The sequence below is a fragment of the Ascidiella aspersa genome, chromosome 1 (genome assembly GCF_963924565.1).
Source record: "Ascidiella aspersa chromosome 1, kaAscAspe10.2, whole genome shotgun sequence".
Taxonomy (NCBI): Eukaryota; Metazoa; Chordata; class Ascidiacea; order Phlebobranchia; family Ascidiidae; genus Ascidiella; species Ascidiella aspersa.
In genome coordinates, this window is record NC_139447.1 from 9943471 (window position 1) to 9994853 (window position 51383).

At 35.7% G+C, this 51383-nt stretch overlaps 1 protein-coding gene across 1 annotated transcript; it reads left to right on the forward strand.

Annotated features, from left to right (window-relative positions):
• Positions 1 to 9007: 9007 nt before the first annotated feature.
• Positions 9008 to 20110, forward strand: LOC146167399 (dolichyl-diphosphooligosaccharide--protein glycosyltransferase subunit STT3A-like). The gene is made up of 17 exons (XM_083390627.1): positions 9008 to 9073; positions 9807 to 9940; positions 10385 to 10567; positions 10998 to 11216; positions 11583 to 11707; positions 12078 to 12242; positions 12769 to 12949; positions 13458 to 13613; positions 14010 to 14101; positions 14673 to 14828; positions 15769 to 15957; positions 16204 to 16320; positions 16443 to 16545; positions 16939 to 17060; positions 17850 to 17916; positions 18886 to 19001; positions 19607 to 20110. The coding sequence occupies exons 2-17, from the start codon at positions 9853 to 9855 to the stop codon at positions 19643 to 19645; spliced, it is 2118 nt and encodes a 705-aa protein (XP_083246753.1). The 5' UTR covers positions 9008 to 9073; positions 9807 to 9852; the 3' UTR covers positions 19646 to 20110.
• The last annotated feature ends 31273 nt before the right edge of the window (positions 20111 to 51383 follow it).

Here is a 51383-nt window from a genome sequence, read left to right on the forward strand (position 1 = left end):
GTATAAAAAGCGGCCACTTTTTAAATGGTATTTTGCAACATTTCTTAAATGTATGATTTTAGAAACTATACATGGACAGTGGGCATATAAAATGCGATGACAATGTTGCTTTCTTTATCCCAGCAATTATTTTCAGATAAGATATAGATACAAGACTTTCGCAATGCAAAATGCACAATTAAGCCATTTTTTACTTAACAATATTTGCATTTCCAATATTTGTGTTTTCAAAACTGATGGCCCTTTAATGTTGTTTCAGGGGGCATTGGGTGATCAGTCGGTATTTGTTACATATGTGCAACTTTTTTTTCGTTTGTCGACTTCAGAAGGGCTAAGATCACAAAAACATACAGTGGTATGGCAAATGGCGTAATAACATAATGCAGTTTATGTTTGTAAAGAATCTTCAGCACTTAACTAACCTGTTTCAATAAATTCATTTATTTGCCATACTGAACATAGCATTATAAAGTCCTGCATTTTTATTTGTGATAATCGAAATTGGCAAGAAAACCAGATGTTAGAAAGGAAACCAGACGTAACAAAGCAAAGTAGCCACAAAAAAAGGTTTGTGTAGCTTTGACAATAGAACAGACACATAAATGGTATTATTGAGGTAGGTAAATACGTAAAAAAGCATACATCTAGAAGTGGTCGCATTGCGAAAGCATAAGCAAATATGGTACAGCTAAAGAATCTTGGAGATTAGCTAATAGACCCAGCCGATGTAATTAAGTGACATATAGAACTAAAATAAACAAAATAGACGAAAAAGACAAAAAAAATTTTAATATGCGCTAATTGAGGTATTAGCAAAGTACGTATGTGTTAGCAAACGTGAATATAGGCAAACAGAAGTATAAAAACGTAATTCTTCGTCACAGGGTTTTTCGTAGTAAGTCATCATATAGTAAAACAATTTGTCAAATATTGACATACGAATAGTTGCATTCCAGATACCCTGGAATATTGCGGTTCGCAATTAAATATTTGTGATTGGTTAGAGCGTAGGAGGTGTATCACTGGAAGGTGGAACTGTCGTCAACATACCTGGCAATATAAGAAGTTGTTTGTAAATGTTAAGTACACCAGTAGCCTTCATGGAAAAACTCTGTGTTTCGATAGGTCTGCAAACATCCGATAAATCGAAAAAGCTGTACAGCTTTGGATGTTAAATGCGCTTTTTTGTTTATCTTGTTCTTGAAGTGTTTACAGACAGTTTCAAAGATGATCGCTTTTTGCGCTGGACAAATAAACATTTCTAAGTTTTGCTATATTGAAATCACTTTAAAAGATTGGGACTCTGGGAGATTGAGCCTGGGTTACTCGTCCCTGAAGAATGAACATGGCTATATAGTTCGGATTAAATTTCCCTCAAGTGGTTTTGCCTCTCTCAACATATTTGCTTAATTCGACGAATTTGTATACCTCCTGGAATGTTTCCGTTGTTGTGGGTTCCACAGGACAAGGGACAACTTCTTACGTGCGAAGGGCGGGAAAAGGGCTCTATACGACATGGTGTGCCGCAGCTGCAAACAAAAAATAAAATATCTTGAATATACAGGGTGCGCCAGAAAAACTTACCACATTTCAAATTGTGACTGTACTAAAGCTGTACCAGGCTGACAGAAGGTTGAATTGAATATTTACAGCAAAGGACTTACCATTTGTGTTTCAGGTTTTAGTTTTATAAGGAAGTAATGCATTGTGTAAAGTTTTTAAATTTTGTATTTGTATGTAAAATGGCCTGAACTGGCGAAGGGTGTGGCAGAAAAACCTACCTCATTTCAAACTAAAACAGGGACAAAAGTTATGAGCAATCAAAACATTTATTGTCTTATCTGAAAGGTAAAAGGTTAAGATTTTTTCCATTTATGTTTTAAACATTACATCCTGTAGTGGGCGCCCTCGAGTCACAGATTTCCCATTTTCTAAAGTCGAGGCTATTTTACATACAGACATACAAGAAATTTTAAAAATTTGCACAAAACATCATTTACTTATAAAAACTAAAACTTGAAACACAAATGGTAAGTCCTTTGCTGCAAAATTTCAATTCAACCTTATGTCTGACTGCTACAGCTTTAGTACAGTGACAATTTGAAATTTGGTAGGTTTTTCTGGCGCACCCTGTATATTCAGCGGGAATGAGAAGAATATGCCCTGACAAGGTTAAGACGTGGAATATTCTTTGAAGGACCATGTAAATCCAACTTCACCTGGGGACCACAACCTAATTTTTAGGGAAAAGGGAAAACATGACTTAATTGCTCTGCAATCCATACAGCTGGCAAAATTCAAGTTTTCAACCAAGTAGTTTCAGATAGCCAATTGGGGCACCCCCGCAACATCCATTTTTAATAGCACAATTGTAAAGTGCGATTTTCAATAAAATATTAAATATATATTTCAATGCATCGGGCAGCAAAAATTAAGGGCCTATAGGTTTTATTGCAGGTGTTTTGATTGCGTACATAATATATAATGATTAATTAGTTATAGAAATAAATTATTCAAGTCGGGTTAGTGGGTAACAAGTCAAGAAGAGCCGTTCCCACATACCAAAATGTCACGGTTTGAATTTTCCATACCAATGTTGTAAATAAATCATTTTAAATGATTTAAGTCCAAGTCAAGTCTCGCAGTCAAGTCATTTGTTCAAGTCAAGTCTTTCCTAAAAATATCAAGTCAAGTCACAGTCCACGTCATCAGTTGCCCTAGTCGAGTCCCAGTCAAGTTGTTATTAAAGTCGACTTCAAGTCAAGTTTAGTGATATAAAAACTAAATAAAATCAATTAAAATTTGTAAACTCGCTCGATTATGAGCTATAATTTAATTGAAAATAGCATAAAAAACAACATAGCAATCTGATTGCTTTACGTGCCAAACTTGAGATAAATAGCTCAATTTTACAAAAAAAAAATGTTAAACGAAAAACACTTTGCAAGTCATTTGACTCAATGTCTTCACTCCAAGTAAATTCATTAATTCCAGTCAGTTTACCGAAACCACTTAAGTCAAGTCACTTAAAAACAGTAACTTGTTCCACACGTTCGAACATTAGACAACAGCCTTGGGCCCATACCTGAAGCATTGAACGATGTTATCATGACCAGTGTAGAAAAATCCACGCAGTGCGAGGTGACATAATTGCGGCGCCGGTATGCAGTACAGAGTTGGAAAATGCAGAAAAGATGCCAATCGACAAGTTTCTGATTTCGGGTCTCTGCATGTGTTTCTGCACAAAAATACAAAATGCCAAACCGCTCAAAAGTAGACACTATTTCATAGATATGATATACTACGTTGGTACTTACTGGACTTCTTCGATCGCCATTCTTATTTGGTTGAGGCTACACTGGTGCCTAGTTGAACAACACACCAAGCTTATATAGGCTACGATTGGATTTTAGCTTTTTTTGTACGTCGGGTAGCAACTGGAAAAACCTGGTTAATCATCAATTACGATTCGTCTAACGACAACGCGTGACTAGAATATATTGTTTTCAACTAAAAGGGTTGCTGAACTATAAGCCTGAGGTCACTCAACTTTAAAACTGCAGACGCCTATACATTTACCTGCAGAACCATACAGGTAGACGATTTAGCTGTACGGTAACACCGTATTTGTAATTGTAAGGCCGGAAATGCGACCTTTCTTATACAATTTTCGACACTATCCAGTTAGAGATAGTAGTCTTCGACAATTAATCACTTTAAATAAAAAGTATCGCCGTAACTTAGAACAAAAACAGTCACTTGTTACACAAAAAGTGTCGTAAATTGTTTTAATATTTTGGTGTTGTCCGGTTGCGAGATAAGTATCAAGGTGACCTAGGATACTTTTGAAGGGTTAGAGCAGTGGTTCTTAACATTTTATGAGGCGTGGCCCCTTTTCATTGGCACTATACGCTACATGACCCCTTACGAAGTGTTTAAAATAACGTAACAGGATTTATAAAGTCCCAATGAAAACGATAAATTTAACTTGTGGCCCCTTGAATAAATGAGTGTAATATAATTCGGTTAAGCACATCAGTTCATTTCCGTTTGCAATCGCAATGCTTCTGCTGCAAGCCTTTTTTATGTCTGCTGTGCAATAATTTTTGCCCTTTAAACGATATGTGTTTTCAATGGGTTAGGCTGAACGTCATTTACGAGTTCGTATTTGCCTTGGCGAAAGTGTGGTATCTGTTGTTGCTTTCAGTAAAGGTCTTTCGACATAGCAAACAAAACTTAGTCACGCATACACCGAAATGTCGCAATACAACTGAACAGATGGTGATTCGGAATTTACCAACAATACCATGTAGGTCTACATTTAAAGAAATAATGACTGGGCTAGCGTTGTTTGGGCAATGAAACTGTTTACAGTGAGTCTCATTAGAATTTTTGCAAACGTACTTTATTGCAGTTCTGCATACACCAACTTTCCGCAACACACCAAGATAAGCTTTGTTCCCAAGAGAAGCTTTTGCACACTCTTTACCGTATAGCACGTTTACGATCTTTTAATTGTTCAACTCAAGGGGTCGTCAAGGTAACTGGTAAATATTATGACAAGGGTCGTCAAGGTAACTGGTAAATATTATGCTCATTTTGTTTGGTAATAAAACAACCCTATTTGTTGTATGTCGACTTACTGTAATCGCCTATGTGAGATTGTGCTAAAAGCATGCTTTACAATTACATAAATACCTACTGCTGCACTTTGATGCATTATTTACCGATACGTGGGTTTGAAAGACACATCTTTTTCCAAATTGATGTATATCCGTACTTAATGTAATTTTCATTAAACTTTCGTTTTGACATTTTAACTAAGTCCTAAAAGTTTCTGAACTAAAAAAATAATTTTTTAATTATTTATACTTGCAATAGTAATAAATGCACTGCATAACAGCAACTTAACCAAACAGAACATGCACCTGCAGAAGTTCAAAATAACATAATGCAAAAAAAATGACAAAACAGTATCTTCCCGTTTTCTAATCGAGCACTTTCAGTCATAATGGCTATGCAATTGGATAATGGATATGCTGTTGTTATCTGCAACAGGGGATGTGGCGTTGTTTTGCACAATGTGCGCAAAATTGTGCACGCCAAATGTGCAAAGCATGCACGCACAATTTAAAATGCCTTTTCAAAGCACTTATTTTCAGAATGTGGGGTTGAACAGAGAAAAAAAATCTAGATTTCTATCAAGCAAGTGAAAAAATACCACTAATGCTGTCGTAAAGTGTATTGCAGTCAAATATGCAGGTTGTTACTGAAAGGGTCAATATTAATTTTTACCTGTGGTGCTTCCACTGTTGCAATGCCAATAGCAAACTCGTAGAAATATTTTTATAAAAACAAGCTTATTTGCGTAATAGCTATTTTAGAACGCTGTTCTAATTTGTTTTCAGCCGTTTGCAACCGAAAAGTAGCAAATCAATTTGCGGCAATCGAGCAACTATAAGTAAGGCTTAAAATTTTTTAAATATGCTTGTGGCTCCAACCGGAAAATTCGAAAAAATAAACGGTCTCTAGTTCACACCTGGCAAACTACGGCCCGTGGGCCCATGAGCCAAATACAAAATCTTGTGGCATCTTCACCTATATTCCTACTGCTACCAGCTTGTCAGAATAAGGATATTTAATGATTATTTTAAAAAAGTTATTACATGTTGTAATATATGTATTTGAGATCCCATTTTTAACATGAGTCGGAAATAATTTTTTGTTTCTCATGCGGCCCGATGTCCCCTGCTCTAGTTCCTTGAAACACAAAACATGTGTTTTTGTATCAATTTTCGTTTAACCAGAACATTCGATTTGATTGATTGTTTTGACTTGCCTTCCTTGTTTCAATCACTGATCGACAGATTCGGTAAGTCTACGATGGCTTTCGGTCTAATAATGATTCATAAGCCGTAATCTTTGGTTAAAGTTGTGCACACATATATGTGTGTGTATCTTTCTTTGAAATATATATTTGAAAACAAGAATTTTTTAATAGTGGCATCAAATTTACTTGTTAAACCGGTCATTTTCTAGATCTCCGTAGATAATAAAAATATATATATAATCTGAACAACAACAAAAATACTTTTGGCGAATAATCAACAAAAATGGGGTCTATGTTTCAGTGTCTCCATTAGTTATTCATTTATCTTTTTTACCACGATTACAGTATCAGTGAATAAATATTTTTTTGTTGGGTATTTCATTGTACAGCACAGTGTTCATTAATGACTAAAGTGAATGACTTGGCTTGAAGTGGCTGTTCTAAATTGACTTGATTCCACTTTAGTTTTTGGAACAAATTTGTTTGACTTGGTTTAAGTTATTTGGACAGATGACGTGATTCGGACTTAAGTTATTTGCGGCAAAAGACTTGTAGATGTAAGCTACATTATGTTGTTTTCTTTGTAGGCCTATATGTGGTCGAGCTAGTTTTAACCTTTAGACCAGTGGTCGGCAAACTGTGGGCCGCAGACCCATTTTTAGTGGGCCGCGAGTTACTTTTGAATAGTTTAGTGTTATTTATAATTGAGTTGCGGGCCGCGTGATAGCCGTACAATATATTGATTGCACTGTATTTTAAATTTTTTTATGGCTAACAATTTTTATATTGTCTTAGCGTGATTAAAAAATTTTTCGCGCGTCGCGCGTATATTTTTCGTTTTGTAGTATGTTTTACATTATGGCAAGGCAATGTTTTCGGCATCAAAAGGCGCCGTGTAATATTTCACCTTATCTTGGTGTCAGCAGCCTTTTTCTTTGGTGTCAACATACTTCCTGCAAAATGCAATTTCTACCAAAATATATATAGTTAAAACAAGTATTTCTAACTTTGTGACGTCATTCTAATGCCTCCACCTTAAAACAAATATACTGACACTGTTTTCGTAGAGGTTTTACGTAGTGGGCCTTCAATATCTCCGAAAAGAGTACTTTGGGCCGCGACGAAAAAAGTTTGCCGACCAATGCTTTAGACCAGGGTTGCCCAAACTGTGGTCCGCGACGACTGCACAGGTGGTCCGTGGCGATATGAGAAGAAATTAAAAAGTTACACATATACGTTGTACAGCAGGGTTCGATAACCTAGGCCCACGAATGTGATTTCTTCGACCCGCAGTTTCTTTGACAAATTAGACACGAGTCCGTTTCTCATACTTTTTGACAATTTTAACTATGTAAGTGCGAAAATTTTTCGCGCTTTGTGTTAACAATCTTTATACATCAGGTTTGTTTACGTTATGATGCTGTCATTTAAACTAGATTAGCGCTTTTACTACTATGACATACAGTTTTAATTTTTATTTTTGAAGTGTAATAAAAGCTGGCAAGAAATTGGAAAGAAATGTCGGTATACCCCCCAAAAAAATCGCGCTCGCTTCGCTCGCCAGCTGCGCCAGGGCTTAAATAGTTTTACAAACACTGAACTAGATTAACCATCAAGGTTATTATAGCGTTTCTCAAAGTGGTTTTATTACACTTTTCAGTATAAATAACGACGTGTGGACTCCAATTTTAAACCAAATAAATGCTTTTTGTCCCGCTTTGCCTCAACACTTTACTGACTCCTTAAAGGTAACTAAACACGTTGTTAAGTGCAAAAACATATCCGAAGCTCGCCTGATTTACAGTTGTTTTAACATTTTAATAACATAATTCTTAACTAACATTTTGTACGACCTTTCTGAGTTCCGTTTTAGTCCGTTTCTGGGTTCGGTTTTTAGTCTTTTTGCTATCCAGTATGGTAAATCTTATTCGTAGCGCTTTGAATTTATGATGAACTGATGATTTAGACCAAAGGTTCTTTAACTTTTTTTTTGCCAAGGACCCCTAAATTCTCTTTTTGCCTCGCGTGGACCACGGTAGGCAAAAAATTCAAAATGAGGTCATAAATTGACGTCATAGTCCAAATAGACTTCTGTAATCTGCTCGGTCCAAAAATGTGAACGTGGAATAGAGTCTAAATACATTCAGTGCAAAACCGTTTTATTTTTAATCAAAATGTTTTCGTTAAAAAAATTGATTACTTCCTAAATATACTTACACTAATATTTCAATTTGGCCTTTATGGATCCCCTAAAACTAGTTCACGGACCCCCAAGGGGACCATTAACCCCTGTTTAAAACCCCCTGATTTAAGCAGAGGGAAGCAATCCCTTCCGTCCCATTGATTTTGCCAGTTTTGTAAATATATAAAATTTGGTTTTATTGATTTTTTGCTCTGTATTGCGGTCCGCAAAAAAACAGATTTACAAGTAGTGATCCGTGGTCCAAAAAAGTTTGGGAAACCCTGCTTTAGACAGTTGTCTCTGAAAAACATGTTGACACATACTAAACCGGATAAAATTGTTTGTTTAAGAAATTCCACAAACATAAAGTGAAGAATTCCACAAAACATAAAGTAGTTTTGTTTAACGTTGCACCGTCGGAATTGTTGAATTATTCCCAGTTAGAGATTTTTTTTTTAATTCCAACGTCAGTTTACAACGAATTTAATGAAATTTCAGCACTGATTGTTATTGGTATTAATACTAGTTGTTTTTTTGTCAAACTAATATACAATGTTGGTAAAACTAATATGTGCAGGTACATCAGTATTTAAATGCTTTTTGGCAATGTAGAATTTTGTTTACAATTGGGTACCCAAACAAACACAATGATGGTAAAAATATAGTATTGTTAGGCTAAATATTACTGTTTTGGGTATCCACACTGGGCCAGTTTAGTGCATGAAAAGTTAGTCTTTAATATTCCCTTTATTTTGTGCAATGTGACAGGTGAAATGTATTGTGTCTTAAAAACATTTTTCTTTATACCATTGACATAAGTGTTATAATAATAATCCATGGAAATAACAATATAAAACAAACCCCACCAAAATATTATTTAAACTCGCTCAAAGTTGCACTACACCCCGACAGAGACAAAATAAATACGAAACGAATCAACGTGGCAGCGTCGGCGCCCGGCGGCGGCAGTAGAGCGCCGATTGTTATTCAATTGTGACGATTCGGTGACACGTAGTGACGCATGTGACGCACACCGGTGGACGTGGAGTAAATTTGGACGGGTAAGTTTCGGTTTAGATGTGCGTTTTTGGACAATTTTGAGCAAACCTAAGAACTTGAATTGATTTGTTCTGTGTAGGTGGAGTAAAATCACTTCATATTTCGCTTTGGCTATGCATTCGAGCGAATTAGGCTCGTAAGGCATTGTAATTGAGAGACTTCAGGCGTAAGTTTAAATCAGTTAGGGTTTACAGAAGTATTTCTGTTTTGCAATCCCAAACGTGATGCTGCGCCTGTAAATTTTCTTTATGCAACGCATATTCGTTGGCGCTGGTCTACAATCCTACCACATTTTAGTCAGGGGGCTTATATTGCTAACAATATTTGGGTAGGGTGAAGGTTAGTTCACACTGGACGCGTCTGGCGTTAACGTAAAACGTTTGCTGTGGTAGAATTCTAGACCAGCACAGGATTTTGGGTTTTGCGCTCATACATTTTTCTATCACGAACATTTATCGGTTAAGATTGAAAAACACCTAATTAAATAATTATTAAATAAAAACCTCTTATAATACTAAGCAAATTCAAACTTTTTCCATGGTCTTTGACAAAACTGCACCTTTAGTAAAATTATGTAGTGTTTTGTGGGAAATTTAAACACAAAATAATATTTCTTTCTCTTTTGGTTGTGTTAATACTCATATAGCAAGATTTAATATGTTTAATACAGTCTATGTTGGACACAAATGCGAAAAGAGCAAAGATTTTTGACTTTGAATAAAACCTATTTTACAGACCTCTACTGGAACATTAGAAAAGTTGGGTTTTTGAAAACATCAAGATGGCTCGCGTTGGCATGTTTCGCATGTCTGTGGAAAAGCAAGACAATCTGCTGAAAATGCTGATTCTGGCGATATGCTGCATTCTAGGTAACAAAAATAAAACTTATGTTTATAATATAAAAGCAATAAAGAGACATGATGATTTGAGGTTGATAAGCTATAGGCATATAATAAATTGCTTGAGGGAGATTAAACTGTGTCTATTTTTAACTGAGATTAAATTTTTGTGAAGCTCAACTAGGTTAAACAATTAAATTTGATTTATTAACTTATTACTACAATGATTTTTGTAGTTTCCATAATTTTTTATTGAAATTTTGTCAACTAGTTTATGCTGCAATATTCACCATATTTAACTTTCTTTTTGGTATTCTTGAGGATTTCCATAATTTCATGAAATGTACCAGATGTCATTGCTTAAAATATTGATGTTTAACTTTCAAATTTAGTTGTAAATTCATTTTACTAATTTAGCTAAACATCCCAAAGCTCTCACAAAACTGTATTTAATTTGTTATTCACTTCTTTCAGCATTTTCTGTTCGGTTGTTTTCTGTTCTTCGTTTCGAGAGTGTTATTCACGAGTTCGATCCCTACTTTAACTACCGAACTACAAGATATCTGGCCGAAAAGGGATTTTACGATTTCCATAACTGGTTTGATGACACTGCCTGGTATCCTTTGGGAAGAATCATTGGTGGAACCATCTATCCTGGTAAGTTCAAAAATTTTGTCTCTAATTCTTAAAAATGTTCCAACTCTTTACTTTGAAAAATTCTTAGTGGACTACAGAACAGTGCTTTGTAAAAGACACAATTTCGCTTTAATTTTGATTAAAAAAATAAACAAATACTGATTCGAGAAGGTTGCTTCAGAGTTCTTTCATACCTACAATAAAAGCATCATTTAACGAATCACATGCTCTATGTTAGCACAATATGTTTCTGTGTTATTAACAACAGTGTAAACTATTTTCTGTGCAAAAATTATTCTTGTTTAGCAATTTATACAATTTTTTTCATTTTATTGGCACACAAAAAATTAAAACAAAAAAAGATTTCACAAATATTGTGCCATGGTGTTTAGATAGTTTTAATTAACATAAGTAAAATGTATTAATGCAACTTCCCAATATTGCTTTAAAGGCTTGATGGTCACTGCGGCTGCATTCTACAATGTCCTGCATTTCTTTAACGTGACAATCGACATCAGGAACATGTGCGTCTTCCTTGCACCTCTGTTCTCGTCGTTTACTTCCATCGTCACTTACCACTTGACCAAGGAGTTGTCCAATAGTGGCGCTGGCCTAATCGCTGCTGCTTTCATGTCTGTGGTTCCTGGCTACATCTCAAGATCTGTTGCAGGTTTGTTGAAAAAAATCATTATTTTTTATATATTTCTTTTAATTGTCGTAAGTTGGTCAAAAAATATTGTCTCATACTTAGTATTAATATTGATAGGTGCAATGCTTGTATTGTTGATCGTGCTAGATATTTTACTTGACGATCAATGGCAACTACTTAACAATTGAAAAAAAACTAACTAATTGAAAATTTAACAATTGAAAAAAAACTTACTAATTGAAAATTTGTAGCAAAATCAAGCGAAAACACTACCTTTAAAAACAAACAAACATTTTTTTGTAACTCTATAATTAGCAATTCTATGGATAGTTAAAAGTTTGATCTCTATTGTGTAAAACAGTTTTCAAACATGTATCCTCTTTAAAGGCTCCTATGATAACGAGGGCATTGCTATCTTCTGCATGCTTTTCACCTACTACCTTTGGATCAAATCTGTGAAGACCGGAAGTGTTTTCTGGGCTGTTCTATGCGCAGTGGCATACTTTTACATGGTAAGTTGTAATTGTTTTTTTGTTGTCATTAACTATATAAATTAAAAAAATACACATATTTCAATATTTCATTCCACAATGCAGGATCAAATAAAAAAAGTTGACTAGTTCTGTCAAAGTTCCTGTTCTGAAAACAAATCTTTTATTTATTTATAATTTTATTTCTCGTTAATTTTAATATACCTAGATAAAAGTGGAATAGCATCAAATATGTAAAAACAAAAAAAATGGTAGCATATTAAAATTTATTGTTGAGTTTCAGTGTAATAAAGTCCTATTAAAAAATTAAACGATATGCCATTTCATTTTGCCATAAATTCAGAAAGGTTTTAATTTGTAATTGCCTACAACGTGCAAAAATAATTTCCAGGTGTCATCCTGGGGAGGTTACGTCTTCCTCATCAACTTGATTCCCATCCACGTGCTGGCTTGCATCATCACCGGTCGTTTCTCCCATCGGATTTACACAGCCTACACGACCGTTTACTGCGTGGGAACCATTCTATCCATGCAGATTGCATTCGTAGGCTTTCAGGTTGGTTTAGAAACTTGTTGCAATTGCAACACTACAGTAGTTTTTTTTATCAGCAAGATGTGTGCTAAAATTCTTATTTAATTGTAATGAAATAAACATGTGCAATGCATCCTTACAATATTCATATATTTGTACCTTTTAGAGTCCTTGCTTTCTCATTGCAACCAATATTTAAGGTTTACATAATAAATAAAATCTGCATTGAAAATATCTGTTTTACAATCATTGCAAGATTTTCATATCACTTCCTTATCCAAAAGTTTTTACAATTCTATATATGTTGTCATTCCCAACTCGAGACGGGAGGTAGTCTTTCGACCGGTCTGGAAGAAATTTTAACGATGTACCGATTTATTTCTACAGTTGTATATTTTTTCTCCCCAAATCCAGCCCGGGAATATAGATCAACTCAAAATTCAATAAACAGCAGTTTTTTTAAATAGTCAAACAAAATCCACTGCCTTAAATTCCAATGTTTATTTTTCCCAAAATAACTTTTACAGCTGTATATTTTTCTTCACTCCAGCCGGTACAGACTTCTGAGCACATGGGTGCCCTGGGCGTGTTCGGCCTCTGCCAGATCGTCACCTTCGTCAACTACCTCCGCAGCAAGCTCTCGCCCGCTCACTTTGCCATCTTGTGGCAGACTATGCTCTACATTATCGGAGCCGTGTTTGCCGGCGCAGCTGGATTCCTTGCTTTCTCAGGTTTGTATGAAAAAAAATCTGTACTTTTGTCTTGTTTGGATAATGCTTCAGAATGGGGGTTTTAGCTTTTTCATCTGCATATCCTTTTGTCTGTATGAATAACGTTGAGGTACCCATTAAAAACCATTATTGTTTTTGGCCCATTAGCACATAACTCCGATTCCAATTGTTCCTAAATAATTTTGGCTTGCATAATCAGAACTGCAGTGCATAAACTGTGCGGTCACTAGCGTCACAAAGCAATACAGAAGCTAAATTGTTACAATCAGACAACAATGACCCTGAAAGGCGAGATTTTTATTTCTTCACATAAACGTTAGCAGCGATTTCTTTTGATCTTGGTTACGGATATCTTGTTCAAGTAAAATAAAAAAAGAAGAAAAAACAAAATTGTTCTTTAACATTTTTCAAATACGACTACAAAATTTCACTTTTTTTAAATTAAGTAATAATAGTATTCCAAAAAAAATAGTTCTTATCTTTACCATAATTTGCTGTATATCTTTAGGTAAAATTGCGCCCTGGACCGGGCGTTTCTATTCTCTTTTGGATCCGAGCTACGCCAAGAACAACATCCCAATCATCGCTTCGGTTTCTGAACATCAGCCCACTACCTGGTCTTCTTTCTACTTTGATCTACAAATGCTGGTTTTCATGTTCCCTGGTAAGTTTAAATTTATTTTATTTATTGTGAAGTACGTTTTTATAAAAATGAAAGGTTGTCGACTTGCCAACTCCATTAAATTTTTGTGCAAAGTGGAAAATCAAAATTAAAACGGTTTTCCGTAAAGGTTGCCATAAATAATATTCGCCCAGGTTTTTAGATTTACTAGTTGGTTAGGTAACATTTTGTTAACGTGGGCCTATATGTAGATCTGTATATTTCGAAAACAAGTAATATAAGAAAGCCATGCTCCCCAGATCTGATTAACTCAAATTGCTTAGCTTCAAAATTAGTTTCATTTCGCCGTTTGATAAGCTTCTGTGCCTTGAACTTCATGTAAATCTATTTGTTCAGCGCCTTTTATCAAATGTAATAAACATATTTTTTTGCTTGCAGTCGGTTTGTACGTGTGCTTCAAGAAGCTAAACGACCACAATCTCTTCATCGTGCTTTATGGATGCACCAGCATGTACTTCGCAGCAGTCATGGTGAGTTGTACAAGAACGAAGGCATTAATGTTGACGCTTCTGTAGTGCAACGATCGGCTTATCTCTGCCAAATAATAACTAGCAACTTAGCGTCAGCCGGAATCTCTTCTTTTAAAAAACCCTAATTCAAATACGCGCAAAAGGGAAATTAATTTTTATCAGGACTTTGAACGGACGGAATTTTAGCCTAAGTATAAGTAGTGCGACTCTTGTGGAATTTTACATATAGTAAAGGCGTTATTTTAGCCTAATCCTGGAAAACAACTACAAGCAAGCTGGTGACGTTTCTCATGACGAGTATAGCCTGAAACACCAGTGTTTCTCCCAAGAGTTAAAAGAACACTGTTTTTTAAGAACAATTGTATATAGTGGCTCATAAACAAAGTGTTGTTGTTATACTCGCGTAATGGCCCCACAGAAATTCGATAGATTGTTGAAAAATAGATCAAAATCGTTCTTCAGTAGTAAGATAAGAAAACTGTTTATTTGTCGCTACAGGCTGCAGATGCGAGCTGACCTCATCAGTGTAACTGTAAACTAATGTTTAATAATATCGTTTTTTCTCACTCAGGTCCGTCTTATGCTCGTCCTTGCTCCTGTGATGTGCATTCTGGCCAGCATCGGTGTCAATCACGTGCTCACAACATATATGAAGAACCTGGACAGTGTCACCGCTCGTGACAAGAAGAAGGGGAGGGGTGACCCCAGCTACCCAGCAAAGAACGAGGTTTATACTTTTTCGCTATGTGTTATTGTTTTCCTCACAATAGGGCAGGGTTTCTTAAACTTTTTTCACCGCGGACCCCTAAAATTATTTTTTGCTTCACGTGGACCCCTGTAGGCAAGAAATTATTAAAAAAGACGTCATAAATTGACGTCACAATCAAATAGCTTGTCAGAAATGTGCTGATGATTTAAGGAAAAAGGAGTCTAACATTCAGTGGAAAAACGTTTCATTTTTTATTAAACTCTTTTTTTAATTTGATTACTTTTCAAACGTACACTAATATTTCAATTTGGCCTTCATGGACCCCCTAAAATTAGTTCACGGAACCCCAAGGGGTCCATGGACCCGAGTTTAAGAACCCTTGCAATAGGGTCATGTGCAATTCGCCAGTGCGCTCCATCGCAGGCTCTTTAGCTAAGATGTTGGCCGACACGTTGATCACTGCTCGATCTCGTCTAAATTTGTGTCCGATTCCTAAAAGAGCGTTTCTAACATTCGTATTTAAGTAACAAAATGAGCGTTTTAATAATCGTATAAAAATATAAAAAAATGAACTGTTTTATAAAATTCCTGTTAAACGAACAAAGATAATAATTTCTAAAATATATATAAAAAGAAAAATGTGGAGCGTTTCTAATACTCATAAACTAACTGCGATTATAATTTAATTCACACTTAAACCACGTTAAGGTAAACAAATACCGTTAATGAAATTTGAAAAAGGGCAAGACCAGATCTACTTTGCAAGAACTAGTTTTCTGTATTTAATTTTTGCTGGTCGCCTGAAACTCTTGAATCTCAAAGGTATGCGTTTCGCTGGGTTACGAAGTTTTATATGTTTAGGAAGATTTTGTAAATCAAAACACCTCAAACATGTGATCCCTTCATATATTTGGTCGACCTCTATTTACAACACTTTACCTCTTGTCCGTTATTCCAGGTTGCAACCGCCGTTGTGGTAATGATGACCGTATTTCTTTCGCTCTTTGCCACTCACTCCGTGTGGGTGACCTCAGAGGCCTACTCCAGTCCTTCGATCGTCCTGAGCGCCAGGGGAGGCGACGGTGGTCGTATCATCTTCGACGACTTCAGAGAGGCCTATTACTGGCTTCGACACAACACCCCTGAGGTTAGGATTTAATATTTTTTGGCAGCAGATGCAAGGCACCACAAACGATAAATTTATGCGTGAGATACATTTTCGTGGTGTCGGCATTTGAAAAATTAGGCCTGTGATGTTAACAAAATTCAGCGGTCTGTACACAAGATGTAGACGATATTTGCTACTGCTGAGGCCTATTTTTTTTAATCTATTAAAAGTCAACTTTGTTGTTGATCAGTTTTTTTATTGTATTATATTTTATTATATCATTAGAACTCCAAGGTAATGTCGTGGTGGGATTACGGCTACCAGATAACAGCAATGGCAAACCGGACCATCCTTGTTGACAATAATACTTGGAACAACACCCACATTTCAAGAGTCGGACAGGTTGGTTTTTGCCGAGTGTGTGTGATACCTATTACTACTTAATTTGGGGGAATATTAAGTAGCCAACGTACAATTGGTTGTTAATTACGCAATTAAAAATCGTGTCAATATGATTTTTGCAGGCTATGGCATCGACTGAGGACCGAGCTTACGATATAATGCGTGAACTAGATGTCGACTACGTGTTAGTCATTTTTGGAGGTCTCACTGGATATTCTTCAGATGGTAAGCAAGTTTAAATTTTTACCATATGTTAAAACTTTAAAGAGTTAGTTATAAACTAGAAAATGCAATTACTTTCGTTTGTTCGACTGTCAACTGTCAAACATTTAAGGTTGTAAAATTCAATTGTTTTTAGTATTTGGGTAACTATTGTTAGGTGTTATATTTTAGTAATCCTGCCTGTGTTGTTCTTATTAAACAATAATCGATAGAAAAAATACATCTTCCTTAGTATCAACTTTGTATTGCTGATACGTTTCGGAAATTAAAAAGAAACCTAGAATAAGTATAACTGTAAAAAAATATTCTTTACCTTCCGGTGCAAATTTGAGGTTATTTTAACCATTTCCAAATTTTACTATATTATACATTGAAGTTGACTTTGTTGTTTTGCAGACATCAACAAGTTCTTGTGGATGGTACGTATCGGGGGTTCCACCGACCGTGGTGCTCACATCAAGGAGTCTGACTACTACACACCGACTGGCGAGTTCAGGGTTGACTCGGAGGGATCGCAGGTAAATACTGGCCAAGTAGCTTTAATTGTATGCTTAGCCTGCCCATTGACTCTTTTAATTAATTTTTTAATTTATGCTAAATGCTGTTTATATTTTTTTTTGCGATTCGAGATGTTTCATTTAGGGTTGCCACTAAATCTTTGATTGTTTGAATTTTTGTACATTTTTGAACTGATTTGCGCATTGTAAAACTATTTAAAAAACCTACTTTTCAAGTGTTTGATAATCTTTGAATTTATTCATTGTGCATTAATGTGCAACGTTCAGCTTTCAAAATAAGTGCGGTTAGAAGCGAACAATTTTTGGGTCTTTAAAAAGTTATACTTTTTTTAAAAGGGCTTTGAATGCCTATGTTTTATCATAAAAGTGTGTGGAAACCCTGTTTGTTGGATTTTGCCAAAATCGCCAAAGGAAACAAATAACTCATTTTACCTATAAGACTAAACCTGCTCGTACTGCATATAAACGAGAACCTTCGAAATTGCAAAATAATACTTTGTAAGATCAATTTTACGTTTTTAACATGCTATAACAAAACAATTATGTTCAATCACTTACACAGCTATCCTCTAAGTGCGCTGAATTAACCAATTTGCTCTTCTTTCTAACAAAGGAAATGTCCATTTTTCTGACAATTATTTAACACCAAACAGATTTTTGAAAAGGGCGCATTTTAAAAGGTGTTGAACTGACGTAAAAAGGCTACATAACGAAAAACGAAAAGCTAAACTTGTCGTAGCAAAACTGTCCAGAAACGCACTAAATATATTTCTATTAAATTTGTTGCAGGTGTTGCAGAACTGTTTGATGTATAAAATGTGCTACTACCGATTCGGGCAAGTCTACACAGAGCAAAGTAAGTATACTACTCACGTTCAGTTTTATTCTTTACCTATACGTAGATTACTGAGTTTTGGGAAAGAGCCCCCGAAAATATTATTTAAATATATATATATTATACAAGCATTTTTGTCTGCCCCGCACACGCATATTCATTGGATATCTTTTCATACAAAAATTGCTCACATTCGTCTACTTGATATAAAAACAAATACAAAAACAAAAAAAAAACGTTAACAAGACGTACAATAAATAGGCACGATTATACCCAAGCGGGATTTGAGGCCAGGAATACGCAACGCATCGATCTGTAACGAGATAGAATAAGTATATCGGGTATATTTATGTTATTCTAGATATTCCCAATGCTTAAATGCTTGTTAAAATTGCTAACCTTTGATAAAACGAAAACAAACTTGAGGTGTAAATTGTACAATCATTTTACGCCCTTAATGTAAGATTACCCCTAATCGCTTGACCCTAATACTGAAATATTGAAATTGGTGAATTTTTTTTATAAATCAATATAGATACAACCTCGGCACCTTTATATCTTTTTAATACCTAGCGCTACGCATTGACCATGCATCGCCTTTTTTCGCTGCTATTTTTGTTCTTTTTTCATTTCTTTTTTTACGTTTTATCGCTTTTATCTTTTGATTTTTACACTGATGATGGCACGAGTTATTGCTGAAACGTCTGTAAATTGCGAAATGTAGCTTTTATCAAATATTATGGCTTTTATATTTTTATTGAAGTTATATTAACTTGTTTATCGTTATACAAGAAGTATAAATCACTATGCAATAAAAAGTGTAGAGCCTTACTAAATTGTTGTACAATTTAACATATGATCGAAATTTTTTAACTGCACCTCTAGGAAAATGCGCCGCGGGCCAGCACGTACCGTAATTGGGCGACTCCTGTTTTAACCGAACGCTCAACGTGGCAACCTCAATTTTAACTTTTAAGTGTTAATTTGCAGACAAGCCTACCGGCTATGATCGCGTGAGAAACGCTGAGATTGGCAACAAGGACTTTGAGCTGGACGTACTGGAGGAGGCTTACACCACAGAGCACTGGATTGTCCGTATCTATAAGGTGAGAAAAACGCCTACAATGGAATCTTATATCCACGAGCGTTACTTGAAATTTGGCATTAATATTTGGATTGTTAGCTCCTGCTATCTCATGTGTGATTTAAAGCGGGGTTACATTCATGCGTCGTTTTTTCACAAAAGATATTTTTTTGATTTATATTTTTGTAAGCTTGTTCGAAATTAAAGAAACCATCCACCCCAAACCCTATGAATGCTAGGTTTCTATACAAAGTTAAATAATGTTTGCCCACTGTTGCCTAAAAAGATATTTACTTAGTTGATCCTAATTCAGGGGTAATCAAACGTTGTTTTTTGTAAATGGTTTAATGACTAAGGCCTGGCGATCGCGGGCAATATAAAATTGTGTGTTTAACTTTAAAACTTGACTATCGTTAACCGAAGGAAATATAACAACAAAACTGTAGCGAGCCTTGAACAATTGCGGTTTAGTTTGAAATTTTAACAAACTTGATGTGAAATTGCATCCGACAACATTGTTATTTGTTATTACACTTTTTTTTACCTAACTTAAGGAAATATGCCGCGGGCCGTAGTTAGGTGACCCTAAACTGATTAAACAAATCTATATTTTCTTTAAATTTCCAGGTGAAGGACCTCGAGAATCGTGGAAACCCGAGGACGTAAAATACTGCGTCGACGCCTTTTTGTTTCTTTCCGTAAAAAAAACTAATCGTCGCGCGTTTTCACGCTTTCGCGGCATATTTCTGGTGTTTTGGGGCAATCTTGTCGACTAATTATTCTATTTTTCTGTCGTATCTAAAACTTAAAACCGTGGCCTTCGGTTGAAGACTCTTGGAAGAAGGCGTTTACAAGTTTCAACAAGTTCACTTTATATCTTGTATACTTCGAAAATTTATGAAGCGTTCTATCTATTGTGAGTGTGTGTGTTTTCTACGAAAAAATCTCTAGCAGCGTTTTGTTTTTCCCTTGTTCACCTTAGAAGCACCCTTTTCTCTCGACCTACCGATTACTTTGGTTGCGAAACATCATGCTCTTACAATACGAAGCCGCATATCAGTTTTGAAGTGTTTGACCAAATTTTTCTACGAAAGTCGCTCGAATAAATTTCTATGTGATGCCAACACAGAAGGCGATTTGACAGCTACGTAAGTGAAATGAATTGCCGACGCGTCTGTGTCATTGGAACGCCTCCCCGCTCAGTGCGCTAAGATTAGCCAGCAAGCATTTCAGCTCCGATTTGTTAACTAGGCTGTATTTTGTAAAAAAAGTCATCTAAAATGACTTAAGTACCGGTCAATTCGTTGGAAAATTAAGTCTAATCCCAGTCTAATGTGAAAAGAAATTTTCGTTGGAAAATAAAGTCTATTCCCAGTCTAATGTGAAAAGAAACGATTCAATGCCCAATCAAAGTCTAGTCGTGACCTGCAGCAAATTTTGTACGAGGTCAGCACGTATTCCAATAGAATGTTCCTTTTTGCAATTCCACGCATTTAAAAAAAGGTGCAAACCCTGTACCTGGATGCACTGCCAGGCATGTAAAGAAAACACAGCAATTGTTGAGCCACTGCTACGGGCTGTAATCCATATTTACCACTCGCGTATGTACGATTAGGCGCAACCATCTGCAGTAAAATGAAATATTATATCGGTTCCAATTACCCGATATAAACGGCAAAATTAAATAGGAATCGAGTTTGTATTTGAATGTAAGGATTCGATATTCTATTTTGAACATCCCTAGCTTTGGTAGCCTATAAATTTGGGCCACTCGTCTACAGAACACGTGGGTTTAGCTTTGAAACTTTTAATACCTACTCAACTGTAAATGTAAGTATCCTCTTAAGGAGATTTATGAATTACTTTGAAGAAGTTTAGTAAAGCGTGCTGATAAATGTTTGGATGACGTAACTTTGTCACAGCAAAAACAGAAGTTTGTTAAATTAATTATTGACCACCTAAAAAGGTATCGCGTGTTCGAAACGATCGTCCAGAAAATTAAGTTTATATTAAACCACCTATTTACCAGCGGCGGAATAAGGTTTTTTGTTTTGGGGGTCATGGAGGGATGACGTCACAAAGTTACGTCATATAACAATTATTCTTAAAAACACTTCTTGTTTATCGCAGTTGAATCCAAATTAATCGCAAAAAGATGCGTTTATTTGTTTTCAGTAACTTTTAGTTTAAATGAGTAGGTGATGCACGAGGCACGAAAAGAGATTCGCATATTGCTAGAAATTGCTTTTATAGTTTATTTTAACACAAAATGCGCCTTGTAGAGTTGTTTGAGTTCACAATGCTTAACACGTCGTAGTGTGCATGCCGTCTTTGGGCTCAATGAGTTTCCATTGAAAGACGTAATAGACCAGGAATGTCACTGTCCCGCCACTACAGATTTTAAGTGACACACTTGTCTCTTTAGATTAGAAATACCGTGTTTTAGGGGTTACGAGTAGGCCTACAATAACTGCACTTCAACAAAAGCGTGCAGAAAAGCAAACAAATAAAATCATTTTGTTTTTCTCTGAAAACGTAAAGGGTGGCAATCTATTAAGACAAATTAGGAGCTTGCAGACTAAAAATTATGAAAACCCTTGGTAAACCACGCTGAAAAGTTTTCTGTTGAACTTCTGTAATCCCATAAAAATAAAAAAATAACTAGACTAGTGCCCACAAAATTAACCTAAACAAAATTAAAACTTATGGTTATTCATTAGCATAGATTTTTACGTTACACTGTATTGCTTTGCACAAAGTAAAAATAATTAAAACTAAAAAAGTTAACCTGCACTTCAACATAATAATTGTTCTGTGTTTTATTTATTTTTGTACAAGTTGAACAAAATGAAAGTCAATTCTAAACTTACCATAAGAAAAAACAAGTAAAAAGTAAAAAAAAATATATATTAATAATGAATATGCCCTCAACCAAACACTAACCAACACCCTAATCCAAATATTGTGATTTGCTTTATTAATTGTTTTAATGCTGTGGTTGGATTGTAGACCGTCGCCAATTTTTTTTCTCAAGAAACTGTTTTCTTCCAATAAATGTAAATAGTTTATTGTGGAAATTCCTCACAGGCGTCGAGTTGACTACCTAATCAAAAAAATGTGTGGGTTTTAAGCACAATGAAATAATATTTATTGCAAATATACAAACGACAATCAGTAGTTACAGGTACTTACGATACATACATACAATAATTACCTCCGTATAACGTACGCGATCTGGACTCCACAATGAACAGTATGCAAGACTGCAATTTTTGGTATAAAATGAAATCCCTTATATACAGCATTCCAGCTGGCGGTAATTAAATATCGTGACAATGCGGTTCGGCGACGCAACAAAAAACAGGAAATTTCGGAAACACGATCAGCAATATGCTGTTAAATTAATGAATACACACAGCAGGCTAGCGAGGCGACGACACAGTCCACCAGGCTGTTTCAATTGAATGACCGAAGTTTCAACTCGGTAACAATATGGAGCGCAAACGCTACATGTCACTCCCCTTGTCTTTGAAAGAATAGGTCCGGAGAGACTCCATGTTGGACTTCCTCCAGGAAGTCAAACATTGTGCATTGGATAAGAATGTCCTCCTTGTCGATCGGCTCTTTATAGAACAAGTCAGGAACGGTGGCGACCTCCGAAACATAGATGACTGTTGTCCAACGATGAAAAAGCTCGCTTCGTACAAAGCACGTTGGTAGTCAAAGAGCTGAAACTGAACTGCTCTTTATAGTGTTCGAGAATCCCCCCGTAATCGAGCTGGTACTTTGTTGCTGAACGATCTGTGTAAAAATACTTACACCGGCGTTTAACAACATGCGAATACAAGAAATGTACAGCCTACAATGCAGAAATAGAGCCGTAAAAATCGTAATTTAATGTTCAAAGGAAAAACCGTCAGTCAAATGCCTAGAATCTATCGTTCTAAAATACCAAATAAAGAAAGTTAAACGGTGCTAATCTCTAAAACTCGAAAACAAACTTAACGCCTTGTCCATTTAAAAGTAATTCCTAAATGACAGACATTTTAACCTTGGCGTAAAGGTTAAACTAAAAAGTTACACTATTGCAAGCTTGTAACCCAAATGGACATGTGACGGTACCTCAGCCGTCAGTAAGGTAAAAAGGCTTCACGGCATCACGTGGCCTTGAAAACATCGGGAACTTTGCCCGGAATACAAACAAAACGGTCAGGTTATTTTAGATGTGATATCTTTGATCAAACACCGTAAACCATATAGGACCAGACTGCAGGTTAGCCGCAAACGGAAATGGCACTTTAGAAGGCGCAACTTCTGTAAGTGTGAGAGATAAATATATTTGTTCATAGGCTTAGAGAATAGTTTACGAGAGAAGAACATTCTCTTACGTAAAGTTTCACCTTTAACTTAACAAAAAGAGACGTAATTTTGCAAATGACTGAACAGCTATGCCGTAAATTTAGTTAGCTCAAAAGCGGTTTTAAATCTGCATTGTTCGACTGATATAGCAACATTAAAACGAGCTTATAATTACGCAACAACATACTTACAATGGCGGCGGCTTAAAGAGAAAAACAGGCTTGGTGCGTAAAAAGGTAAACAAGGCATGTATCAATAACTGACAATGCATAGCGCGCACAAAAATTACGAATAAACTATAGCTGCCATCCTACGTGAGCCTATTAGTGAAATTCAATTTGATTATGCAAGGCCCATCCCTGCGTTAGCGATAACCTTAAGCCATAGGCGCTAAAAATTACCCAAAAACGTTAACAAAATGTCTATCATAAAAACTAGCAAGAGACTGAGAATAAGGGGAAACGAAGTTAGAATAGTCAAGGTTAGGATAGTAAGAGGCCGTGGTAGATAAGGTAAAGTAAAGTTATGAAAGCTTACTATGTAATCATCAGGTGTAAACGTCGTAGGAAAGTGCTGCTTCTGTCGCAACAGATCCGCAAGATTTGCTTGCAAGCTGTTAGGTCTGGCGGCCGATAACAGTCATCGAGATACTTAAAATCATCAATCGATCGACAAGAATTCCTGTCTAATAAGACTATGTAAAGAGAAAGGTGAAAAAGATAGGTTAAAAGTACCTTTCGAATAGAGTTTGACGTAGAGTTGCATAATGTCATAGGTGTTTCGTACGTAGTAGATGCAATAAACTCGCGTGGTTGACGAGGCGTCGCATCTCCAGTTGAAAGTTTGCTGCTGGGCGTTGCTGCAACAGGCTGCAAAGATTTAAACGGAACAATAATAGGTTTTGCCGTGCTGCAAAACGACGAAGAAGCGGCTTCGAAAGTTGAATTTGGTTGGTCGTTGTCAAACTGCAGGTCAGCTGAAAGAAAAGCTGCAGGTTGAGAAACAGAATCGTTAGACGAGATTGGCACTGCAATCGGTAGAACAACTGGAACCGATGGCATTTGAACATCATTTTCTGTAAATTTCTTTTTAGAGAAAGGAGAAATAGGTTTAGAAAAAGAGCCTATTTTCGTATGACTTAGCTTAGAAATGGAAAAGTTCGATTTAATTCCCTTTGGTTTCGGAAAAACATTACCTTCCCTTATAATACATAGCATGGCAGCTATACGCGTTGAAGTTTTGACGTTGCAAGCTTTAAATTTGCTTGAAACCTTTGAAAACAAAACGGAAAAGTTATTCTTCGACATAACGATTTTAAGAATAGCACACGGTAAATAAGACTAAAAATAGGTACAAAAGCGTAGGTTACAAATAGATTTAAATCAACACAATATGTTAATATTAATTAATTTAGAATATTAGTTAGTCAGAAGGAATTAATGCGTGTTCATTACCACTAGGGCGTCGCCAAATTGTGGGTTTTAAGCACAATGAAATAATATTTATTGCAAATGTACAAACGACAATCAGTACTTACAGGTACTTACGATACATACATACAATAATTACCTCCGTATAACGTACGCGATCTGGACTCCACAATGAACAGTATGCAAGACTGCAATTTTTGGTATAAAATGAAATCCCTTATATACAGCATTCCAGCTGGCGGTAATTAAATATCGTGACAATGCGGTTCGGCGACGCAACAAAAAACAGGAAATTTCGGAAACACGATCAGCAATATGCTGTTAAATTAATGAATACACACAGCAGGCTAGCGAGGCGACGACACAGTCCACCAGGCTGTTTCAATTGAATGACTGAAGTTTCAACTCGGTAACAATATGGAGCGCAAACGCTACAAATGTGTCTTGGAACTTTAAAATAGTTCTTAAATAAACGCTGTCGTACCAATCAAGGCTGCGGAGTCGGAGTCGGACTCCGGACTCCATGAGTCGGTTTGTTTTGCCGGAGTCGGACTCGGAACTCGGGACTCGAGTAAGACCACGTAAAACTACCCGAGTCCCGAGTCCGACATGCGTATGCGCAGTACCAACTTTTAAAACTGATGTGGACGCCAATTTGAAATTGTAAAAGTGGAATAGCATTTGGCGTAATATTTTCCAACCATATATTGTGAGTAAATGAATTATATGACAACCCTATAAGTGGATTGCTGAATATCCACGTTATTTTAATTGCGTAAATTGGCGGAATACGGGCTGTAAAGTCACGGCCGGACTCGGGACTGGACGAAATCGCACATTTGATCGGAGTCGGACTCGGGAGTCGGACTCGGGTTATTTTTAACCGACTCCGCAGCCCTGGTACCAATAGTATGTATCAGTAGACGGTATTCTAATGTTACTCTTTATGATAGAAACATTCCAATCTTAGACAAATATGTTTAAAACCAACACTGAAAAATTATCTTACAAATGTACTACTGTCTGCCAAAATGTGATAATAGAGCACCTGTTATGTCTCTTTTTCATGTCCCTTGCAAGAAGAATGTAAAAATGATCAAGTTAAATGTGCTACTAATCGGAAAAGATCATATTAGGATTTCGGAACAACTGCCATATCTTTGGTTTATAAAAACGAGATGCTGTAAAGCAGTGGTTCCCAAACTGTGGTACGCGTACCACTGGTGGTACGCGAGAGTCTTTCAGGTGGTACGCGACTAACTTCAGCATACGTATAAATTTGCGAAAACTCCCAACTTTTAAAACTTTCAGATTGGGTAATTTGCCATGTTGCGTTTTAGTTACCTTTAATTTGAGGTTTCGCACGTTTATGACGTAACACTTATCTTGTTCAAAATAATAAAACGCCAATTGTTAGCTGGTTTAACATATGAGAAGTAAATCGTTTACAAATTAACCACCCAGGCCTCTCTGATTTGGACAAACGGCTTGAACAATATTTGTTGTCTTTTTCTGCTTCTAATTTGCAATTAATCCATTTCCTATTTCAAAAAAAAAGTCTTTGTTAATTTTCTGCAATTATTTTTACGTTGCATTTCAACCGTTTACATCACATTTTTTTATAAAATAACCATCGTCTTGTTTTCTTTGACATGTTTATAGTTGTTGTAAGTATTTTTTTGAGTTTTACTTCAACCCGAAAAATATACTGATTTGTGTTGGGAATCATGTGGTTGAAGACGCCAAGACACTAATGCAGTGCTTCAAACAACAATAAGCTATTTAAATCAATGTATTTCTAACCTGTTCTTAGGTGGTACACGAACACTGTGCAAAAGCTGAAAATGGTACGCGAGAAAAAAAGTTTGGGAATCACTGCTGTAAAGGCTGGTTCACACTAGACGCGTTAACGTCTAGCGTTAAGCAAGATTCACACCAGACGCGGTTGGCGGCAAGTGGCGCGTTTTTGCGTTCGACGGCAAGCGGCGGGGTATTCACACCAGACGGCGTCATGCCGTGACGGCGTGATTTTTTCGCTTGAAACGGCTGACGGCAAAGTTAAATCAGATTTAACTTTGCCGTCAGCCGCACTACTTGCAGACTGAAGAGCTGTGTGCAGAACCTTGTTGCAACGGGACAATTTCGTAGTTTTAAGTTAGTTTGCTTGAGGATAGAAGGTTTATGTAATATTTATTTATGGTAAGGGTACAGTTTGTCTTTCCCTAATATTTTTTTTGACAAAGTGTCGCAAAAAGAATAAAAGACACGATGAAAGGTGCAATAATGTTGGTTTGATTGTTGTGTTGTGGACTTTTATTTAGATAAACTTTTGCTTAAAAAACAATGGAATTCAATGAAATGCTGATACAATTGGTTCAGGATTCTCCCTGTATATATGATTCTGGTAGCAGCCAGTACAAGGATCAAAAGCGGAAAGAAAATGTTTGGAAACATATTGCCCAACAAACTGGCCAGACAGGAAAGACTTGATACCCGGTAAATTAATTTGATCATGACACGATTGTCTTAATAAATAAAAAACATGCATGACTATTTGACTCTTTACTGGGGTGGGGTTTAATATACTCCTTCTGTCAGGCACACTGTCTTTCTATCAAGCACACTGACCCACTTTATTTGGCTATAAGCGTCCAACAGCGCAAATAACCATGGACACATAAGTTATGAGCCGTTACTTTTCGTGCCCTTTTGACTTTGACAAAGCCTTTGTTCAGTACAAGATCCATTTCTTATCCCGCTGTGTTTGCAAGACAAAAACACTTCGTCGCCGCGTCGCCAAACGCACAGCTGGTGTGAACGCCGTTTTTGCGTCAAACGTTGCGCGAAAGAAACGCGATCAACCGTTGCCGCCGCTTATCGCCAGCCGTCACCGTCAACCGCGTTTGGTGTGCAGAGCCCTTTAGCGTCTGGCATCTAACGGCTAACGTCGTCCAGTTCACACATAACGCGTTGCCAGTGTTAGCGGTAAATTTCCTCGCTTCTAATGGAAAGCGTTTTTTCAAAACGTTTTACGTTAACGTTAGACGCGTCTAGTGTAAACCAGCCAGGATTTGTTCTAGTCACTTTCATTCATTTGATACAGTGCTTTTCAACCTTTTTGCTGGAGTGGAACGAGAGAGGAACCCCAGTGCAATAATTCCACTGGCTCGAGGAACCCCAGTGTAATAAACACACCTCAATTAGCTAAACAATTTAAAAATTGCGGAACCCCTGGCCTGTACCAGCGGAACCCTGAGGTTCCGCGGAACCCTGGTTGAAAACCACTGATCTGATATAATATCAAGTAAAATGTTTTTTTTGGTAATTAAAAATTTTATCAAAAAATTATTTGTAATGTAAATAGGATTTTGGATATTTGCTTTATGGTAATCTTTTTGAGTTATAAAATTAATTAATAATATTTTTTTACTATTATCCAGTCTAGAAGGAAATGGAAGGGAATTAAGAAATGGAGCATTGTCATTGTCTCCTAACAATGGGTATTAGCTGTTGTCACGTGCTGTGTCCTGTGTTGGAGATAGCATAGTTTTCAATCTCAAAGTGGGTGAGTACCAACAGTGTTGTAAACAAGTCATTTTGAAATGACTAAAGTCCAAGTCAAGTCATTTGTAAAATAACTTAAGTCTGTGGGGGTGGGTCGGATTAATGAGTCTTCATTTATATAATTGCCAAGATGAATCGACCACACTCCTACAAGATTTGAGATGGCCTGTCTTCGTGAGGCCATTCAGGTCCAATTCTTTCCTTTAGTTCAGATACATGAACAGTCAATTTTGCTGTCTTAGTAAAAGCTGTAAAAGCCTTCCCATTTTATATTGATTGAACACGCTATTTATAGACGAGAATCAGTTAAGAAAATTTCTGCGAACGAAGAAAGATTTACGTCATTAATTCTTATAATACTTAACAAAATATCACGTGATAACAAGGCGTGGTCTCAAGCCTTTTTCACACTTATTTCTGACGCGAAACATACCATTTTTACGTCAAAATGCAATTGCGAAACAGCTTCTGACTTCAGTTAAATGTCAACAGTTTGAAAATCACACGACCGGGGAAACCGACTAATGTTCAGACCGCGGTGTTTTGAAACATATACAAAAAAACGGATGTAAATACCTTGACGCATAAAAATTGGTGTCAGCAATTTGAATTTTTGCAAATTCGCTGCAAAGATATCGCAAACATTACAATGTGGTTGCAAGAAATCTACGTAACGGAATTTTACCGAAAACTTTCCGCTTATCGTTTGCACATTGGCTGCAAGGAGTAACGCAAACATTACAATGTGGTTGCAAAGAATTTAGGCCATAGATTTTTACTGAAAATTTTCCGTTACGACACATCGATTAAAAACAAAAATTCTCTGTGTAAACACAATATGACGAAGTGGCTACTACAAGTCCAAGTCAAGTCTTTTGCAAAAATAACAAGTCAAGTCCCAGTCAAGTCATTATGAGAGCAAGTCAATTTCAAGTCATGTCATTGACATAAAAGTAAATTATTAAACTGTTAAAATTGGTAAACTCGTCCGATTATAAGCAACAATTTAACTAAAAAAAGACATACGCAATACACAGCAATTAAAGAGTTTAATATGCAAAATTTGAGATAAGTTTTAATGAAAAACACTTAATTTACTCCTAAGTTATTTGCCAAAATGACTTAAGTCCAAGTTAAGTCATTTGACCAAAAGACTTAAGTCAAGTCAAGTCATTTTGGTCAAAGGATTAAGTCAAGTCAAGTCATTTGAAAACAGTGACTTAAGTGCACTTAAGTCAAGTCAATGACTTAAGTCATTACAACACTGAGTACCAATGTTGCCAAACTTGCGTGTTTAAAGCGAATCTTGAAGTTTAGCAAGATATTCGCTGTATTCTGACATCAACAGAGCCAATAATTCCGAATCTTGTAGCCGAAATTCAGGAGAATGTGAAACAAATTAAAAGAAACCATTTCGCCTGTTTTTGAGTTAAAATTTAGGGCACGTGGTGAGCCACGAATCGCTAGTAAATAGACGTTTGGGCCACAGACCAAAACAGTTTGGGAACCCCTGTCCTAAGGCAAGAAGCACTTTGCCAACTATTCATAATTCGTTTGCTAATCTTGTTGGTAAACCCCCAAATATCCTCTATGGTTGGAAAAAGTTTGTGGAATCTGATTTTGTTTTATTTAAATTGAATGGCCATGATCAGTTTAAGATATTTTTTATTTAAATAATTTCTGTAGTAATCTGTAGGCATATATTTATAGATTCGGCTTATAAGCCTTACAATTAAAAGCCAATCCGCTTATAAGGGGCTGAGGCAATCTGTCTTACTTCATTTGCCAAGTTCTCGTCTTTTAAATATTTACAGGTACCTTATCAAATTATATTTTTAGTTTAAATAAAATTTATAAATATAAGCAAAAGCGACGATTGTCTAGAATCCACTTTTTTTACAGTAACGAAACATCTTGTTAAAAATAAAATTGCAAGGAAGAAATAAATATGGGAAATAAATATAATAATAATAGCTGACGCATCCAAACGCTAACTCGTACCGTAACCCAAAGATTAAATAATATTAGCAATCTTTACCACCGGACGAAAATGTGGTAGGATTTTCATTCTATTTAAAAGTAGTTTTATTTTTAAGAAATGTCTTTCGGACAAAGCCCGGCATTCAAAAGCATGTTATGGATAAATTACGTCAGAAGTGAAAACTTTTACCGCACCACCGATATCTTGTTATTTCTGTAGGTAAAATGAAGAGTAAGCATTTTGTAACTGTTCTAATAAACCAAAACATTTGTTAAGAATTTTATATTTCTTCCGTTTTTTCTTTCCAGAAAACACCGTATATGATGCAACAACAGATTAAATGGTTGGTTTCGTTGACCTTGGAACACGTTTTCACTACAATTGGAAATACTACCCTCGTCGCACCGTGCCAGGTTACACTCGTAATCGGGCGACGAATCTGCGACCGCGCTCTCATGTTTTATTTAGTAAATATTAATTTTTTTTATGAAATTTCAAACATGGCTTAACTTAATTCTGTAAAATGGTTGTGACGTCATGTTGAAGTGGACCGGTTTTTTGATAGGTTCGGGTTCGATCAAGGTTGAGGTAGTTTCAAAATATTAGTTTCAGTTTCGGTTCGGCTCGTTAAAATCTTACAAAAAACGGTTCAGGTTCGGGTACGGTTCGGAAAAAAATCTCCCAAAACCAGTTCGTTAAGTTCATGCAGTGTTGTAAACAATTTTAAAATGACTTAAGTCCCAGTCAAGTCATTTATAAAACAACTTAAGTCCAAGTCAAGTATTTTTGAATAAATAACAAGTCAGGTCACAGTCCAAGTCATCAGTTGCGCAAGTCAACGTCCAGTGAAGTCATAATTAGAGCAAGTCAACTTCAAGTCATGTCCTTGTCAAAAAATAAAATGTTAAACTATTTGAATTTTTAAATTCGTACGATTATGAACCCTAACTGAACTAAAAAGTAGGAAAAACTCAACATATAGTAATCAATTTGTTTTATGTGCAAAAATGTGGATAAATAGCTCCAGACGTCGCACTGAATAAGGGCAGACGTCGCACTGAATATAACTGATGTAACTTATTACCTTCGTTTTTTTATTAAATGAGCACCAATTTATATATTGGGGATAAATATGACATCCTTCTTTGTTAAAAGGGCGAAATATACAAAAAAGGTTAAGAACCTCTGCTTTAGAGTTAGACCAGAATGGCACAACATGCGACTGGGCGGCCTTTATGATAACTTTTGCGGCCGTTAATGTGTTTATGAAAATAGGGGTGTTGGCTTAACCGTAAACAAAAAGCGAAGCTTTTGATGCCCAGTAAAAACAAATCTTAGCAAGTAAAATATAACGCTATTTATTTTATACATTGGGTTTAGGACGCACCTCTCTAACACTTCATTAAAAAAAACAGCTATTTCTTCATTGAAACTAAGGTGGATCTTTCGCGCAGCCGTAATACAACTTTACAAACTAAATAGAAACCTGACGTTTTTTTTATTTTTTGTTTAAATTGCTGCGATATTTTGTACTGTTTTATTATAAAATCATTCGCAACAAGGTAGTTGTTTTTACAGTTGTAACAAAGTTGCCATAAATCTTACACTAACTTTAATGCAGACAAAGATAAAGGCTGCGATATTATTTTCCGCGTTGGTACAAAGACTTGAAATCAGGATGTGAAAAACTGGAACGAGTTAATCGGCCAGGCGATGGTTAATTTGTTTAAAATTACCACTTTTATAAGTTTAACCTTGATCAGTTTTCCGGAAATATTTTAACCAGTTATAAAAAAACAGAAACTTCGTCGAGAATATTGCAACAGAATATTTTACGTCAAGGCGAAAAACGGGTCAGATTGCTGGCCGCCTTCGTGTTCTTTTATAACGGTTTTGTTTAATTACCTGTGCAGGCGGCGGCTTATCTAGCATTGCCTCGTTTTAACACAATGCACATAAGTCATTTGTGACCTGGTTTTAGGACAGTTTGATTCACTGCGCTAAACAAAAAAAATTTTTTAGTCCAGTCTGTAATTTTGGGTACTCATAAACACCATTTGGGACGTTTGGGGTAAACCATTTTATTCTAAGAAATCAACTGTATAAGCAACGCCTTGCAATAGGGTTTAATTAGTTTTACAAATTCTAGTTATTCTACGGATACTCCATTCATGTCGACACACAACACATACTATACCGTACACAAAGTTGCGCAACAACTTTAAAGCGATCTGTACAAGAAAAGGCTTGTAAAATGCAAGGTGATTGAAATTCCTGTTGTTCATTGCGAGATTATTAGCAATATAATTTGGCGCAAAGGAAAATTTAAAATGTTTCAGAATTGCCACACACATATTGATGCTTACATTGTACAAGTCTAAATCCGACGATTACCGAATAGAATAATTAATTGGGTCACTTACGGTTCTTCTTAATCTATTTCTTGCGTGTGCCACGAAGAAGAAAAAAACTCGAGAAATCAGACTTTAACTATGAAACGAAATGTTTTCTTACAAATTCTGTTTTGTTGCTATTTGCCGTATTCTTTACCAATATACAATTATAGCAAATTCCTCAATTGCTTTTTCGGACAACACGGTGCACAAATGGTGTACATGGTTACTGAACCAACAAGAAAAGTGCATTTCAACTTTAGGAGCACAGTCGTAGAAAAAAACACTCAATAATTATAATAAAGTATTTTTTTAATCGGCAATATACAGTCACATTCAAAATGAATTCTTCAAGGCTTTACCATAATTGTGAAAACATATACTGGAAACGATAAGCAACTAATAACAAATAAAAACATGTTATAAAATCACAGACCCTTCACCTTTGAAATACATTTGGATTGGTATTATGAATCTTCCATTTAATTAATTATACGACGATATACAATTTATTCCTGCCATCAAGGTGGCCTATAGACGTCGATTCAGTTGTTATAGTTATCTGATTTATCTGGAGCCGTTTTTTAAACATCGTTGCCATGTTGTAGCAAATCAGCAGCGTCGTCTTTGTCAGAGGAAAAGCCATTGTTGTCAACACCAACCAATGGTTCCACTAGGTCAGGCTTGTCGTCGTCAGTAGCCAAGAAGTCAATACCAACACCTGCTCCGACAGCCAAAGTCCCGCCAGCTACGCAGGAAATTGCGGTAGCCACCTCAACTGCTACCGCAGAAGCGACAACAGCCGCACCAATGGGTGGTATCAAAATAAGTAACCCACCTCCGATGGCGCCTGCAACGGCTGTTGAAACTGCTACGAGGCGTCTTTTATTTCTACGCCTGGCCGAAAATTCTTCTTTTCTTGTTTGATCAAAACATTCCGTGAGTCGATTTTTGGCTTCGTGAAACTCATCGCCGTCACCCAAACACGTTTTAAGCTTGGAAAGGCTTGACTGACCTTGTGTTTTAAATAATTTATTTACCTTTCCAGGGGAGAACTTACCAATCTGAAAACATAATGCTTTCGTTGGAAGTTCTTATTTATGTAATATCATGAAATTTCTGATTTACAAATCGACTCATGCAAACCTTGTTTACTCCTTCGGTGAATTGTAAAATAGACATTTTAACAACATTCTTGGCCAACATCTAAACAAAAAAAAGAATTAACATGACACGCGTCACAATGTAACGTCTAATATCAACAAAAAATATTAAAATATAGAATGTCGTGTGCCATAAATGTAAAATTGTAAAATCTTTTCATACCTTGTTTTCGTTTAAAAGCTCTTTATTTAATATGGGTCGACATATATTCCTTTGTCTTTCAGAAAGCATTTCGCATTGCAAAATTGCGTTTTTTTCAGCCTGATCGCGAGCAGCAACAAAATCACCGTCTTCCTCGTTTACAACTTTCTGAAAGTGAAAGGTCAAGAAAACGATATCATCAAGAAAATAATAAAGGAAATTTTTTTGTGTAGGTAAAACACCAAAAATTTCAGGACTAAAAAGTATTGCGTGAGCCAAACATTAATTGTTAGCGGAGCAACAGCAATATTTCGACGAAAAAATTTCAGATTATAATGTTGTATTATATAAGCGAAAAATAATATTTAAACTTATACATTGTTGTCTATATAAGTTTGGTTAAATGAACTCACGTGAGTTAAGAACCCGAAAAAACACATCACGGGTTTTTCGCAGTGGTGTAGACTTAAGTGCACTCAAGTCATTGTTTTAAAATGACTTGACTTGACTTAAGTAATTTAGACAAATACCTTATCTTCTTTGAGGTTGTCTTACATTAATTATTCGTGCATGTTTTATTTGAATACATAATTTTTTTATTTTTGCTTTGTTTTACAAAAAACATTTCTAGAAGAATTGTACACCATTTGACCAGGGTTAAGTAGAGTATTTTGTCTGGTATGTCTAAAATTCTGTAGATATCTATTTAGAATTAAACAGGCTAAAAGCACTTACAATCAGAAAACGAATCATATGTTTGTCGTCAACAGAAGTGTTTAAATGTGTAAAATACAAATTACGGCATTCCTAAAATCAACAATATCGAGTTAAAAAAACAGTTACCTGCTCCATGATGTCTCTGTAGGATTCCAAGATTCTTTTAACCGCTTTTAAGCTTTTTTCTACCTCCTGCATCATTTATATAAGGTAAATAAAAATGAAATGTTGCGGAAAAGGATCAAAATATAAGAGGCCATGAGTCAAGATATTAAGCTTTGTAAATACCATTTTTTCTTTTAAAAGTTTTTTGTCAAGCCTTGGTTGAAATTTATTTCTTTGCTTTTCAGTAAGTCGTCCAAAGCACGCCATTGCGGCGTTTTTGGCTTCATCGTATGCAGCCTCCAAGTCAGCATCTTCTTCGTTTAAAACTTTCTAAAAAGCGTAATACAATAATATGTAGCGTTTTGCAATAAGCGCGATATATTATGTGCATTCGGGCAATGCCCCGATTTTGCGTAATTCAAATGTATGAATCCATCAAGCTGTTGATTGTTGATCATCATCGCATATTATGATGTATAATTTCCTTGTAAGTGTAAATAAATGTGTAACTTAAAATACAACCGAAAGTAATGTTCCGTATTGTGTATAACATGGATTGAGTAAATACTTTCTCACAATTGAAGTAGGATGCGGCCCTTGTAAAAGCAGCAACAATATTAGGCCCCACATATTGGCGAAGGCGCTGTGTCCATAACAAGTGCGTAGTTCCTGGGTCAAATCATTCTCGAACATAGGTTAAACAAAATGTAAGATTCCATCAAGCTGTGGCCTCTTAATAACTATATTACATATTACGTCGTACCTTGTGTCATTTGCTTGAGCCGCAGTTACCATGTTACTAAAAAGCGATGTTACGGATACGGTAATATCCTGGCTAGAGTGCTAAATAGTGCGTAAAGTAGTAAAATATTTTAATTTCCCTAATCGTTGCATTATGTGGAGCTACACGTTCGGTAAAACCAATTTCATATTATGTGTTTTTTGGGATTTCGCAATGATCGGATAGCTTATAATAGTAAAACAACATGGTACTGGCGGCTGTGTGAAATGAAAAATATATTTCCACTATACCAGTGAAACCTTATATGGAAACGGCCTGTGTAAAAGCGGCAATTAATCGATTGGCGCCATATTTAAAAATAATATGAAATCCCGGTGTCAAATCGTTCTCGGGTCGCCAAGTTTTTCCTTGTTAATAACTATTTCATATTATGTTGACCCATAACGTGCCAGTGTGCTCATATTTTGCTTTATAACCGATGATTTAAAAATTACTCGTGGCAATTTCACAAAAAATGGTTACTGTAAAAGCGATGTTTTGAGAACTCTACCTAAATTTGGCGCGGTAACAAACTTCAAGAAGTTCTTAAACATAAAAGTGTTAAGTTGGAAACAGTTAAATTTTTTTTATTAAGGCAATATACCTAACTTAATTTTATATTCATGCAGTTATTTCATTTTTATGTCAGGTAATTGCGCTTGAAAAAAATTTGCGCTCTGCTACGTTAAGAGTTTAACTCTGTCTGTCATGCCAGCGACCGGCGGCAAACTTTCTAAAATATTTATAAATTCAATTCGTAATAGAACAAAATTGCGAGAAATTCGTTTCAAATCGCAATTACCAGGATAGCCCACTTTTTTTAAGCCACGCCTGGTTAACCAGAGCCTCCCACTCATCGATTTCCTTAAAACAACATTCCAAGGCCCCTACACAGGTTGCGTACCGTTGTTTTGTCGAGACAGTCCCAATTTTTGGTTTGAGTCGTATTTCTTTTGGTTTGAGGGTATTTCAATATACTGGCATTGATTTTATTACATCAATTCTGCCTGACTAAATGCGTCATGTCTGACCACCTAAGGCGTTTCGATATTTTGTTGGCTTGGCAAAAAAGCATTATTGTTGTAGCAATTCACATGAGGCCGAATTTGTCAAAACAACAAAATGAACTTTTAAAGTATTGTAAAGTTGGCGTTTTCGTGTACGTGATGGCTTTGGTTATAATTTGTAGTTCCTTGGGGCAACCAAAATGATTTGCAAGACGTTCACGATTGTAGCGTGTTTTTTGTTGTCATTTTGTCAACTGCGAATTCTAACTTTAATTATTAATTTGCGTCTTAATTTAAATTAGGGTCTAAGGGACTTGGATTCGCATTTCGAAATGTATTTTTATTGTATAACGCTTTATTCTTTATTTTGGTTGGTATGTGTTTTTAAGAGTTACCTGTATGTGCACACGGCACTTTTAAGCCAGCTTATCATTCTCTGCACACGGGACATTTAATGATGTTTTTTTCGTGAAACTATTTTTCTTAATCTGACCTCTGGCGATTCTCCACTGGACTTGTAAATTTAATGACTGCCAATCTCGCAAATAATGGCTACCTTGTTCTGATCTAATCTGTTGGCCGGCGCCAGCCGTCCTCGGACCGAAGAGTTAATTTGTTTTCCCGCATCGCGTGCCATCGTTATTTTTACTATCCTTTTTAAATCGCGTAGTTTCCAATAACTGACTTTCTTTCGTCGACGCCCTTATCGGCATTTTCGGGTCTTACGTAACTGCTGTTTAGAAGGTGTCTATATTAATCGGCGTTTGAACGTCTCTTTGTCCAGTAGTTGGGAAGTGGGCCATTGCGTTTAGCGGTCAGCACGTTTGTGTAGTGTTTTGTCTTGTAAGTAACTTTTGCTCACGTATATAAGCGTTGCTGTGGTGTTTGACATTTTGCTCATCTAATACATTTTAGTTGCTTGGGTTTAGTTGTGTGGTCTGTAGAATAAACTTAAGCATTGAGGTAAATTAACTCCCGATTATTCTTAAAGAACTCATTGCGGTTGCGTCCTGTCGGACAAGTATAGGTTAGGCGGTAGATTCTAATATACTAGGGCGCGGCAGGGCGTAACACGATATTGAATTTTGTTTCAAACTTAATTAATTGAATTTTTTGTGGTTAAACGAAGAAAATACTAATATTTAATTAATAAGATCTGAAAATTGTCGTTCATTTTCATCAATTGTTTTAATGTTAATGGTTAGACCGGTATTTCTCTTGAAATGCTTGCAAGTTCGAATTTTGTAGGTCTCATAGTTGCTTTATCATAAAATAACTGTCGGAAGAAAAAGCTAAGCCGATCTAAAAGTAAAAATGACGAAAAACACATACGTTTTATAATTTAGAATATTTTTCCACTAGTCAGCGGCCCACCTGGTAACATTCCACAGTGCACCGGTTAAGGAGCGCTGCGCTAAATAATTATTACAGTTTACTGTACATGCTTTTTTAAGCCCGAAAATTGTGTAGGCCCACTATGTTGACTAACTTATATTGCCGTAACCTCAATTGATAAACTATTTTTCGACAAAATGCCTATTAAAAGTTTCGAGTAAAATATTTTCAAATTTGCTGTGCGTTTGAATGTAAAAGGTACAATTACCTGTGTTAAGAGGTCTCTGAAATCTTGCACGCTTGTTTCGACAGTTTTCAAGCTGTTTTTTTCCTGAGCTCCCTGCAGTATTGATATTAGGGTAAAACAAAACAATGCTTTCTTAATGTGAGGAACAAATACTTGTCAACTTAAGACTCCACGTGTAAACTTAAAGTTCATTTTACGGGAGTTTTTAGTGATAATTACATTTGAAATGAATTTATTTTATTCGAAAGCTTTTTAAAATGCCTTATCTAGGAAAGCTACACGTGAAATATGGCAAAAATTGTAATTTTTCGTGTGCAGATATAACTATGGAGAGGTCGGTGGCTTATAATGTTCGTATAATCAGGCAAAAATAATCAGTCCTCGGAATTGCCAAGCTTTCTGTATAGCAGTGGTCTTACGATTTAATTCGCCACTCTTTCTGCAAGTTGCTTTTACAAGAGAGTCAAAATTATTTTGATAAAATATTTAATTAAGCTACTAACCTCGAACACGTTTTTTATCTGGGTGGAATCGGATAACAATGAATCAAACTCAAACATGTTCAGTTGTTCCAACAATTTTTGACCGTTCAGTTGTTCACCGTTGAAGGTGTTTACCACCAAATTATTGTTGCAAAAGAGCTGATTGAATAAAGCAGTAAGTTGTATCATAGCATCATCATCAATATCTGTAAAAAACTTTAATTTTTTAAACCTATGAACGTTTTTTAGATCAAATGAGACCTATTTTTTACTTTATAAAAAAAAAAATTATAGGTAGGCTATACAGAAATAATGAAAAATACTACTTTGGATATCCGACATTTGCGAAAATTGTTAAGTTTGTTATTTAAACTTTATACAAAATAAAAAACAAGGTTCAGGACAATATTTGTGGATGTCACTAACTATTTTTAGGATGCCAAAAAACAACTAACGTTTTAATTCCACACAAAAATATGTCGCATCAAAGGCTACTGTCCTTCTATATCTCATGGCTAGGCGGCTCTTTTCTATCTGACAGAAGCCAAGCCAAGTAAAACTAGACGGGGGTGCGGTTGTTGTATATTTTGTCAGGGGGTATATTTTCAGGGCTTAGTGTTTATTTTTATTTTGTTTTAATTTTTTTTTTAAATTATATGGGCCGAAAATTTATTTTCGGGACATATCTTGTTTTTGCCGTTATTATATGGGCCGAAAATTTATTTTCGGGACATATCTTGTTTTTGCCGTTATTCTTTTTTGGTTTCCTATGGTTTCCTATGGTTTCCTATGGTATGTTTTAGACCGAGTTTTGACCGAAGCTTTATAAAAAAAGTAGACATCGTAGAACCTTCAAATTTTCAGACATGGCGTAGAGTGGTATGTAGGTGCTTTGTAAAAGTTTATGAGGCTGCACTCCCAGGGGCCTTTGCTTGGGGGGTAAAAACCTGAAATATTGCGTTTTAGCACTTTGTAGCTTACGACAGCCATCTAGCAGCAGAAAAACTTTCATACAGAATTCGTTCATATTCGCTTGCTTTGTCCAGCTCGCGTCGCGACGAGGCGGCTGCTGGCATCCCTGCTGCGCCCTATTGTCCCGCGCGTGCAACATTTGTGTTGAAAGTGGCTTGCCTAGTAAAACTATGCACATGCGACTTGCCTTTCATAAAGAGGCCTCTCTAAGTAAAAAAACCTATTGCTCTTACAACACAAAATATTTTACCACCGCAAATTTAAATGCGAATCCTACAGGCAGTGTACACATCTCTGTTAGCACATGTTGTAATTGTTGCACCATTCAAACATATCAACACCAGGTCTAAGCAAATATAATTATACAAGGGCCGCAACAACAAAAAGCTTAAGTTTAACGCATTCTTAACGACGACGTTACAAAGCTACGTCATAACATGGCGTCATAAATAAATAAATCTTGCGTTTATTGGATTTAAATTGGCAAAACTTTCAATATAAAACGTGGCTTATTAGGCACATAAACGTGTTTGCATATTGCTCAAAACTACAGATTTAAACTCTGTTTCAACAGTGATTGTTCAGACCAAGGCATGGTAAAAATTTACACAGTAAAAGTTGGAAAAAGTATAGCAAACCATAGACGTTAAATCATTTAGAGAGAATGAAAATATTGACTTTTTAAACATGCTAGCTGACCAAAATGTAATAACATGGCCGTAAGCATTATCTACGTAAATTTTTATTGATCAAATGTATGTTTCGATCATTTGCCAAAATCTACGCCATATTTGAACCCCCTTCGCTTCAAAGCCATAATTTATTATATTATTATACACAACTTATAATTGTGTGTAGATATGTTGGATTGGAGTAACATACAGAACAGGTGCAAATAGCAAATATTCTCCAAATACGATGTTTCCAATATTCTCCAAATCGTATTTCATCGTATTGTCGCGGTAATACACAAAGAGGTAAGGCCGTGAATAAAGTTTCACCCAGCGTACAATTAACGGAGGGAAGCATTGCGAGTAGAGATGTTCAAAGCAGAATATCGGCGACACATTTATAATGCTTGCTTTAAATGCAGCGTCAGCATTTTTTCGGGCGACCAATTACTTTGCGATAAGCTTCGCCTAATAATCAAGTGTCCGCTGCAAATTTAAATGCGAAATCTTAAGGCAGTTTACGCCTCTCTGTTAGCACCTGTTGTGCATGTTGCTCCAACCAACCTACCAACATCAGGCCTAAACAACTAGCAAAACTTTCGATTTAATAGTTTGCGTATTGAGAACATAATAGTGTGTTTCATATTGTTTAAAACTACAGATTTAAAGTCTGTTTTAACAGTGATTGCTCGGACCAAGCCATGGTAAAAATTTACCGAGTAAAAGTTTGCAAAAGTATAGCAAACCATAGGCGTTAAACCAAGTCTTTGGGAGAATGATAATATTTGTTTTTCAAACACGTAAGTTGGCCAAAATGTAATAAAATGGCCATACACACTATCTACGTAAATTCTATTTATCAAATATATGTTTCGATCATAAAATTGAAAATAAACTCTAAGCCCTGAAAATATACCCCTGACAAAATATACAACAACCGCACCCCCGTCTAGTTGATTTTATTTTATTTTTTTTTTATCCATTTTTATTTTTTCTTATTTTATTTTTTTTTTTTTCCCATTTTTATTTTTTCATATTCATTTTTTATTTTTTATTTTTTATTTTTTTATTTTTTATTTTTTATTTTTTATTTTTTATTTTTTATTTTTTATTTTTTTTTTTTTTTTTTTTTTTTTTTATTTTTTTTTTTTTTTTTTATTATTTTTTTTTTTTTAATATTTTGTATTGTGTATTTCATATTATATATTTCATATTTTGTTTTTCATTTTCCTTAACTTGTTTCTGCAAGCAAAAACAAATATGGGCCGAAAACTTCCCCACTTTGATGCGAAAGGGGTTCAAATATGGCGTAGTATTTGGGGAATGATCGAAACATATATTTGATAAATAGAATTTACATAGATAATGCGTATGGTCATTTCATTACATTTTGACCAGATTACGTGTTTGAAAATCAAATATTATCATTCTCTTAAAGACTAAAAATGGTTTAACGCCTATGGTTTGCTATACTTTTGCAAACTTTCGCTAGGTAATTTTTTACCATAGCTTGGTCCGAGCAATCACTGTTAAAACAGGCTTTAAATCTGTCGTTTCAAACAATATGAAAAACACTATACGTGCCTAATACGCAAACTATTAAATCGAAAGTTTTGCTAGATAAGTTTAGGCCTGATGTTGGTATGCTGGTCGGAGCAAGATGCACAACAGGTGCTAACAGAGATGCGTAGACTGCCTTAAGATTTCGCATTTAAACTTGCGGCGGTAAATACACCCTATTGACACTTAATTATTAGGCGAAGATTATCGCGAAGTAATTGGTCGCCCGAAAAAAAACTAACGCCGCATTGAAAGCAAGCATTATAAACGATTCGCCGATATTCTGCTTTGAACATCTCTACTGTATAGTATGTTACTCCAATCCAACATATCAACACACAATTTTAAGTTGTGTAGGCCTGGTGTTGATATGTTGGATTAGAGTTGCCACCAGATTTTGCATTTAAATGCGGCGGTAAAATAAGTTGTTTCTTAACAGCATTAAGTAATTTTACTAAAGAGAAGCCTCGTTTTAAAATGCAAGTCGCACGAGCCCAGTTTAGGACGGGCAACTTCGCACAATGAAAGTCTCACGCGCGGGACAATAAAGCCCAGCAGGCGGTAAGTCGCTTCGTCACTTCACAAGCTGGACAAAGCAAGCGAATATGAACGAATTCTGTATGAAAGTTTTTCTGCTGGTAGATGGCTGTCGTTAGCTACAAAGTGCTAAAACGCAATATTTCAGGTTTTTACCCCCCAAGCAAAGGCCCCTGGGAGTGCAGCCTCATAAAATTTTACAAAGCACCTACATACCACTCTACGCCATGTCTGAAAATTTGAAGGTTCTACGATGTCTACTTTTTCTATAAAGCTTCGGACAAAACTCGGTCTGAAACATACCATAGGAAACCATAGGAAACCATAGGAAACCATAGGAAACCATAGGAAACCATAGGAAACCATAGGAAACCATAGGAAACCATAGGAAACCATAGGAAACCAAAAAAGAATAACGGCAAAAACAAGATATGTCCCGAAAATAAATTTTCGGCCCATATAATTCTGCAAGTGGCCAAAGTGTAATAACATGCTTGTACGCATTATCTACGCAAATTCTATTTATCTAATATATGTTTCGATTATTTCCCAAATACTACGACGCCATATTTGAACCCCTTTCGAATCAAAGCAAGAAGTTAAGTGGGGAAGTTTTCGGCCCATATCTGTTTTTGCTTGCAGAAACAAGTTAAGGAAAAAAATATAAAATATATAATATAAAATATACAATACAAAATATAAAAAAATCAAAAAAAAAATTAAATTAAAAAAAAAAGCCCTGAAAATATACCCCCTGACAAAATATACAACAACCGCACCCCCGTCTAGTTTTCAATTATTTCGCTATAACAGCGCTTGATCGGGGAAGGACCTATAGCAGTGGATCTCAATCTTTGTAAGCATCTGAGCCAAATTTAAACAGTCGATTTTAAAAAAGAACCGCAAAAAGATCAAGCAGTTTGTTAAAATAAATTTTAATTAATAACAACAAACCACATCAAAGAAGGCCAAATGTTTCTTTCCCATTTACTCTGAAACGTCCTGTTTTCTTGCTAAAGAAGGCAACCTTTTTCAAAAGTTTTTTTAAGATCGCGGTATGTTATGTGCAGGGGTGGATCCAGTATTTTTTTAAGGGAGCATGGAAATTTCCAGGGATTACGTCACAAAGTTACGTCATTAAGCAATTTATCTTCCAGCTGTTGTCGAGAGAACTCGTGCACAAATATGCTTCTGATAAATCATTTTATTTTTAGAACTTTAATGGGAGCCGCATGCGGCTCTCAGAGCAGAAGTTAAGAACCACTGACCTATAGGAAATTGTAATAATCAAAGCGTCTAATTACATTTACGAGAAGGCGGTAATGCGTACGCGCGAAATTCGAAAAAAAAATTGCGTTATTTTGTGTAAACTTTGAGTACACGCGGTGCGGCGTCATACACGATCTTGATTAAAAGACAAAATGCAAAACCCAATCTTGTTTATAGTGTATTTTGAATAGGGCCTTCGACCTCTTAACGTTATGTTAACATTTGTCGTTAAAAAATGTGCAAAAAAAATACGTTAGGAAAGCGCGTCGAATTCTGTGTATTGTGATGCTTTAAAGTAAACTACTAAATGAGTCTGTTTCACCTTCGACGCTGCGTTTTTTTTTTTAAAGCAGATTTCGCGTGTGCATTGTAGTTCTTTTATGACTATTGCGTCAAAATGAGTTGCAAGTCATGCTACACAGCCATATAAGTCGTTTATTGCTTATTAGTAGGTTACATAAGCACCCCCCCCCAAATACCCCCCCCCCCAATATTTAGAACACGTACCGTTTAAATTGTTAGTAGTTCCACGAGCCACATTGCTTCCTGGGTGTGGCAAAAGGAAACATTGAATTACTTCGTATAACATTTTTATTGCCCGCATTGGTTCCATGGATTCAAGAGCAAGCTGTAACCCGAGATTGTTTTTAACAACAGTGGTAATTTTTAAACACAATCTTATACGTAACAAATGCTTAAATAAATGAGGAAAATAAATTAATAAATCGGAAATGGTTCTCCTTAATGCTAAAAAACGTGGTGATTATTTTACAGTACGTTACCTAAATGCTCTGGAAGTCGGTCTTTCATTATATAAAATAGCTTAAATACACTTTTATTGAAGCATTCTATCTGAACCGCATTAGGCAGTTTCAATGGTTTATACCTGACTCATATATTCATTTCCTCCTTTCAAACCATATTGATGTTGTGATTTTTCCCAATCTCTGATGAGAAACAGAAGCTCCTACACAAGTGTAATAATCATTTGGAAAACAAAAAAAGTTATGTAAGTTAAATTAATTTAATTTGGTTATACTCCTACACCAAAGGCTGAAAACTTTTGGCCATGAAAGATCCGTTTGGTGCCGATTCCTGAAAAGTATAACCTAACTGTGATCGAGAGCATATAATTGACTAACAAAAAACACGATGTTTTTGGGATTGCATGTAGGCCTACATTTTTAGAATACACGTCACTAAATTTCGTCATTACGTGACTTCATCATACAACTAACCTAATTAAAATTCCTGATGCAATTATTTTATTTTATTTTATTTAAAACACGTTTTATTTACAGCAGTATTTCTGAAGCCATGCGTAGCAACCACAAATTCCTTTTTAATTAGGTTGGGTCGCCGATTGTACTGGATTTCTATATTTAATTTTTTTGAGATCTGCAATACTTGAGAAGGCGAACAAATGTCTCATATTGATTTAATTCGAACTTATGCTAATGCCATGTTGTACGTAAGCTTACAAAAGTTCAGTAATAGAATTGGCTCGCCAAAAGTTTGCTCCTACATTTATGTTAGAATTTGTTGGCCGCAAAAAAAATAGTTAAGAAACACTGATGTGCTCCGCAGCCCGTTTGCCGCGAGATCATGTCAGGCGCGCCGCGACATTCCCGGAGATGCGTTGCGTTAATAAGAGTAGTATTCAAAACTTTTGTAAAATCAATTTTTATCTTCTATCGGAGATATCAGGAGTATAAAGATACAACAATTGTTTTCAAACTGTACACCAAAGTTGAAATGGATATAAACCATGTGCTTGAAACCCGTATCAATGTAAATGTATTTTTGGCATTTTGAATTGTAAGGCCTATAATTAGTATTGGCAGATGTTTAGTATACTGAATTATGCAAAAAAGTACAAAGCACCAATGTTAGGTTTCATTTTTGGAATGCTATTAAACTCCCTCTGTATCAGCAATTGCAAAGGGTTACAATTTTAAAGACTTCAACTGGCTTTAGAAATTTTAGAGTCTACTCCACTATAACACAATAAATGAATTAAAATTTAATTAACTCTTGTAGGCGCAAGAAGAGTCGGCAACCCGATTGAGGTTTGAAAAACATAATAGTTTGACCATATTTTGGGCAAAACTAAGCAATTCGTACCCTAAGCTTAATGAAATTGCCATGTCATTGCTGTTGCCTTTCCTAACAACATAACTTTGTGAATGTGGATTTTCAACAATATGTTACTTCTGAAGACAAAACAGCACAGTGTCTTGGATGTTTAATATGACATGCGGCTGGCTCTTTCCACCACTAAACCAGCTATTAGGACATTGTCAGAGTAAAAATAAGCTCAACCATCACATTAGCTCAGCGATTCTCAAACTTTTTTAAAAAATTGCTCACGGTCCCCTTAAAAGTATGCAAATAAACACAAAATAACACGTTGTTTTCCGTGACCGTACAGCCCACAGGGCCACAGTGGCAGCGCAGCAGGCTTTAAAAATTTAATTCTCATTAGCACAACGCACGACTATGACGTCACAATGCAAAATTCAAGTCGAAGCATGCAATCACGTGAATGAACAACTAATCCAAGATCGTACTATCATGATTAGTGTATGTTGTATTGAGCCAAATGACATACGCAAGAGCCTATGGGCTACGGAGCCACAAGCAGGATACCAACTAAAGTCCCATACGTATGCGATTTCATCTTTCACATAGGGTTGGGGCATCACACCATAGTTTCGCTGGTGAAGTTGATTTAAACTGATTATAATTGGAAGTATTTTAAAACACCCTCAAACACTACGGGTTTGTTGCCGTTGGGGCAGGCGCAGTAACAACATGCTGTTGGACTAAGGCAAAAAGATCAAACTATATACGTACCGTTGACCCGGGAATTCCTTGAACAGCACTTCGAACATTTGCAAATGTCTTAAAATAAAAAAAATACTACATCAGGCATTTTCTTCATACCACAAAGCTTGTTAACTAATCATTGCAATAAAAGAACGAATATTTTGCAGTAAACGAAAATGATACCCCGAGCTCTTCAATTAGATTCCTGTCGATTATGTTTTTGAAGTTGATAATTTGAAAGGAGCTGAGCACGTTACACATTACAAAAAGTACCAACTCGTCTCCAATTTCCTGTTTCAGTGCATGGCTGCCCTCAGCATCCACCAGAAAAACTGCGACAGACTGAAATGCAATAACCAGTGTTGTAAAGAAGTCATTTTGAATTGACTTAGGTTCCAGGCAAGCTTGGAAAATGACTTAAGTTTATGTCAAGTCAATTCTAAACTAGCTTAAGATTAAGTCCCAGTCACATCATAAATAAAACAAGTCAAATCCTTGCCATAAGAATTACACATTAGGCTATTCAAATTGGTAACCTCGATGTTTATAAACAAATTTGATTTATCATTTTGTTTTAAGGCAGAAAAGTTTCGAAAAAAACGAATGCGTTTTAATCAGTTTGAGCAAGCCTCTATAAAAATGACAGAAAAAGGCCTAAAAGCTTAATGTATTTTTGCCGCCAAACACGTTCAAAAAGGCCAGATTTTTTTTTAATTTGGTGCCAAAAAAACAATAATGCAAGCCTTGTTGCCTGTCTATATACTTTTTTAGGTGTTAGTCTGTGGTACGTACTTTTTCATACTGCTATTATTTGAAGTTGTTGTATCACGTAAATATATGTTTTGTCTTATTATGTATTTAAAGAACAAACATATTTAACAGATAATAATGATACACAAGTGTAATTTATTCAATAAAATGTCCAAATTAAAGAAAAAAAACGTAAGGGACTATTTTTGCTTGTATTTTTTTATTGAAAATGAGTCGTAGGCAGGGTTAAATGCTTGGCGGCCCGCGGGATGCAATTTGCCTACTGGGCAATGCCCAGGTCTGGTTTAAGAAGGAAGCTTTCCAAACGAAAATTATATTGGGTATTAACCAGTGTGTTCTTTGAATTGAGAAACTTGGTATAGTTATTGCATAAAGTTAAGTGGTAATATAATATAGCTTCAAAAAGTTTTAACATTTAAGATGTTAGTCTGGGAAAAATGAGTTGAAAGCAAACATCTACATACTAAGTTTTTTTGGAAAAGGGGATCAACACAATCTGAAGAATCTGACGTGAAGGACAAAAGGCCCATTACCCTAAAAAAGGAAAACTTCTTTCCATCGCCAATACATTTATTCGTAGTTAATGTACCGGTACGGATTTATTTCAACTTGTGATTCAGAAGCACCTGGTCCTAATTTGTAACAGCAATCCAACGATGCAATACAAAAAAATAAGGCTTACAAATGCCAAAATGAGGCTGCTTCTTCTTTAAACACAATGTTCTATTTACATATGCCTAATATGTGTTCTGAAAAACCTTACTGGGCTGCAGATAAAATTAAAATTTATTAATACCGTAATAAACATTTTTAATGATACCGACACCTAATGAACGGTATAACAAAGATTCATTATTTGTGAATTCCTCATGCTTAATGGCGTGATTATGGATTCATGCGATCTCCTACCTACACACCTTGTACGCTGAGTTTGGGGTGCTTATGGTGCCAAGAGCATCCTAGTAAACTTGGGGTGCTCAGCCCCTGAAGCAATGATAAATCGTCATGCTAAATACTTTATATTTCTGTTGATGCGTACGACATGAGGTTCTACTTCCAAATAAATTCCGACAGTTGTTATTTACGTTAAAATTTAATTTAACTCTTGCATATAAACTTACTATTTAGTGGAGATTTTGTGACGTCATATTTAGCGCAAAACTTTGATCACCCCTGTCAAAACAAAAGTCAGCTTCTACGCTATACACTGGTTTAAAACCAACTTTAAACGTTCTATTTTTTCTTTTTCAACCAACAAAAGAGGCAAACTTATATCATGCTTCATTTTATTGGTGCTTTGTCAGTTTAACTAATCAAAATCAACTAATGCAAAAATATAAACACTGTTTATAACAGAAAAGGAATTTTCATCAATTGATATTCAGGCGTGTATATTTTTCAACAAAATTGTATTTTTGTATGAATAACTGTTATACTTGAGATGTGGTAATAGCATTGTGTGCCAGTTGCTCAGCATTTGTCAGGATTCATTTATTGTGCATAAACAAGAGCTTAAAAAGTGAACAAAAATTTATAAAACTTTTGTTGTTTTAGGAACAAAATAGTTTTGTATTAAACCACCCAAAGAAACCTGTAAGGCCAGAAGTGCCATCAAAAACATAAACAAAAAATCACTATTGTTTAAAATATATGCGTCTTTGGTAAGAATCACAAAAACATACCGCATTGGATTGACCACGGTATGTCGCATTATTTCAGAGACTTGCGAAGCAATATGGACGGTTCTTAGGCCAAAATATTTGAAGATGCCTACACCCGCTACAGAATGGCGGTCTATAGCTTCAAAATTTGAACGTCGGTGGAACTTCCCACATTGCATCGGGGCTATAGACGGAAAATATCGACGATAAAAGCCGATATCCTTAAATTTCATCAGGTCATGTTTGGCATCGTTGGAAAGGTATGATCCATGGCTACACGATTTACTTGGTCTGCCAGTGGGTAAATTGATATTTCAGTCTTTTTTGTCCGGATGTTTTTGTGATCAAAATTCGCGATAATACGCATATTAAATGCTAAATATAAAATATTTTCAAAATTGATATTTTTGATTTTTTTTCTTCAATAGCATTACAAGGTTTGTAGAAGTGTCTTGGTAAAATTTCGCTCGATTGGGAATTGAATTGGGCAAGTGACAGGCGTTTAAATATGACCGCGATCGCCTATAAATATTAGTATCGGTTATCGACAATAAAAGCCGATGTCCTCAAATTTCACCAGGTTATGTTTGGTATCGTTGAAAAGGTATGATCAAGCGCTAAACGAATTATTTGGTCTCTTGGTGTGAAATTTTTTTTTTTTAATTTTGGCGAATATTAATATTGAATATTAATGTTTTTTTTAAATTTTTAATATATTTTTTTTAATTTAGAAAATATGCGACATTCTTATAATTGTGGTGAATTTGTTTTTCAAAAAAATTTTGAGATAAATATGTTTAATCTGCCGTTACATTTGTGCGCTGACCCCTGTGTGTTGGCTATAGCTTTTGGTGTCTAAATCGCTTGCGTCTTGCGTTCTTTTTTTATGTGGGCCACCCCTGACGCTTAACGCGAAACGCAAAAACCCTTTGACGATAGACGCACGCAGTGGGCTGCCACCTTAAGTAAATAGAAAACTTGAAAGCTGTTGTTTAGTTTACAGATGTGAGTTATGGTAAAATATAGCATTAAATTAACAGCAAGTGCAAAATTCACACAGCAAAATATAAAAGTAAGACATTTGCAAATTAGCTTTTCAAATATAAAGGGTTGTGAAGGGCATTGGTCTCCAACCTGTGGGTCGCGACCCCAAGTGGGTCGCCTAAAATTTTTCTGGGGTAGCCATAACTCACCAAACTTCTGCTGTTTTAGTACGATTTATGTATTTTGTTTTTTTACAATTACGTCATACTAATAAACGTGGCTGAGTACATAGAAAAGATAAGCTTACAAAATGGATGTTTATAGCTTTCAAGAGCTGCTATAGGTTAGCCTACAAGTTTCAGCAAATAAATATTTACTTTTGGACTTGGATGCAATTAATTTACCCGACGCTGACTAATTTTTTGAGTTAACTAGTCTTTCCGTTTTTAACGAATGACTTAACGAAATTCAGCGCAATGATCACATTAAAATGAAACATCGTAAATCGCTTGGAAGTATAGAATTACACGGAAGTAGAGCATTACATATGCAAAGTGGAGCCGCGTTTTCAAAACTGGTAAATGCAATTTAGTGTTGAAACAAATTGAAATTTTTGTGCTTTCATGTGCTAAATTAAAATTCTTAATTTAAATAAAACGTTCTAAATAAAATTATGTTGGTGCACATATGGAGCTACAGTTCTCTGGAAATGTGTGTAATTTACGCATATTCGCTCAAGTTACTTAGTTCCAGCAGTATTATATATGAAAACAAAAATGGAGTCGCAATGTTAAATCTGATTTCAATTTATTTAAATTGGGGTCGCTTATTAAAAAGGTTGGAGATCACTTGTGTAGGTGACCTCTTATTATTTGTTCTTATTATTCGAAACTAAGGTTTATAACCAACTTAATAACGTGACCCAAACGCAGTCCTGTCACCATAAAACACTGACCTCGTAAAGTAACACCAAGATGTTATTTGCATTTCGTTCACACGCCTCTGCTAAACGATTCTATGGCCAGGCGATATGTACAAAAGCCGTTGGCAATAAGCCAAACGAGACTTAACGAAACTTGTTTAAATTAACCAACTGAACGTAACTGAACTGACCGCAACTGGACAAATCAACTTAGCCTACTCAACTAACATAATGCGACGGTGAGATGTTATTATGCTGGACTGTTAGTATTGTACCATGGACTTCAAGTTATTCCTGTAAGTTGATTGCCGTTCTGATGTTATTTAATAAACTCAGATACGTTTAATACCTTGCTGTGGCTAAGCTGTTGGAACACGCAACCTTTAACCAATTTAAAATCGCACTTATGTAATGACGTCTGCTTTATTTGCAATGCGTTGAGTTGTTGCAGATTTATTTGTTCTACGCATTCTGCGTCGAAGCATGCTAAGGCTAACTCACACCCAGGGCCGGATTAACCAA

Excerpts from the sequence above, each read along its gene's own strand:
- LOC146167399 (XM_083390627.1), top strand. The coding sequence starts at position 9,853 with ATGGCTCGCGTTGGCATGTTTCGCATGTCTGTGGAAAAGCAAGACAAT. Across the intron at positions 10,568-10,997 it reads TGGTGGAACCATCTATCCTG|GCTTGATGGTCACTGCGGCT; the intron begins GTAAGTTCAAAA and ends ATTGCTTTAAAG. Across the intron at positions 12,950-13,457 it reads TGGATTCCTTGCTTTCTCAG|GTAAAATTGCGCCCTGGACC; the intron begins GTTTGTATGAAA and ends GTATATCTTTAG.